At 31.2% G+C, this 72,089-nt stretch overlaps 4 protein-coding genes across 11 annotated transcripts in view; 2 read left to right on the top strand and 2 right to left on the bottom strand.

Moving 5' to 3' along the window:
- LOC130802854 (uncharacterized) overlaps positions 1 to 6,238 on the bottom strand; it is a 9,723-nt gene extending 3,485 nt beyond the window's left edge. Inside the window, exons 1-4 of the mRNA XM_057666954.1 lie at positions 5,972 to 6,238; positions 3,273 to 3,414; positions 1,002 to 1,297; positions 1 to 36 (exon numbers count right to left, since the gene is read on the bottom strand). The exon at positions 1 to 36 is cut by the window's left edge and continues 57 nt beyond it. Coding sequence (XP_057522937.1) covers positions 1 to 36; positions 1,002 to 1,297; positions 3,273 to 3,367 — 427 coding nt within the window. The 5' untranslated portion in view covers positions 3,368 to 3,414; positions 5,972 to 6,238. The remainder of the gene's footprint in view (positions 37 to 1,001; positions 1,298 to 3,272; positions 3,415 to 5,971) is intronic.
- Positions 6,239 to 23,414: 17,176 nt separating this feature from the next.
- Positions 23,415 to 35,749, top strand: LOC130802851 (protein tesmin/TSO1-like CXC 5). Of its 8 annotated transcripts, XR_009039811.1 has the most exons (11): positions 23,415 to 24,038; positions 25,101 to 25,211; positions 26,614 to 26,791; positions 27,958 to 28,002; positions 28,127 to 28,477; positions 28,667 to 28,758; positions 28,876 to 28,970; positions 30,286 to 30,696; positions 31,301 to 31,444; positions 32,993 to 33,874; positions 33,950 to 34,699. XR_009039811.1 is itself a non-coding variant. In XM_057666947.1 (10 exons), the coding sequence occupies exons 1-10, from the start codon at positions 23,839 to 23,841 to the stop codon at positions 34,906 to 34,908; spliced, it is 1,812 nt and encodes a 603-aa protein (XP_057522930.1). In that variant the 5' UTR covers positions 23,415 to 23,838; the 3' UTR covers positions 34,909 to 35,749. The 8 variants fall into 8 exon arrangements, 7 of the variants coding, with proteins under 7 accessions (XP_057522930.1, XP_057522929.1, XP_057522933.1 ...); XM_057666947.1 differs by lacking the exons at positions 32,993 to 33,874; positions 33,950 to 34,699 and adding an exon at positions 34,706 to 35,749 and having other exon boundaries at positions 30,304 to 30,696; XM_057666946.1 differs by lacking the exons at positions 32,993 to 33,874; positions 33,950 to 34,699 and adding an exon at positions 34,706 to 35,749.
- A 148-nt stretch (positions 35,750 to 35,897) lies between these two features.
- LOC130802850 (TOM1-like protein 9) lies at positions 35,898 to 56,031 on the bottom strand. Its single transcript, XM_057666945.1, has 10 exons — positions 55,445 to 56,031; positions 48,994 to 49,072; positions 41,617 to 41,715; positions 41,404 to 41,517; positions 41,135 to 41,295; positions 40,480 to 40,561; positions 39,576 to 39,661; positions 38,620 to 38,811; positions 37,173 to 37,633; positions 35,898 to 36,899 (listed from the first exon to the last, which is right to left on the bottom strand). The coding sequence occupies exons 1-10, from the start codon at positions 55,543 to 55,545 to the stop codon at positions 36,283 to 36,285; spliced, it is 1,992 nt and encodes a 663-aa protein (XP_057522928.1). The 5' UTR covers positions 55,546 to 56,031; the 3' UTR covers positions 35,898 to 36,282.
- A 7,518-nt stretch (positions 56,032 to 63,549) lies between these two features.
- LOC130802849 (uncharacterized) lies at positions 63,550 to 69,079 on the top strand. The gene is made up of 7 exons (XM_057666944.1): positions 63,550 to 64,237; positions 65,683 to 66,014; positions 66,091 to 66,430; positions 68,002 to 68,150; positions 68,224 to 68,317; positions 68,515 to 68,586; positions 68,663 to 69,079. The coding sequence occupies exons 1-7, from the start codon at positions 63,707 to 63,709 to the stop codon at positions 68,705 to 68,707; spliced, it is 1,563 nt and encodes a 520-aa protein (XP_057522927.1). The 5' UTR covers positions 63,550 to 63,706; the 3' UTR covers positions 68,708 to 69,079.
- Positions 69,080 to 72,089: the final 3,010 nt, after the last annotated feature.

Genomic DNA, 72,089 nt, shown 5'->3' with positions numbered 1-72,089 from the left:
CTTGCCTTGAATCTTTGTCAAAACCACTTCCCCAAGCTGAGGAAAAATGTACCATACAATTAATATTAAAATCTCAATTTTTTTAAAAAAAGCAAGGTGGGTTAATTATATATACTAATTAAGAATGTTTTTCTTTTGTTGTATGTCTTAGACAGTGGTGAGTTCAGAATGCTAGTATTGGATGAGCTAAATGCTTGCATCTTCATGTATGATAAATCGACCCGATTACTATTTTTCAGTGTTATATGTTACATTATTAAATAGTAATAGGGTTTATAATCAAATGAACTCGAGCCATGAATTAGGCAAACTCAGGCCTGATTCCCCGTCTAAAAGGCACAAGCAGTGGCAGACCTTCTGGCTCTCTAGAGTCAAACCTTCCTTAAGTTATCTTTTATTTGAAATTCTTATTCGATCCCCTAAACTTTTTAATCGATACTTTTGTATTAGTCTCATAAAAGTTGTTTATGATACACCACTAGGCAGATTGATTTTAAAATTAGCAAGGCACAATAAAATAGTAATAGGACTTATAATCAAATGAACTCAGGCCATGGCGGGCAGACTCAGGCCTGAATTCCCTGTCTGAAAGACACGCAGTGGCAAACCTTCTTTATGACCCTCTAAGCTCTGAGGCCAGACTTAAGTTATCTTTTATTTAAAATTCTTATTCGGTTCCTTAAACTTTTTAAATGATACTTTTGTATTAAGTTGGTGACGACACAAAAGTTGTTTAAGATCCGCCACTAACCACAATAGTAATAGGATTTATAATCAAATGAACCCAGAGCCATGGCCTAGGCAGATCGCATGCCTAAATTCTCCGTCTGAAAAGCACAAGCAGTGGCAAACCTTCTTTATGGCCCTGGTGCCAAACCTTCCTTAAGTTATCTTTTTAAATCATACTTTTATATAAAATTGGAGATCGCACAAAAGTTGTTAAAGATCCGCCACTAGGCAAATTATTTTTAAAATTAGCTAGGCACAACAAAATTAACAACCTGTGGGTCCGGAAGGCTCATATTGAACAAGAGCTTTGCCTTTTCCTTTTGGATCACCATTGGGCAATCTAGGATGTTCAACATTGACCTTTAAAGATTGCCCCAGTATAAGCAATGGAGCTTCTGCATGTTGATCAGAAACACTAGATTTCGGGACACGACTAACACATTGCCACCATTTGAACACGGGAACCTCCATAGGAGGCAGCTCATAACAAAATGCTTTAAGGGTGTTCTTCAACGGAAATGGGTTGTAAAGTGTTGGATCACTTTTGCGGACTTCTGATACATACCCCCTAAAGAAAGGGGAAAAATAACAGTTAGAAATGTCTTTACAATCCGTTTGGTTAGTGGTACTAAATGGTGGTAATGGGAATGATTTATAATGTAAAATTTCATAGAAGTTCCATGTCATTCCTATGGTGATGAAATTTTGATCACAAAAAAGTTTTTTTTGTTTACAAATTTCCATTACCACCTAATACCACGTCTCCCAATGGTAATGCATTGAAATGAAATTTATGAAAAAAAATGAGATGATTTACGATCAACAAGCATGGCCATCAAGGTAGTAAGAGATTTTTCAACAAAAATTACACTAGTTTTCATTCTCATTACCACTATTTAATACCGACTACCAAATGAATCGTTAAAGTAGTAGTAAGAACTACTCCCTCTATCCCCGTGATATTGCCACAAAATACACTTGTACGAATATTTAAAAAAAATAGTAGAGACATTAAATTTGTGTGAATAAGATTAAAATGAAGAGAAAATAATAGAAAATGTTTGGATATAAATTAAAAATGTTATCAAAATATTATCTAAAATTAAAATGTTGCAAAGTAAATGAAGCACATCAAAATAGAATTATTGATATACTCACGGGGTACATAGGGAATATAACGTAACACTAGCAATGACGAATATGAGCGTTAATAAGGTGATGGAAACAAAAAGAAAAATTAATCAATAGATAAACGCGACAAAATTGAAACTCGAGTGAAACAAAATAATAGCAGGTGATTCTAAAGTGATTAACTTTTAAAGCCAATTAATGTAATAAAATAAAAAATTTATAAGTATATTTAATTTAAATTTAAAATTATGAATGGTAACTTAAAATTATTTATTAATATGTATTTTTTTTTCTTTATAGTCATTTTAATATATCATTTTAATCATATCAATCATTTGTATATATAGTTGTGGTTATTAGTTTTAAAAGCTAAAATTTTCAAAAATAAAGTTTTAGTCCATAATGTTAGTATATGGTTAACTAAATATTCATTTTTATATATTTGCTGAACCGACTTTATTTTCATACTTCTATATTATATATTATATATTAAATAGGAGTATAATTTAATTAATATTAATACTCCGACTTGAATTTAGAATAGGCAAGCCTCGACCTAATGGCAAAGTACCCGTGGTTACATGCGAAAATGCACAAGGAAGTATGCTAAATTAAGCTACAACGCGACAAGAACCCCAAGAAAACCCTGATAAGTTACTCCCTCCGTTCCTTAAAATTTTTTGTATTTGTCATTTCAGATCGTGCTATACTGCTATTGTTATTTTTCTAAAAAATTTTTCTATTTATATCATAAATTTTAGATATAATTAACTTTTTTTATCCTCATTTTAATATTATATTAATAATTATGATCGCCATATATTTTTCATTAACTTCATTTTGATATTTTTATATTACTTAAAATCCCCACACGTTTCCACTAAACTTTATTTAACATTAATAATTGTGGCCCTCATATTTTTTTTAACTAAATTTATTTAATATTTTTTAATATTTATAGTTTTCACTTTTTCTCCACTAAATTTATTATTCAAAAAAATAATATGTGCACTATCAAAAATATTTTATTTTTCTTAATCATCGTCAATATTTTTTATGTGAATAAGGGATGGAGAGAGTAATACGTTGGACATAGCAAGAGATTTAAGGGGTGTTTGACATTTTAACTTATTAAGCAATTTTAGATTGTTTTAATATAAATAGAGGGTTGGGTGGTCACACCAGCTAATGCTAGTGTTTGGTGAATTAGCTGGTTGAAATAACTTATTGATACGAATAAGCTGTTTTTGAACAAGCTGCTTATAGCAACGGATTCAAAATTAGCTGGTCAAATCAGCCACTATAATCAACTATCAATTGTCAGCTGTCAGCCATTTACCAAACACCCTCTAAAATTTTAGCTAGTGATGGATAAGTAAAGGTACACAAGAGGCTTCATGAATGAATATTACCGTATAGAAAAATGGGTGCACTTTTGAGGCGCCTTATTATGAGTCTCGCCAGAAGGATCACTGAAAGGTTTTAATTCAACTGAAGTCGTTACCATCTTCAATGATCTTATCGTACACAACTTGCTAATCCTTCCCAACTTTCCTGATAACATAAACATTTCAAAAAATTATAACAAAAATCTAATACTTTTTTTTTTATACTTTTACTTGTAATACTTCTCAAAAATACACGCGTGTAAATGCATATATGTAACCATTAATATTTGTATACATCATACATTCTAATAAAAATGTTGAAAAATAATAAATGTCATCTTTAGGAATTTTGACAAATAAAATTATTTAGGTAAATAATAATTGATTACATAACAATATTTACTTATTTTAGATATTGATTTTTTTTTTAAATTAGAGCTAAATTATGTAAAGTATTTATATAAATTATTATAACAATTGTATATACCTAACCTAAAATTTGATATGTTTAATTGAATGAAAAAGTAAAATATTCGATAAATAATTTGTTTATAAAATCAATTTTTAATTTTTTTTTTAAAAGTCATGTATTCAAAAAATTTAATCATGATAATATATACTTACATTATTCTTTGAAGTTATTTTATATATTTCATACTAATAAATTCGTGCATTACACGAATTTCTATACTAATATTAATAATTACTATATATCTATAAAAAAATTTATTGAAAACTATGTCGTGAGACAAATCTAAAACATTTCATAAGACTGAATTTTTCTTTTAAACTAATTAATTAATATAATAAAGGTCAAAATAACAACAATTGTGAATAGTGTAAAACTTAGAGTGTTACAATGCAAGCATTAAAAAACGAGTAAAGTAATTATTTATAATTTATAATCAATATGGATGATTAAAGTTATTTAAATAATTCAATTATCATATGTTCACTAGTAAGCTTTATTACAATGTATTGCAAAACCCTCAAGTGATAAACTAAGACATGTTGTTTAATTCCAAAAAAAAAAAAAAAAAAAAATCTAAGACATGTAATGTAATGGATCTATCTTATTTGTGAAATGTTTCTGAAATGCATTTTAAAAGTATTTCTATAGGTTTTTTTTAAAGATCATTTATGTGACTCATAAAATAATAATTTTATATTTGATGCATATATAGGATTAATTTCTACAAGCATAGAATTAATCTAAAATCTAAAATATCTAAAATGGTGCTTCAAATCCTAATAAATTTGATAACACATTTATTAAAGAACTACATGAATATCTATTACTGCTTAGTTGTTGGTACTAAACTATGATGATGTGAATGATTTGTAATTTATATTTTTATGACGTAAAACATGTAATACCCATGATTTAAAATTGTGATCATAAAAAAATCACAATTTTTCATTACCTCCTAATATATACCACCTCTTTAAATAGTAGAATTAATTTGTGAAAAAAATAAGATGATTGCAGTAAAACTAGATGACCATCTAACTTGTAAAGAGATTTTCTTATCAAAATTACACTAATTATTCATTACTATTATTAGATTTTAATACCGATAACCAAATGGTATTTAGGTACAAATTTCTTAAATATTAAAAAAACCACATAAACTCTTAGAAATACTAATATTAGAAATCTAGTAAATTTAATGGAAGAAAAAAACTATAACCACGAGTTTGAAAATGATTAGTACTGTTGAAAAATAAGGATTAGTGTTTAACAACAATTTAATAAAAAGCTAATGACTTATTAATTAAGTTAATCAAATGAAGTCAACAAAGAATAAAGAAAAGCAAACTAACCCTAGATCCCAAATGTTGAGCAAGAATATAAGAACTAGAAGAATATATATTGATTAGAAGTAGCAAAATTTCGTGATTATTAATATATTAAATAAATTAATTAAGTGACTATAAACCTATAGAATTTAAAAATATTTCACAAATTATTTGAGAAAGTCATTAGGGTTTTCTTTAAATGGAAAAGAACCCATTTTACACATAAAATATAAAACCCATTTAATTTTCTAAAATTGAGAATACCCAAAAACAACCCAACACCACAAAGTTTAACCTTTAAGAAAAGAATTAATTATAATATTAGACAATTAGGATTTTAGGGTTAGCCAAATACACAAAAATTATAATAACAATCTAGGGTTTTCTTAAAAATGTTCTCTAAACCTAAAGAGCTAATCTTGTCAGACATTCATCTCACTGTGAGACGACCTCAAACAAACAAACTATATTTTCATAATATTTATGAGATAAGTGTGACTCGATAAAACCGTCTTATACAAGAATTTGTGAAACATAAAATAATAATCACCATGAGCTAAACTAAAATGACAAAAAATACTTAAAGCTACCAATATTAGCTAAAGGACATAGCAAAAGTTTGAAGAGGTAAGAAATAAAGTGCCATCTACCAAAACAAAATGAAGTAAAGTTATAAACTTCTTCAATCAATTTGTTTAATAAATATACAAACAAAAATAAAAAATTAGCTTAGCTAAAATAACAATTATATGAAAAACAAACAAAAACCCATTATGTCAAGATTTTTCCTTTCAAGTGTGATAGTAGTTCGATTTTCATCGTAATATTAGTTAATTCTAAGGGATTCTCTAATCTACCCTTAATATAAATAAATAAATAAACCCAACAAAATTCATAAAGAAGAGATAGAGAAAGGCGATCACCTGGATTATTATCTCAAAAATGAGGAAAAATCAAGTGGATGGGCTTGACTTGGATCTGAAACGACATCGTTTCAATCACCAACCATGAGAGAGAAAACTCCATCATCAACTCAAAGATGAGAACTTTAAGACTCCTAAATATTGAGATGCATTTGATGGAAGATTTACTAAAAACCCTAAATTTGATTTTTTTTTTTTTTTTTTTTTTTTTTTTCTAAAATGATGGAGTAGATGAGGTCTTTGATTCTTCAAAGAAGAGGAGAGAGAAAGTAGAGGTGGGAGAAAATGAAGACACTTCAAATTATAGAGAAAGAGCTTTTTATTTATTTTTTTAATCTAGTTAATGTTGTGGTACTAGGATTCTGTTTATTAATTTTCTCTATTACTTATGTTAGGATTTTAACATCTATTTCAGAATAAAAATTAAAATATCAAATTTTTACTATTAAAAATCTATCAAATAATTATAACCATTAGATTGAGTAATGGACCATCTATTATATTTTAAATAATGGAGAGGATCCTAACTTAATGTTGTGTGTTCTTGAAAGATGGTTTTGTTGCTACCTCTATGACTTTATGTTACTCACTTACTTTATAAAAATATTTTTTTATTAGTTGTAGTTTTTATATTTTTTTACTAACTTTTTAAATATTTTTTAATGTTTATAGTCCTCACTTTTAATCTATTAAATTTATTATTTAATAAAATAATAAAAATATATCCACTAATTAAATGATTATAATTTTCTGAATATTCTTTGTTGAAACTTCATTAATAAACAAAGGGAGTATAAATAATCCTCCCTTACTTAATTTTTGGATTTGATCTCCTTGATTTATTACCACAAACTGCTAAATCAAAATCATTTGGTAATAATAAATACGAAGCAGATCCATCTGTATTTGATTAACAATTAAAATAACTTTTATATTAAAAGGTAAGGATAATCAACTATTAATAAGAGCAAAAAAAAAATTAATTATTCATATAGACGATAAAAATCATATATATGTGTTTTTAAACACATATATATAATGATGGAAGATATTAAACTCCCACAATAATTACTTATATATATATATATATATATATATTTCTTGATAAGACATGTTATGTCTTATGTATAATATTGTACTCCTCTTTACTATTTATTTAGCTTTATTGACGTTTGACATATTAACTAAGAATTAGATATAATAAAGTATTTAAATATGTGAGAAAAAATATAAAAAGTAAAAATACTAAAAAAAAAAGAATTTAATAAAAAAAAAAACTAAAATAAAGAATAAGACAAATCGAGAATGAATGAGAGAAGAAAAAGAAAGGCATGTATATATCTGGCTACTAATGTAGTAGTGTGGTAGAGCCTACCTAGTGCGTTCTTATCACGATCCAATAGTAAGTGTTTTAAATGTAAAATAAATAAAATTTATAATTAAATAATTTTGAATAAGAATATATAGGAAAACCTAGAATTGATTCTCACGCGCCATCTTGTAGTATTGGCATTAATGCTACATATGATATGTGACACTTTTGGTGATGGGTTTAGGACTATCGGAAAACCCTAAATTTTTTGGCCAAGTTAAATTAACCCTAACAAATAGAGCCTAGTGGATAATTTTTTATTTGTTAATTTTTAGTTCAGCTCGTCTTATATGAGACTGTTTTATCATTAAACAAATTCATATGAATAGCCTATTTTAATTTAATTGATCACATTATAATTGTATATGATTGCTTTAAAGGTGTATAAGTACACTTTTTATGATTATAAAAAATAATCACTTTAAAACTTTGTGTGATCACTTTAAGGTTATAAGTGATTATTTTATGACAATAAATGTACATTGGACCAATCTGATAATAATGCTCTTACCATAAGACCGTCTCATTTAAAAATTTGTAATTTTTTTAGGAAAAATTAGCAAGAATAATCCAACATTTTCATGATTTTCCTACAATAATCCCACCTATTTATTAATCATGAATAATTTTAAGGGGTATTTGCCTAGAGTAAGCTTGGGTAACCCGATGACGTGCTATAGTAGGTAATTCATCAAAATAGTAAACTAAAAATTACTTTGAAATTAGAAATAAATTTTAAAAACTTACATAAAAAATTCCGAAAAAAAAGAATCATAAAAGTTTTTAAAAATTTTTTTAACATTTTTTCGACATTTTATTTTAATTTATCTTTTTTTAAAAAATAAAACTCGCGATAGCAAGTCATCCAATTATCGGGTTCACCTTAGGAAAATACCTTTTAAAATTGAGATTATTCATGGTTAATCAATAAGTAGAATTATTATAGAAAAATCATAAATAAGTTGGATTAGGTAATTTTTTTTTTATTTAATGAGTCCATCTAACTATTTTTTTTTCCAAGCCTACAATGTGGTCATAATTAAATTAAGTAGATGTTAAAAACATTTTGCATGTGCTTAGTGCATAGTAATTTTGGAACTCTTAATTGTAACTTGTTTGCCTTATTATTGTGTTTGTACTTCCTTTTCTGTTATAAGATGGAATGCAACAAGCATGTATTACTCATATATTGAGCACATTTTAATACGTTAAGTAGGTATAATTCGAGTTACAGAAAATAATATATATTGATGAATAATAAAATATTAAGCCAGGGACGGAGCAAAAGATTTTGGGCCCCGTTTAATTTTCATAAATTTTTAAAAAGGGGCCCTTCATATTTAAAAGAAAAAATTTCTTAAATTAAAATAAAAACTCAACCTAATTTTTATTTTTTATTAATATTAATTTTATAAAATAACTTAAATTAAGTTGTTAATATTGAATTTTCATCTCTAATTTTAAAAGGAAAAGAAAAATAGTAATAGATTGATGGCTTATAATAAAAAGATTAAAAGTTTAAAGGATTAAAAATTTAGAAATAAAATGTTGATTATTTTTATAAATTAAGTTGGTGATAATTGATGTTTAAAGAATGAATAAAAATTAAATAATGTAAGATATAATATTTGGAAGTTAAAGATTTTGTTTTAGAAAGCGTTAAAAAGGAGAGAAAAAGATATAATTAATAGGATTTGAACCAATGTCCCTTGAAATGTGAAGTAAAACTCCAACCACCTACTCTGCCTATACACTATATTATCATAGTATGATTTTTTTATATGACACGCTTGAGATTTGAAGGCCCTGTACGATTAGACACCTCGCACACCTCAGAATCGCCCATGTATTAAGCATTACACACTAAACTAAATTAACGCTTACAAATAAGCGCGTGAAGTATAATGCTTATAAAAATAATTAATTTTTTTTACGGATTCAGTGTATTCACATCTCAGCCAGTTATAAACTTACAGTCATCACAATATCATTTATGATATCATTTTAAGTAAAAAAAAAAAAAAATCATTTTGGCTATATCATTAATGCATATGAATCAAATTATTAAGTTTTTATTTTAATTTTTATAAGATCACCATATGCACTAAACTCGTGTATTTTAGGAAATCACACTAAGTCCCTATCTTATCTATGAGTAACTCCCTATCTTTTTATTGGTACACTTTAACATATAATTAATTAGGTCTCTATTTTATTAAATTCAAAATGGATACTTATATTGCTATCAAGAAATATTGTCTAAATCTATGATTGGTTTGATAAAAATTCATGAAAATATACAATAAATTTTAGTAAATTTTATCTTTGAGAAGTAAATTTACAATAACCTATTTCACTATGATGTGTTATATGTTTTCAATTAATAAACTATTACTTTTGACAATCAATCATACAATTTAATAAAATGACTTTAAAATTTTATGTCATTTTCATAGTGATTTACCATATGGAATAATTTTTATCAACTTAACATTAACTTATTCCTTTAATATATGAATAGTATATCACAATTACATATATTCTGTTAATTTTCTTGGAATACATAGGATTTCTATTTAAAATTTCTTAATTCTAAGAATACATATTTTCTTTTTTATATTACAAGTATGTGCTAATTCATTAAGCTTTTTCATTAAAATTTTAATTTTAAAAATATTTCATCAAGAAACAAAAGATACATGATAATAAATTTTTTTTTGACCATGACAAATAATTATTATGATACCGTTGTTGAAAGTTTATCTAGATTTTTGAAATATTATATTTTTATACAGATATATGTAATTGCATTTCTATTAAAAATTTCTATTTATAAATACGTTTATACTATCAACTTTGTGCATTGTACGAGTTTTTATACTAGTATTATAAATGCTTTATCGAATCTGTGTGCAGTCCACTCTTCTTTTATATATCCAGGTTTTATGTATGCCCAAATTCATCAATAAACAAGATTATCAAAAATTTTAAACAAAATTAATTTTATCAGAAATTGGGAATTCTACTATTTATATTAAGAGAAGTCAACTGTGAAGCTTCTCGAGACCACTTTTATAGTTGAGGAAAAATGATGGTAAGGTTGATAAAGTGGGCCTAATTTGAAGGCATCAAGTAAACTAAGAACCGTAAAATTTTGACGGTAAATCCGATCAAACCTGGATTAGACGTAAATTTTATATCAATTCGATCATTTTCCTAAAAATTTAAAAATTTTTAGTTTTATATAATTTAAGTCGATATTTAACGACAATTATGACTTTAAAATATTTTTTTCCTAATATGATGAAATCTCTAAATTTTAAATAAAAAATTTACGATTTAATGTACTTTTAGCTATTTTTAGTGAATAAAAATAAGTGAAATTGTCAATAATAAATCAATATTTGTTGAATATACGAAAAATAAATTCACCTTATGTTTATTTTTAAATAAACTAATCTCTTAAGTAAAATTGTTTGAAAATAAACTAACATATTATTTGTAACATTTTCAAACTTCCTTTATAACATTTTAAATGATAGGTTGATTTATTTTGAACAATACGGTTTTTAAATTTATTTTTAGCGGATCAAAAAATATTGAATTATTATTGACAATATAAATCAAACTCAACCTACCATTGATTTAAAAAAAGCTAAAGATATTTTTTATTTGCAATTAGTGAAGCGTTTTGAAATCATGGATATTACTCAAATTAGATACATATCTATTAACAGAAATTAAATCATAATTTGAAATTGTTGCTCAAACAAAAGTTATATATTTGATCCACTTGATCCACGACTAGAAGTGTTCATTTGGGTTATCGGGTCAATTTCGGGTCAGGTGATCCGAATCGTTTCAAAATTGGGTCATATGTCGACTTTAATTTTTACAGCATTATTTTAAATTTATTTTGAAGTCGGGTTCAATTCCAAGGTCGAGAAAATATCGGATCATCGAATCTATTTTCAACACCTCTATTCGGACACATTACCACTTATTAGGCTTTACATCTAGCTTATTGCTATTGTTGCCGACTCCAAGATTAAATAATAATGTAAAATCGGGTAATAGTGCTTTGTAACTTTAAAATGTGGTGTTTGGCAAATCGTTATTGCTTGTTGGTTGTTTTGTGGCTTGTTTAATCGTTAAAAATGTTGGTTGTTTTATGACTTTTAAGTTAACTGTATAAGTTGACTTTTTTTATTTTGGCTTAAAATCTAATTTTACAAATATATTTTTTGGCTTTTTAACCCATTAAAAAGATAAAAACTAAAAATCAACGGAAAAAAAAATCAACCCTAAACGTCAATTACTAAACAACCAAACAGTAATTAAAATAACAAAACTTCTACAATTTCGTTTTAATATAATTGGTGGAACTAAGATTAGATTTTAGATGGAGTATACTTCTATAATTTACGGATCCACATTACGAATAATTAGGTGAATTTTGTTCGTATTGTCAAGATCAGTTTAATAAGTTTGATTAGTAACCATTACTCCATTACGTATAACGTATTATCATGCACTTCTATTTATACATTATCAAATTGATTTTAATTTTTCTATATATTAAATATATAATGGAATTGGATATTCTTATGGGGTTGATATTGTTGAACTTTGGGCCCTTCCATCGTAATAAGGATCACCATGGGAAACATGTATATTCTTACTTTGACGATCCTGTTGAGTTGTCAGGCAACGTCTTGGTCAGGTTGTTGCCTCGACACTATATTTATACGCAATTTAGAGCCTTTGTATGCTAGAATGAACGCATTGCTTGCTTAACTATTTGTTGCTCATGTATTATATCTCTGATGAGTACTTTGTTCTTTTGAATCTCTGATAATGTTATCGTGATCACAACTAGCATATTGAACATTTTTGTCTAATTATGAACCTCGATATGTACCGTCCCTTTTGTCTAATTATGTATATTATCATTCAAGACCCTTTTTATTTACAATACACTCTGGTTTCCATTTGTCGGGCTCATATGGTTCTCAAGCTGTAAACCTTTTTTTTTTTTTTTACTGAAGTTTATTTTGCTTTGTTAAACATTTTTCCTCTGTCCTAAGAACGTAATCCATATGTTAACCGCTTTAATTCTTATGTTGTGCGATTTACTATTCGGAATTCATATTTACATGTCGTATATATTTGGACTATTATATAAGTATTAAAAGGAACAATGAGTCATAGATTATGTTAGAGTGGAGAACCTCAGGTACTCGAAGGGTACTCGAATGCAAGTTGGATCACTAACAAAGAAGATTTGTCTTCTACTGGTGGTTGGGTATTCATGTAAAGGGGATGTGTCAATTCATGGTCTTTCAAGAAATAGACATGTATATCAGACTCTACTATGACGTCATAATTTATTGCCTTAGCATCAACAAGTAAGGAAGAGGAAGGCTTCGGTATCTCTTGTTTGAAATACCATTTTTACCTAAGCCTATTTCACCGGTGGCTACACATTGTGATAGCGATTCAATTTTGATAAGGGCGTATAACAAAGTCTAAAATGGTAAGTCAAGACACATTTCACTAAGGCATGGTCTTGTGAAAAGACTTATCATGAAAGGGGTCATAACGTTTGACTATGCCAATACAAAGTTTAACTTGGCAGATAACTTTACAAATATTTTGCCTAGAAATCCCATTGATTACTCTTCAATCGGAATTGGGTTGTGTCCAGTTAATACTAATGAGGGAATCCAATCTAATGCTCGGTTAACACCGAGTATTACAAATCAATGAGGTTAAATCCCTTGTTTGGTGTTGGTAAGTAACTCAAGTATAAGACCCAAAGGAGTTACTTATGAACTTGTGATGTTAATAAGATAACCGCAATAAAAATTAAAGTTCTCCAGTTCTAGAGTTGAAAAGCTCTAGAAGGATGTGTCCGATGACATGGACACGAAAGTTACGTATGGAAGAACCTATCTATGTAAGTTCGAAGTTAGCCACTTCTAGAACTCAAGATGTACATATAGACTTCTATAAGTTTATGAAAAAAATACGGACACAAATTTTAAATTGTCAAGATGAAGTATAGGAGAAGTTGTCTTGTATGTAACTTTCTCTGGGTGGATAGATGTGTATCTTGATTCAATCCCTAAGGGACATCTTTGATTAATTTTCATTTGTGGTTGAGAATGTACTAGGTGCTAATTCAATCCTTAGAGAAGTTGAGCATTGATGTGCAACAATCAAAGACCGTGTAGAGAAATAAGTATATACGCTAAATAGAGGATAATTGTTGGATATTTACAGTATAAAGGTATAAAAGTTTTAAATGTAATTTATAAGTATACTAAGAATAATAAAGTGTAAAGCCTACAACAAGTACTATGAAAATAGTGGGCCAAAAGTACTTTTAATAAGTAAGGACAAAGGGATAATTTCCTAGGTCCAAAAGAAGGAATTATGAAACAAAGTTTTTATCACGACACAAAGGCTAGTGACGAGCCGCTGGTAATCGGCGACGAGTCGTCTCTAATTTTTGGAAAGTGAAGTTTGTTAGAGGAAAAAGCTGATTCGTCGCTTAAGGGAAAGCTGAGTTGGCGCTAAGGCAACAAGTCGTCGCTTCTGGACGATAAGTTATTGGTTTTCTTTGGATGCACGGTTTTGCAATTTTCCTTCATTTAATTGGCGGTTAGGGTTATTTTAACCCTAATTAACTTCCCTAATTAGTCACTAAATGACATGGAGGATGTGGATCATGGGTTTAGTGGAGTTGGCATTTCTACTCCTATATAATTAAGGAGATCAAATCAGAAATTATCAAATGCTGAATTATGTTGTCTTTTTCTCTTCTTGCTCCTCATTTTCATTCTCTACAAGTTCTTAAAAGTGAAAGAATCTTGCGAAATCTTATCTAATTCTTAAGTTGTTCTATATAATCTCTTATTTTTCACAGTGATCAATTATATAGTGCAATCGTTTTATCTCAAAAGTGTATTCTAAGTTCTTAAGCGTAAGCATCAAGTTTTTGTAGATATATTGCCTTAAAGCATCTTCGGTTTGATTTATTTTAAGTGTTTTATTTCAATTGTAATTTCAATTTCTAGATTATTGTAGTAGGAATTGTGATTTGTAATCTCGATTCAATGCTTGTAATTTTTTCAAGTTTTTCTATCTATAAAAGCATATAATATTTTTCGGGAGCAATTTTTACTTGTTACTAGTTCCTTCATTAACAAATTCATTTATTTATTTTTTTAAAAAAGAAATTGTTAGTTTTTTGACAAAACTAAAAGAAATTGGTAAATGTTAAAACTTAGAGAGATAAGGAGGAAGTAGAATGAGTAAAAGTTAGAAGATAGAGATGTTTTTACTCATTGGTGTAGTTTTTACAATGGTGAACTTTCATATTTATAGGCAAGTTCATCCACAATTATATTGAATGCATTCACATTAGGGTAAATTCATTAATTACCTTTCACACTATATTCATTAATTACCTTTCACACTATATTTCAACACTCCCCCTTGAATGCATTCTAATTATGTAAAAAATATATATTATTACAATATTTCTATTTAATACTGCCTCGTTAAAAACCTTGTTAGAAAAAAACCCAATGGGATAAAAACCTGAACGAAGGGAAAAAGAGTGCAGTAAATATGATTCTCCCCCTGAGTTCAACAGATATCTCGTAGATGACACATCCCAATTTTATATACAAGTTGCTCGAATCTCTTTGATGGAAGGGACCTTGTGAATAAATCTGCAAGATTTTCACTTGATTGAATTTGTTTGACTTTTACTATTTTTTACTTCTGGAGGTCATGTGCAAAGAAATGTTTTGGTGCTATGTGTTTGGTTCTATCCCCTTTTATGAAGCCTTTACTAACTTGTTCAATACAACCGGTATTATCTTTAAAAATTACAGTTGGAGAATTTATTATCGAGTTTATCCCACATTCTTCTTGAATGTGACCAATTATTGACCTTAACCAAACGCATTCTCTACTTGTTTCATAAAGGGCGATCAATTCTACATGGTTTGATGATGTAGCTGTCAGTGTCTGTTTCGTGGATCTCCAAGATATTGCGGTACCTCCATATGTGAATACATATCCATTTTGTGATTTAGCCTTATGGGGATCTGATAAGTATCCAGCATCTGCGTATCCAACAAGAGTAGCACCTTGCTTTGATCTATAAAATAGTCCAAGATCTTTAGTTCCTCGAAGGTAGCGCAACAAATGTTTTATTCCACTCCAATGTCTCTTTGTTGGTGAATTACTATATCTAGCTAATAAATTAACAGCGAAAGCAATATCATGTCTTGTATTATTAGCTAGATACATCAGAGCTCCAATTGCACTTAAATATGGCACTTCAGGGCCAAGAATCTTCTCGTCTTCTTCACAAGGTCGAAATGGATCATCTTTTGGTTCTAATGATCGTACTATCATTGGAGAGCTCAGCGGATGAGCTTTTTCCATATGAAATCTTTTTAGCACTTTTTCTGTATAGTTGGATTGGTGCACAAAGATTTCACCCCTTAAGTGCTCCATTTGTAATCCAAGGCAAAACTTTGTTTTCCCAAGATCTTTCATTTCAAATTCTTTCATCAAATATTTTGCAGTTTGTTCAAGCTCTTTGGGAGTTCCAATGATATTTAAATCATCAACATAAACTGCAATTATAGAAAAACCTGATTGAGTCCGTTTAATAAATACACAAGGACTGATTTGGTCATTTTTGAATCCTTCTTTCAAGAGATATTCATTAAGATTTAAGACGGTTATACCACATTCTTCCAGATTGTTTTAGTCCATAAAGTGACCTTTTCAGCTTTATGGAAAACATTTCTCGTGGTTGGTGGTTTTCTAGCAACTTAAGTCCTTCAGGGACTTTCATATAAATGTCTGTATCAAGTGAACCATATAAATACGCGGTCACAACATCCTTAAGTCGCATTTGCAAATTGTTTGAGACAGTTAGACTTATCAAGAATCTTAGTGTAGTCGCATCTACTACTGGAGAATACGTTTCTTCATAATCAATCCCTGGTCTTTGGGAAAAACCTTATGCTACAAGTCGTGCCTTATATCTGACCACTTCATCTTTTTTATTTCTTTTTCTTACAAACACCCATTTATAGCCGACCGGTTTTATACCATTTGGTGTTTGGGTAATTTGTCCAAAAACTTCTCGTTTTTCAAGTGACTTTAATTCCACTTGAATAGCATCTTTCCATTTTGACCAATCATTTCTACGCCGACATTCTTGTATCGTTCTTGGTTCTATATCATTTTCATCAAGTGTTATTTCGGTGGCGATTGAATGAGCAAGTGCATCATTAACAATAACATTCTTTCGATTTATTTGCCTTTTAGTTGAAATGTAATTAATCGAAATTTCATTGTTATCTTTGATATTATTATTTTCTTCTTCTCTGAGATTTTCATCCTCATCTTCAAAACTTGTTTCTTTACAATTCATTGAAGAAGTAATATTGATAACATTTGCAATTTCATTCAACCTTTTGGATTTTCTTTGTTTCAAATCCTTTGAACCAAGTGGTCTTCCACGCTTCCGGCGTGCAATAGATTCATTTTCAGTGGTTTTGTTATCAGTGCGAATTTCAATTTGTGCCGGAATATTTGCGGTAGGAATATATGATTTTGTCACTTGCTTTGTTTCTACAAATGCATCAGATAATCTGTTTGCAATATATTGATTATGGACAATTTTTCTAACTTCTTGTTCAGAATCATTCGTTTTTGGATCATATATTTTCAAATGCATTGCATTCCATGTGAGATTTATTTCCTTCTTACTTAGGTCCACTTTCTCTCCCCCTAAGGATGGGAATATTGTCTCATTAAATTACAATCTGCAAATCTAGCATTAAATAAATCACCAGTCATTGGTTCTAAATATTTGATAATTGATGGGCATTCAAATCCAACATAAATTCTCATCCTTCTTTGTGGACCCATTTTTGTACGTTGGGGTGGTGCAATAGGGACATGTACTGCACATCCAAATATTTTCAAGTGTGATATGTTTGGTTCTCGACCATGCACTAATTGTTGTGGTGAATATTTATGATAAGCACTAGGTTTCAATCTTATCAATGACGAAGCATGTTTTATTGCATGTCCCCACGCAGATGATGGCAATTTCGACCTCATTAATAATGGCCTTGCTATTAATTGGAGTCTTTTAATCAATGATTCAGCCAGACCATTTTGAGTATGAACATGAGCTACTGGATGTTCTACGTCAATTCCAGTTGACGTGCAATAATCATTAAAAGTTTGAGATGTAAATTCTCCGGCATTGTCAAGCCTTATTCGCTTAATTGTATAATCTGGAAATTGATTTCTCAAGCGAATGATTAGAGCAAGTAATTTCACAAATGCCACATTTCTAGTTTGTAGGAGACTTACATGTGACCATCGTGTTGAGGCATCAATCAATACCATAAAATATCTAAATGGCCCAGAAGCAGGATTAATTGGCCCACATATATCTCCATGAATTCTTTCTAGAAATTTAGGAGTTTCAGTAGCAATTTTATTTAAAGATGGTCTAATTATCAATTTGCCTTGTGAGCATGCAGAACATGATAATTCATTTGCTTGGGAAATTCTCATTTTCTTCATTGGATGCCCAATTGTATTTTCAATAATTTTTCGCATCATTCCCACACCAGGATGACCCAATCGATCATGCCATAAATTCATCATTTCTTTATTATCTAACTTCTGGTTAGACACCATGTTTATCTCAACCGGTTTTATATTAATGCGATATAATCCCGATGAGTATGCTGGTAATTTTTCATGAATGCTTTTCTTGCCGCATTTTTCAGATGTGATGCATAAATATTCAGTATGATTTGTGGTCATTGTTTCTAAATGATAACCATTTTGGCGTACATCTTTGAAACTTATGAGATTTCATCGAGATTTACTCGAATATAAAGCATCGTTAATTACTAGTTTTGTCCCATTAGGAAGTATTATTTGAGCTTTTCCATATCCTTCTATTAGTGTAGTAGTTCCAGAGATTATGGTGACATCTGCTTTCACCATCTTCAACTCAGAAAAGTATTCTTTGTGCTTTAGGATAGTGTGAGTTGTTCCACTATCAGGCATTGATATTTGAATCCATTTTCAAACTGATCCATATCTTCATATTAAATAAATAGATAGTTAAATAAAATTTCATTAACGTTAGATGATATCAATACATAAAAAGGAGATTGCATATAAAAAGGAAATACAACTAAATAAGCACCATAACATTGTTAAGAAAAATTCAAATATCTTTGTCATGTTCTTTATCATTTTCATCGCCATCTAAATAGAAGTCTGAAAGGTCAAGATTAGGCATTGACGTGCTTGCTTTATTATAAGGATCGACATTAGGCATTGAGGTGCTTGCTTCATTAAAGTTTGCTTCCACACCTTTTTCCTTTTTCTTTTGGGAAGCTAGATACAGCTCCACCAAATGTTTGGCAGTACGACATGTACGTGCCCAATGCCCTGTCATGCCACATTTGTAACAAATACTTTCTTTTCCTTCTTGATGGCAATTTTTATTGTGATATCCAACTTGTTTTCCCCTTCAAGAGTTATTATTGTAATGACCATTTTGATAATTTTGGGGAAAGTGGCCTCTACCGAATCCTTGAAACTTTCTACCATGTCCATTAAAATTTTCACGACCTTGTCCTCGTCCTCTTCCTCGGAAATTTCCACGTCCTCTACCACGGTTATTATAATTTCCACTGCCTTTATTTTCAATAGCATGTGCTTCAGGCACATGTGTTTTAGTAGAGTGTGTCTCACGGATAGCTTGAGATCCAATAGGTCTCATATTATGATTTTTCCAGACAAGATCATTATGTTGTTCAGCCTGTGAGAGTACTACACTCAGATCTGAATATCTTTCGAAATTTCTTTCTCTATATTGTTATTGCAGAATAATGTTTGATGGATGAAAAGTAAATAATGTGAGTTCAATCATTTCTGCATCAGTCACCGGGTGCTCACAATATTTCAACAATGATGCAATTCGGTATAATGTTGAATTGTACTCACTGAGAGTCTTAAGATCAGAAAATCTTAAATTTTTCCACTCATGGCTAGCTTGTGGAAGAAGCACCCTTTTGTGGTGATCGAATCTTTCAACAAGAGAGTCCCACAATGTTTTGGGATCTTTTATGAACAAATATTCAGATTTAAGGCTATCATAAATATGATTCCTCAAGAGGACTAAAGCTTTGGCCTTTTCTTGATTTGTAGCTACCTTTATTTTGGTAGTTTGAGTTCCATCTATTGGATCCTTTTCTTTTACCTCCAATACAGTATGTTTAAGTCCTTAAGCTTCTAAGTTCATGATCTTCTTTCCATTCTAAGAATTTTTGTCCAGTTAAGTCTAATATGTTGAATAGTCTTTTGGTAATTTCTGCCATACTTGCCACATAATATATAATTGTTTTGTAAGTATATATGACAATGCAATAATTCTTATAATTTCATAATAATAAACCATTAGAAAAATTATGATGCTTTAATTTCATTATCTTCGAAAAAAAATTAAAGACAATAAATGCTAAGGAGGGTAAGAAAATAGTATTTACATAATATATTAGTATAATTTATCATACAAAATGCACTAACAAACAAAAGAAAATATGACAAAGAAAATCATGTGCATTTTGTTTCTTCTTCTTCAAAATAAATTACTTCTTCATAATTATTATAATTCCTAATGCTACAAGAAGGACCACTAAACTCATAATTAAGGAGATATATAATTTGAGTTTGGCAAAATTTTCTTCAAATCTAAAAGTATGGGAAGAGAAAGAAGATGGATTGTTTTTGTAATGGTGATACATTGTTGGTGGAAGGAAGGAGGAGAAGGAGGGTTTTTGATATAAAGAGTAAAGTTGAAAGGATAAGAGGTATGTGGTAAAAAAATTGGGGTAATCCAATTTTATACAGGGTTATCCCAAATTGTACAATATACCGTATTATTTATGTATACTTAAAAGAAATACGTAAAGTAAAAGGTAAAAAAAATGCACATGGATTTAAATGCAAATACTGCAAATAAAAAAATGCACATATAAATATACGAGAATAAAAAATAATACTAACCGTCCTTTTAGGCGGTAAAAGAAAAACAATTAGCCAGCAATATAGGTGGTTTAAAGAATAACAAAAGAAATAAATAATACTAACCGTCCATTTAGGCGGTAAAAAAAAATTAACCTGCCATATAGGCGGTATAAAATTAAATAATAACAAAAGCAATAAAATGTCCTTGTCATCCGTAAAGGTGACGTATTGTCCAATAAATTATTTTATGGGTCATTTAAATTTATCTTGCAACGTATGGTACTTGTTTCCCCCTCATCATCTTTGGTTCTTTTATTACTTGGTGAGGGTTTATTTTCAGTTGTTGTTGTTGGGGCATTATTAGTTGGTTGTGTTGATGAATTATTTGTTGGTAGTACCGGTGGAATATTAGTCGGTGGAACTAGTTGATTATTAGTTGGTCTTACATGTGAATTACGAGTTGGTGGTACTGGTGGACCATTAGTATTATTGGGATTATTATGTCGGAGCTGATTTAAATCAGTCCTTACTGGGTTTGTAGTGAAGGGTATGGAATTATGCTCAATTATAAAATATAAAAATGTGTTAGAAACACCTTGGATGATGATGTTGACACCATTTGATTGTTGGTCCATTTGTGGGTACCGATGAAGAAAAAATGCTTAATTAGGTTTTTAAAAATATTACCTTCTTGATTATTAAGGGTAGAGCTGGTGCTGATAACGTGTTAAAACTTAGAGAGATAAGGAGGAAGTAGAATGAGTAAAAGTTAGAAGATAGAGATGTTTTTACTCATTGATGTAGTTTTTACAATGGTGAACTTCCATATTTATAGGCAAGTTCATCCACAATTACATTGAATGCATTCACATTAGGGTAAATTCATTAATTACCTTTCACATTATATTCATTAATCACCTTTCACACTATATTTCAACAGTTAAGCCTTTTTTTCTTTCCACCTAATTTACACTCACCCACCCACCAAAATTTGCTACTCCAGCAAAAAACACCAAAGTAATTGAAGTTCTAAGAACATACCAGGAATATCGAGGAAGGAAAAAATAGTTAAAGTTTGGGCCAATTTTTTCATTTTCGGGTATTATTTGGTTTGAGTTATGTCAGTTTAGTAAATCTAAAAAATAAATTATTTTCAGGTCTGACAACTTTCGATTTTGAATCGGATTTCGGTTTGTGTCACTTTTGTACAACTCGAACAGGAGTAATAAAAAAAATGCATAAATAAGGCAGATATATAAGTTAAATATGTAAATGAAAAATTAAAGAAAAGATGTAAGTGAATATAAAAGATAAAAAATAAGAAAAATTACCGTGAATAATATAATTTTTAATGATTTCCCTATAACAATACCAATTTTTACTTAATTATGAATAATAGGAGTACTAACTTATGGGTGTGTTGTCTTAAAATAATACCCACTTTTATTTATGGTAGATATTTGACAAAAAAACATAAATAAAATGAATAGTTAAAACAAAAAATTCTACTTCCTCCTATTTATAGAGAATGAGACATTTTCTTATCGGGTCAATTCACTCAAAATGTCCCATTTTTATTTTTGTCATTCTTTTTTACTCTTTTAACCTTACTAAAACAACACAATAACACATAAATAACAATGCCTTTATGGAAAAAGAGAGTTTTCTACTCACTTTTAAGTGGTCCTCCCATCTCTTCTTGGCTTTAGTGCAAAATCCAAATATCACATTCTCTATGAATAGGAGGGAGTGTTGTAAAAGTTACTTTATTTATTAAATAAACAATAAAATAAAGTTATAAGTTTGTAAAAAAAACAAATTACATATGACAATCAAGAACCATGCTTATGTACACCACTGAGAACTCCGAGAAACCGATCTTCAAACCCGAATAAAGTAACAAGAAGGTTTTGTTTGATCTTGATATTAATTCTAGGCGAGATGCTCTTTCCTAAAAAATCATTTCCTCCCTACTACAATGCTTGGAAATAAACCGAAAATATGTTCTGAGATACAAAGAATTACACTAAACTCCTAACACACGGAATCTAGAACGATGTAAGGAAAACTTAAATGGAAGAAGATACGAAAAATTACAATCGAGGATTGCAAGTTTTCTATGTAAAGTGCTCGAGAAGAAAAGAAATCAGAAATTGCATCTCATGTGTCAAATAACCACACATGCATTCTATATTTATAGAATAGCTTACACCTTTTCATGAAGAAATATGTTACTCCATGAAACACAAGATTGGTTCACGAACTAATGTCGGCTTTGAACCAAACCTTCCAATATATCTGGTTAATATAACCATAATTAACCGTTGGAAGTTACATTATAACTAACAAAACGGATAAAATAACTTTTTCCTTCCTTCCTCGCGAGCTGCGAGTTGTTTCACGATCCGTGAACACTCTTTTTGCTAAACACACAAACTTTGCAACCTTGGGATATTATTAAATAAATTTATTTAAATTAATTAATTTAATTGAATTTCGATGATTATTATACGCTCTAAATGACAACAAGAAGTATTATTAAGCTAACACCCTTCTGGGCAAATTTGATGAAATAAAAAAAAAAATGGAGCACATTTGGGGCCTCGGGGACAGAATGTAATTTGCACTAGTCACACATCACAACGGCGTCGTTTCCCTAGTTTAAATTCAAAATTATTAATTATTTATGCAACAAAACTTAAATTTTTATCTTTTCTAAAAGTTTTATTTAACATCAACAAATGAATACCCGCCACGTGCACTGAATTCCTATAAATTTAGCGCCAAATTCTGAGATTTTTTTTCTCTTTATCAAAAAACCCTTTTTTAAACTTTTAAAAATATTAAAAAATGTTAGTTAAATGACGTCACTTACCAAAAAAAAAAAAAAAAAATCAATTTTTGTGTTTTTATCTAATGGCTTTTAATTTTTATCTCATTCTTTCATTTTTTTCTCTAAATCTTGAATTCTTGATCTAACATTTAAACCTCTCAAAATCCACCGTTGGATTCTCAAATAATTGATCCAACCGTGTAAAATGCTTTGAATTGAATTTCAAAAGGTTAGGACAGTACAAAATTGGAGGAAATGCCTACACTCATGCTAATTCTCTCTCTTCTTCTAGAAATCTGAAAATTTTCGCCATTAAAGGGAAGCTTTTCAACAATTTCTTTACCTTCTCCGGCTCAGGAGGTTTTAAACGACACCGTTTATTCTGATGATTTTTGTAAATTATCATTTTTGGAGGTTTTGAGTTTTTCAATTATTGATTCATCAGATAGGGGAAATCAGGGATTTTGATCTTTTTTTTTTTTTTTTTTTCAATTATCGATTTAAAAAATTTTTAATATTTTTTTTGTTAGAAAATTGTGTATCTTGAGATTTCTTAAAATGGAAAGAGGAGAAATGAAGTCGGTAACGACGGCGGCGATGCCATCTTCGTCATCGGAATTTGGTCAAAAGAAATTAGCTCGACAATTGGATTTTACGCCGGTTCAGAATTTTCCGGTTCAACAATTAACTGAGGCGGTTCCAGCTCTACAACAAGTTGCGGATACTGTAGCTAGGTCGCCAATGGAGACTCCAGCAGTGTAAGTTTTAGTTCCCTAAATCTTGTGATTTTGTTATCAATGGTGATAATTTAGAATTGATTAAGTAATATAAAGTTTAAACTTTTGAATATTATTTGTGTCTTTGTTGAATTAGGTTTTTTAGATGATTATAAGATGATAAAATGTGGCCCTTTAGAGAATTAATTTGTTATTATTTTAGGAGATTTGGGTTATAATTTATGTTTTAGTAAATTTTAGGAGATTTAATTGTTTATAAGTTGACAGTTTGTTGGTGGTGATTGTTGGGATGTGTGGTTTTTGGGGAGTGGGAAAAGAGGGTGATTTCAGGGGAGAAGGAGGGGTGGTTTCCGGTGGGGCTTTATTGTAGGAGGTGGTGGTGGAAGGATTTATGGTAGAGGTGGCGGTGGGTTGGGGTGCTGAGAATGGGTTTGTGTTTTTATTAATTGCCTTTATTTTTAAATTAAAAAATAGAAAAAAAAAATCAATTCTAGTATGACAAGTGTTTAATTTTTACATGGCACATGCTAACCTTCTCTAATAGGTAATAGGTCATTTGGATATTTAAAAGAAATTCGATTTGATCTCAAAGGTTGAATTTTAAAATACAAACAAAAGGTGGGAATTTTAGAAGAAAATTGAGATTATAATACTCCATAATTAAAAGTATATCAGGTTGATAATTAAATTTTACTATGGTTATATGTTCTTCGACTCGCTTTTACTATGGTCAATAAAACTTTAAAATATTGTATAAGATAAAGAACATGAAAGTAATTGAGGTTCAAAATATGTTCTTGCAAAAATCCAATATTTAAACAATAATTAAGACTAAGGAATAGAAAAAAAGAAATTTATAAAAATATTTGTACTTTGATTATGTTGGAGAGTTCTAATGTTAAAAATGTTTAAAGTTAAATTGATATTGTAATAATTACCGTGCAATGTACAAGGAATATAATTTGTTATGTTTTTTCTTTAATATAAATATTTGAACATTTATACATATTTATGTGATACATGCACTTAGCTTAAATTAACTTGTTTATTAGTATAACAATTTTGTCATAACTCCTTTGTTAGCGTGCTAGAATCACAAAGAACTCAACTTCAAGCTAGTGTGATTGAAGTTAAAGATGGCACTCCCAAGAAGAAAAGACAATGTAATTGCAAAAACTCGCGATGTTTGAAATTGTAAGTAATGAACAACATTCATACTCTTAAGTTAGATTTTTTGAGTTTTAAACGTACTCTTGCATATACATTTCTAATCATAAGTTAAGTGTCTACTTACTTTATGATGATTTATCCACATTTTGTTTTTGCTTAATAGAACGTTCAACCTTTCCCATAGAAAGAATGAAATCTTAAAAATGTTAGTTGAGCAAATGCTCATATAATCAGGATTGTTCATAATCACGACCGTACGCTATACATTATTGTAGTTCTTGAATTGCAGTAATACAATCTACCTTTAACTAAAATGTTCTTTTTTTAAAAGTTTATGCCATTCAATTTTTGGCTACCAAATTCTGACATAACACGATTACATAACTTCAGGAAGCTACTGCAACACAAAGTTCCTAAAACACAAATCCGACTCAACATAAATTAGACACCTTCGTGATAAATGATGAAATTATCTTATGTTTATTATAGCTCCATGAATTATTATAAAACATCCAGAAATCTATGAGATCAAACATGAAACACACTATCTTAGCTTTAAGTGGTCAAGGCCTTTGTATTGATGCCCTAGATTTTTGGCCAATTCAAGAAAGACAAATGACATGATGAATGGTAGTTGTGATTTTGTGAAGTTGAGTACATGGTACAAAAAATACTTCCTCGATTCCCTTGAATTTGCTGCAATTTTATAGGTCTTCCCTTTTATTTTGGTACATATTTAAATTTGATAATAGGACTACTTTTACACAGTTTCACGTTTCTTCCTCCAAGTTTTATTTATTTATTTTTTCTCCCATTGCCTTTTACCAAAAACTAAAATAACAATTGAATATTTGTGTAGCTAAGTTAAGGGGACTAGGGAAGTATCTTATATGTGTTGAAGATCACATGTGAAACTTCTAAGATCAACTAGTTAGGGGACATAGGAAGTATCTAACATGTGTTGAAGATTACATGTGAAGCTTGTATGATCAATGAAAAAGGCCTTCACCAAGAGTTGCCTTTATAGAAAATTGGATATATGGAACACTTCTTTCTTGGATGATGTCAAGATTCTTTTAGTACGTTGGCTGAATCAGGACTGGATTATGCAAAGCTTTTGAACAGTGGTGTCTGAATACACCTTATGGGGCATAAAGAACTATGTAGGTAATATTTAAGAAACCTTGTAGTGTTAGGTTAGGCTCGTCGAGACTCTAGGAGTTGTTGTTGTACAAACTGTTTATTTCTGCATCTTTCGATCGTGGCTGTTAAATGAGGGTAGTCATAATGGAGATGTAATGCCCTTTATTTCATTGCTTGTTACAAATTTTGCGTATGTTTTGATATGACATCTGAATTGTATTCATAGAAGGTATGCTTTTTAAAACTCTGGAGGTCTTGTAAAATCTGACTTGTTACTGTTCAGGTATTGTGAGTGCTTTGCTTCTGCGACTTATTGTGATGGTTGCAATTGCACAAATTGTCACAATAAGGTGGAGCATGAGGCTGCCAGGCAAGAAGCTGTTGTAGCAACGCTGGAGCGAAATCCTAATGCGTTTAAACCTAAAATTGCTAGTAGTCCACATGGATCTAGGGTAGGTAAGGTATGCATTCTGAAGATACTTGTGGTTCACTTTCTTTTGGATATACAGTTTCCATTTTCTAGTGCCTAGGCATTAAATGTATGAACTTCTGAGGAATGTTTTTTCGCTGAAGATTCAGTATCTAAATTTGTTGCAGTTGAAGATAAATAATTGCAACTCTTCCCTTGAGTTGAATAGTCATTCTTCTTAATCATTACGTCAATTTCATTTTCACCATTCACTAGTTTTCTAGTTCTTTTGGGAGTGGGATATTCAGAATTCAGTTTAAAGATTATTTGGTGGAAAGATCTATGTTTTCTCCATTAGTTCATTAAGTTCTATGTTAGTATCATAGTTAAAAACAAGGTGTAATAAATCATGTTTTGGGCCATATCAAGTGATATCTTATGGTTTCAATCGATTTTTAAGCGTTACGATAACCGCATCACTCACGTTACCGCATCATTGTTTTGTTACCGCATAACTGTTTCGTTACCACGATCGTGACTGTTATTTACACTATGGTTAGTATGGCATCAAGAACAGCCATCTTCTCAAGAGATGTTCTCCGTTGTTAAATTGTTACCACATTTGGTATTATGATATGCATCACATTTATTCAACTGAAGAAGATGCAAATGTCCCTTCTTATTTCTTAACCTGTACTGTATGTTGTTGGGACTTGTTGTATGTAACATCTCGTAGCATCTGTTAGTAGATATGTTTGCTTTCTTTCTTGCTTTCAGAAAATGGCCTTCTGTGAGGTCTGTCAGCCAATTTAGGGTTATTTATGTATAAACTAGCTGCCTAGTCCTGCCTTCTCTTTTGAACTCTGTAGGTGGAACTGCGGAAGTATATTTTCTTCTAACTTAAGAGCAGTAACATCCCAATCTTTCAGAATCTGGACGATGTTGCTTTCCCAGAGTTAAAGAACTTTTGCAACGGTTTTTTTGTAGTTTGAGACACGTATCTACATTAGAACATTTACTACTTTGGCTGAAAATTTGATTAGAATAATCCCAAGTTCCTGAATTTTAAACTAATCCCAACTTTCTATTTTTTGTTTAACGTAATTCCAACTTCTGGGTGGACTTCATGACTAATCTAATGGACTTCATGACTAATCTAAAGTCTTACTTTCTATGTACCCTAAAGTAAGAAGGAATTATACTTTGGATGATTTTCAGGAGTATCCAAAGCATGGGTTTTTTTATTTCTTGAAAAATAAAAAGGTATGATTTTTAAATGGATAGGTGAAGTTTTGGATTATTATCTCTAATTATCTATTTACATATATTTGTAATTGAAAAATTTTAAAGAAAACTTTACTCACTCAAGTTGCTTAATGAAATACAGCAAGAAACTGGACCAGCACCACCACTGGGACAGCATAATAAGGGATGCAATTGTAAAAAATCAGGATGCCTAAAGAAGTATTGTGAGTGCTTCCAAGCAAATATTCTATGTTCGGGCAACTGTAAATGCATCGATTGCAAAAATTTTGAGAGTAGTAAAGAGAGAGAGGCTCTCTTCCCTGGTAACAACTATACTACCATGATACATCAAGCTGCAAATGCGGCAATTAATGGTGCAATTGGGTCCTCTGGCTATGGAGCATCTCCAGAGTCAAGAAAAAGAAGTCGACAAGAACTCTTCAATTGCATGTACAATAATCAGCCTATTTACCATAATCCACATTATATTCAGGTTACCTACTTTTTTGATTGATCATAATTTATAAAGCAGATCTGCTAGTATGGTTTACAAAAGTTAAAACAAATTTGGTATTTTTGCAACAATTGCTTTTGTTTTTAGTTCATCAGAGCTTACCAGCATTAGCAATCTGCTTCTATGAAAAATATATATATCGTTGAGGATCTCTCATACTTAATTCAGGGAAATTATGTGAAATCTACCACTTCATCTCATCCATCTAAGCCAGGCTCCAATTGTCCTAGTACCCAAGCTGTTTCCAAAGTCAAATATAGGTATTCTTCATCTTGTTATGTTGAAGTATTAGTATGTAGATTGTCATTATGCACCCTTTTCCAGCTATCATTTACGAATGTTAATATTCTAAACTTTCATTTGTGCTTTTAACAAAGGTCACCACTAGCCGGAGTCATTCAACCCCAGGATGTCAAAGAACTTTGCTCCCTTTTGGTGATAGCTTCAAAGGAGGCAGCAAAGAGTTTTGCTGGTTTGTTTTAGACATTATTACTATTTAATGTTCATTTAGACATTGTTTAAAATCTGATAATGTTCATTAGCTTCTCGGCAAAACAAATTGTCATCTTCTGTTTATAGATACATAATATTGATGTACCAATCTGTGATATGGCAAGTTCTTGAAAATTTTGAGATAGTTATTCACGATTTAAAATTTCAGTCTGATAGAAAGGCTGAAAATATCAATATGTGAAGCGTATGAAAGATATAGAGATTTTGGTCAGAATGGTGGTATTTGATGAGTGCACACCTTAAATGATTTCCTCACCTTGTGATGCATAGTTTATAAATGTCCAAATAAAAAATGTTGGGCTTGTTCTTTTCCCTATTGCTGCTTTTTGATGTGAAGGAATTTGCTAACAAACTGTAAAGTTGAGTTCCTTGACCCCCTTGCTTGTAATACTATTAAGATGTTTGGTGAGGATAAAGACAAATCGGATTCGGAAATCTTTGTTAAAACCTGGGTACCTTATTGTTTTTGGCTTCAGATTGAATTTTTTTACTATCACTATGTTAGCTGCATGTTTGGCGTTAGCATGAAAAATTAGATTAGTTGGGTAACATGATCGAACAATTTGGAAGTTAGTAGAAAGTAAGATATTGTTGGGGCAAACGTGAGGGGTAGGGAGAAGGAAGATAAGGAGGTAGAGAGAATTGTACTACTTTTGTCCCCAAGAGATTGCCTTAAATGTTTTAAAAGCTCACACAACCCACATTTTGGGGGGATCTCTAAGGGATAGAGGTGTGTATCAATGTCGAATTCTGGGACATTAGTTAGAATCTGTTTGCTGCTGCTAGTAACAAGCAAGTTTTTAGTTGCACCAGTCTCTTGGCATCTATGTAGTAGCTGTGATCAAATTTTTTTTGGAAATGCATTTTTGTACTGAAATTTTACACGAACATATTTTGGTGACATCAACGCCTGTTTAGTAGGTGGTAATAAACGGTGGTAATGAGAATGAAAGCTAGTGTAATTTTGGTTGAAAAATCTCTTGGGTACTTTGATGGCCATGCTTGTCCAACTTCAATTATCTCATTTTCTTCATAAAATTCATTTCAATGCATTACCATTGGGAGAACTGGTATTAGGAGGTAATGGAAATTTGTAAACAAAAAAACTTTTTTGTAATCAAAGTTTCATCGCCATGGGAATAACATGGAACTTTAGATGAAATTTACACTATAAATCATTTCCATTACCACCATTTAGTACCACTAACCAAATGGACCGCAAGTGTTTCTTGTGTTTTCTAGCTTATTCAATGTTGCATCCTGAACCTCTTCAGATCGAAACAACAATGTAGATTATCAACCGAAGGATGAAGCTAAACTTCCTATTCGTTTTGAATTGGAAGGGGAAGTGGGGGAACAAAAAGAATTAAGCACCAGAGATGTGCAAAATGAGTCAACTGATAAGCAAGGTGCTAAAATATGTACGGACAGTTCTGTGTTGGATGCAAGTGATGGATTAAATGGAAGGCCAGTATCTCCGGGAACTATGGCATTGTTGTGTTATGAACAGAAAACGATACTGATGGAGGAAGGTTCAAGAGGACTTACCGTCGATAAGAAAACTAAAACTTCTGACACATCGAATGAGCAGAAGTTAAGTGAAAGTTTCATGGAACAAGAAAGGATGGTGTTAACCAATTTTCGTGATTTTCTTAACCGACTTATTACTTGCGGTAGCATTAAAGGTAAAAACTTTCTTTCAACCACAAAATCAATGTCGAGCTGCTGCTTTTATAAATGATTTTTGTTTTTGAATATTTAGGGCACTATAATCTAAGATAGCAAACAACATTTTGTTTCTTTCACCTTAAAACAATTCAGGAAAACTTAGTTGAGATTCGGGTGGATGAATTCTGATAATAGAAAAACAAGTTAAGGGGTTTCTCAAGCTGAAAGCACCATATAGTCTATAATCAAGGTTTTGCTCTTCAAAGCCATATTTAAACTATGTATGGTTCATATTAGGGCGGATGAGATTTAATGAGATATGTGGGGACCATTTTCAAATAAAAAAGTTTCCAAAATAAATGGAACAAACTTCAGGAGGTGCAAAATCATAGCGACGAAGAGAGTATTATATACAAACTCTAGCATTTAGTGCCTTTTTAAGGTTTTTCTCTTCAGAGCCTAATTTAATCTATCTAAGAGCATGAATTAATTGAATCATATTCATCCCTCATGAACCCATGGTTAACATTTCAATTTTAGAAACTATTGTAAAATAGCTTGTTGTCTATATATGGTACCAAACATAAAGCTTATTTTTCCCAAACTTTCAATTATTTGCAGAAACAATGTGTTCTTCCCTACTGAAAGATGCAAGAATTCAAGGAAATTCCTTAAACCTTAATGGTTTCAAGGATGTGCATCCCACCAATGGCGTCACGAAGCAACATATTCCCATTCCTAATCAAGCAACGGCAGAAAAATCAGGTGGAGTTCCTTTCAGTTCCACTAATACTTTTTCCCAGCACATTGGTCTTTCTATAGAAAATGGCATGCTAAAACCCAAGAGTTAGATTGTTGTTTAGGCATTTACTATTAGGTACATACTATAAATATGTCAAACCTGTAGTCTATATATATATATTCCACGATAATCCCCAACTCAATTGTCGAGCATGGAGCCAACGATGGTTAAATAGTGTTTTTATGTTAATAAATAAATTTTGATTTATGGTAATAAAAATTAGTTTCTTATCTACAATTTTCTATATCATTGATCATATTATAATGCTTTGCTATGAGATTGGTTGTTGGGGAGATTTATAAAATACTCTTTGTGCCTCTCATTTTGCACAAGTTGTAAAATTGGTGAAATTGAATGGAAAAAGAAATTGAGTTAAAGAATGAGACAAAAAATAAGTGTATGGTAGAAAAAAGCACTTAAGATGGAGAGAGTGTAAGTTTTTAGATAAGATTAAAAAAAGAGTGAAATTATTGCAAAAAAAGAACATAAATACGAAAAAAGAACATAAATACATAATTACTTATCGTCTTCTCTCCTATGGATGGGAATCGAGTGTGATTAATCAATTTGAATATTTTGGTTTGTAATATATATATATATATATATATATATATATATATATATATATATATATATATATATATATATATATATATATATGTATAGTATTTGGACATGTGAAAATCAATTAAAATGGTGAAATATGAAAACAGGTCTACATAAAAGCTTAAATGGTGTATATATTTTAGTGGCAGTTTTGTAAATAATTGGACATTCGCTAAAAGGTGTACATATATGATTAAAAGGTGTACATATTTGGAGGTTAGTTTTATAAATGATATGAACTTTTTCCTTTACAAAAATATGTACACTAGATAGTATGTACACCTTTTGCCACAATATGTATATCTCAAGTCTGGTTTGTAGTTTTCACCTGATCTTGTTTCTATCTCTGTCTCTCTCTCTTTCTCTCTCTCTATATATATAGGAAGAAGTTCAAGTGAGACCATCTTTATATGAGAACCGTGAGAACCAATCTGCCTGACAAAAAAGTGTTACTTTTTTTTGAAAGTAATGCTTTTATAAAACAGACGTATTTATGTTTTTTTTTTCTAAAAGTATTTATATTTTTTTCTGAAAGTAACACTTTTTTACTAAAAATTACCAGATTTTTTTTAAAACAAAAGTAACATTTTTTAATCCAAGAGTAACACCTTTTCTTTGAAAAAGTAACACATTTTTATCTAGAAATTGGTTCTCACGGTTCTCATATAAGCTTGGTTCTCACTGGAACTTGACCCTGTATATATATATATATATATATATATATATATATATATATATATATATATATATATTCCTATGTTATAATACTCTATCTTATTATAGTCTTTTGTGTATTAAATCAAAGTATATATGTTGTCTATATAATTCTAAATCATTGCCATGATATACATGTTCTCTTCAAGGACTAAATAAAATGAATTAACACCAAACTTGGTTAATACTAGGGTTGTTTAAGAGAGGTATTGCTGGTTGAGAGGCTTGTCTTTGCTATCTAGCCCTTCTTGCTATAAGCCTACTTCAATGATATAATCTATACAAGTAAGAAACGTTAGAGGGGCTTATACGGATCCTCTGAGGACATGTTTCAACGCTCAAGTCAATAAGAGAGTATCTAAGAAACACAATATCAAGTGCACTGTGGCCTCAACTAGAAGGAACTTTACTAGGGCATGTTTATGGTGCAAGACCTAAATAAATGTTTTTTCTTGCAAGTAAATGCAAGAGAATTAATGCACAAATTGACTAAGAGCAATAAGTTCATGAAGTTTGCAATAGGATAGAATTAATTAGTCACCTTGGAGGTGAGGAATGTTCATGTAATTATATTTCATGATCGACTTGGAGCAATGCTATCCTAATTATGCTAGGGAATGTCCCTTTTGACCCTCATATGCTATCGTTAACATTCTTTTTGTGTAGAATTAGCTACACCCATATATGTGGCAGCCTTGAAGCATTAAATACAAGGTTTATATTGTGGAAACTTTCATACTTTGTCAACCAAATCAAGTCTTTGACGTATCATACAAAGATATTAGGCAAAGTAGCTCCACAATTTCTTTCTTAGGTTTACATTTATCGCCACGTCTTTTGTTGGTGCTAGCTTGTGTAGGGTTAGGTCTTTAAGGGCCAACATTGAAGACAAAGTAGTTGGATCTTTCAACTTTTCAGGTTTAGGAAGGTGATAGTCTCCTCTTTTAGTTCTTTTTGCCTACTGCACCCTGGAAATACCCAGGTTCATCTCATCCATCCAAGAGGTCAGTTGGACATTGGACCTTCCTCTAGAGGGATGAGTTACTCTGTTGGAGGTGACTCGTAGCCTTGAGGTGATTACACCTTTCAATTATGCATGCCTACAATTTATTTCCTTTATCACATGATAAAATTTCTTTATTCTTTAGGTCCTACAGCTGATAAAAAGGTCCTTCATGTGGTGGAGGACATTGTTGTCCTTGACGCAGTCTCCGAATAGGAGGAGGAGGAGGGGTATAGCATTCAACCTTTAAAGAAGGAAGCAAGCCCCAATGTCTCCTTATCCTGCTGGGTAGGTGGTTGTGACTGCTGGGACCAATGGAGGCGCCTGAGATTAAGGCGATTGATGTTGAGTCGGTCGTCCTTGTGCCGACCTTTACCAGACAAATTTCTCCAGAGTACTCTTCCATAGGTCTGGATTTACTAGACTTAAACAAACCTATTTGCCTTCGATGTTTCTCAAGGGGAGGAAACATCTGGTATGGATGCTCTTTCAGGATAGATTAGTTCACTGAATCACCTTGCTTGTCTCTTATCTCTTTTCATGGTATTGCAACCTTCACTCCTGGTCCCCAGTCACTCTTTTTTACGCTTCTAGGGTGGTTGCAGTGGACGAGTTGCCTCTGGTCCAGGGAGGCAATTCTCGAAGCTGGGGACGGTTACCCTCTAGTTGTAAAAATGGAGGTGTGATTCCTGACAATCCTCCAGAGCAACCCTTCCAGGTTGAGATGGAGGAGATTGATGAGGTTGGGGAGACCCGTTAAGAGGGGCCAGTTGTGGTCCTACCTCTTCAGGATTCTCCTCCAGGTACTCAGGTTGAAGGTGCTGGTAAGGCTGGGTTTTCTGTAGTTGATGTTTTTCTTCAGTTACACCTATTCTGAATTTTATGTTTTCATCTCATGCAGTGCGTCCAGACAAAAGGAAACATGTTGCTAAGTGTCCTCTTATTGAGAAACTATCTCATGTTTGTTTGAGGGGCATAGAAATGAGACTTAAAATTTTTGGGAGAAAGTCTCACAAAAATATATTATTTAAGGGCGGAACATTTATGGTAAGATTTGAGAAGCAAAATCTCATTCTCAAGTCTTATTGCCAAATGAACCCTTAAGATAAGGACTATGTATAACACAAGTTGACAATTCAATTAAAAAAGTATTCTATTTGTTGTTTGTCCTATAAATTGTAAATAAATGATAATCAAATATTTACAATTATAAAGGTGGACAAGACAACTCCAGTCCTTGAGTAAAGTTAGGTGCTTAAGGTAGGGTCATTTTTGCATTTTGTGTTACATTGGTCAAAATGTCAAGATCATAATCAAAGTTGATCTTTTTTACTTAATACCTTTAGAATGAAAGATGTGTGGTTTTGAAAACAAGATTTGTGCACACCTTTATAATCTTGAGAGTTTGAGAGTATTTAAGAATGTTTCGTGTGTAACTCGTTTCTTTTGTTTGATTCAAAACCATCCATTTAGACCATGCTATGTATAACTTCCAATTAGTTTTATTTGACACAAATTTTCAAATGAGATGGTTTCATGGTGAGAGCATTTCTATTAGGCTGACTCATTGTATATATATTGTCTTAAACTGATCATTTATAATTTTAAAGTAGCCGTCAACCAAAATAGGCATGTTTAGTCTAGTCTGTGTATACACGTCCAATACACTGGCACATCGCATGTCCCTTGGTAGTGCTATCGCTAACTCTTTCCATCTGTTGTCAATCACAAATTTTCTCAAAATTTTTTCTGCAATATTGACAAATCGTCCAGGCTAATGGCTCATCAAAGCTTTGATGAACCATTTTATACGTATCAAAACTATATGAATTTGGATCATTTTGTCTCATTGGTCTAACTTGACCATTTATCATGAAAATGTAGAGTTCTAAAAAATACATAATTTCATCACTCTTTGCTTTCTTTTTGGTGGAAAATCTAGAACCTATGTGAACAGGTTCAAGGAAAAAGTTTAAGACAGTAGATTGAAAATTTGGTGTTATGGGAGGCATTAATTTGAGGAAAAAAAAATTCATGGCTAACAATAACTAAATCAACAGAAAAGGAGACGCAATTTAAGGCAACACAACTTGGAACGAAAAAACAAATGGGGAAAAAGGAGATATTGCAACAAACAATCCCCTAAATAATTTAATTACAAGCAAAAATGTGATACAAGAATTTTTTATTCAAAGAGAAACAGGTGAATAGATCTTCCATCAATTCAACCACACTCAAGTTCCTTCACTATCATTGTTATTGTCTACAAGGGGATGTACATCAAATCATATGGCCACATATATTTTATATGCCGAAACCTGGATTGAACAGCAAAACCGCGTATATACTTAAGGACTGGAAACTTTTCCGAGTCAGTTGAGAAACCCCAGGAAAAAGAACCGAAAAACAAATGAAGCAAAGTGAACTATCAAATAAAAATCCGAAAACATCTAGATAAAATTGCAATAAACCCCAACATCACACACTCCCAGTCCTACTAGGGGTGGGTTTTCCTGGCTTCAATTTTGCCATATCAACAAGATCTCCAAACAATTTATCGTCTCCCTTAGATTGCGATTTCATTGGAGGTAAGTATGAAGCCATTGAAGTCTGGCTCGAAGTGTTCTTCAGAGAACTGTCATCCCTCAAAGATAAGCCATACATTCTCTGGTCGATATATTGAGCATCGGTTTGCTGTGCATAACCATAGCTGTAGGCTGCCATTTGATTTCCGTACATCTGAGGGGGATACATAGAGTTCATCTGGGTACCTGGAAGTGCTTGGGAAATACCCATCATCTGTGCTCCCGGATAAGCTTGAGGGTACATGCCCGGCATATGGTTCATCATGGGATGCATGTTCATTCCAGGCATATGACCACCTGCCATGTGTTGCGCATACATTCCTGAAACTTGATCATTTCCTATTTGTTGAGAGTGAAAGGGATGCATGCCGCCCTGAAATGTTGGTGATTGCAGGCCAGCCATCGGTGAGGTCTGCACTGCCGGAGGATATTGAGGACTCGATGACGGGTTTATATCAGTTGGCTGAGACTCCCATGGTGGGGGTGGCAACGACCCTCCATTTTGAGAGCCTGAAAAGGTCACAACTCAGTATCTCAGTGAAAAGAAATGATAATGTTCTACCACAAACCACCTAAATAATAACTCAGCATTCAAAATATGCAAGAAATTTAGGCAATAGATGTAGGTTGTATTTCTAGCTTAAAAAGTGTCAGATGCTTGTACCCATCCTAGAGGATTGATTTTGAAATAACCAAAACAAAGTTTTGAAAATACATAAATCTACGACATGTTTGCCTTCTTTTTTAGGGCTAACAAAAGAGTATCAGAGAAGAGAAAATCACCATAGACAGGTGAAGGTGGCTGCTGCTGAGAAACCTGCGAGTTCCAGGAAGTACCAGCAGGTTGTGAATATCCCGCCTGCTCATATTGAGGCAACGCCATGCTTGTAGAAATTCCATTTGCAAACGGTATTTGTTGACCTGGTTGTAAGTTATGCTGCTGTTGAAGTTCTGGTGGTAAAGGATGTCCAGAAGAAAAAGCAGCCTGAGAATTTGAGGAATCTGGAGTATTATTCATCGAAAACATGTCTACAAGAGCCAAAGCATTATTCTCTGGAACAATAGGACTAGATGGTGGAGGTGCAGAAATCGGGACCAGTGCCAATGAGTCCTGTGCAGTCTGCGTACCAAAATCATCACCCAACAGGTCACCGCTCAGTAGGTCAATTTTTACAAGTTCTTTAGTTGGCGTGGCTGTAGAGCCATTTGCATGGGGGGCTGAAAGAGTTGATCCAGAGGCAGAGCTGCAACAAAAAAACAAACAAAAACATTGATAATTCTGTTATTTAAGAAGAAAATTTATTACAAGGTATGACAATTGGGTTGCTCAATGCTCAATTGGAATGCCTCCTAATACAAAATGCTTTCTTGAAAATCAATCATAGAAGTGTAGTTAAACTCACATGTCAAAAACACCACGTCACTTTTACAGTATCCTGCCATACTTATATCCAAAAGCAGACACGCAATACCAGGAAGCTCTGTCTAAACTATGTTTTTACCCATGTTTGGCAGCTTTGCCAAAAACAATTCTTGGTCCCATTAGCCAGTAAGTTCAAAATGACAGCAGTCAGCATAGCTAAACCACTATGAAAAGTGAGTTAACAATCTAACATTGTCCCAGCCCTAGCCCCAACCCCAACCCCAACCCCAACCCCAGCCCCATCAGCCACAAACTTCCATCTTTTATATCACCTAATTAACTGAGTGTATAAAATATACATCTTCTGTAATACTTCCATCTTTTATATCACCTGATTAACTGAGTGAGTCTATACATCTTCTGTAAAAAAATTTACATTATTATCATCTCTCTTTGTATATTATAGCTCTACAGATCATACACTATACACTTCTTTATGTAGTTTGGCCCAATACCCATGTGCTCAAAAATCTTCAATTCTTCACCATCATTCTACATTTCTTTGTATGGGTAACTAATTTCAAGAGTGTAAAATTGACTAATATAGAGGGAGCAATCATAAATCACAAAATTTAATGCACGCATGTAGGTGATAACTATGAAGTATAAAGACCAAGTCCAAGATTATCAATATTCCTCTCTATGTTTAGGCGACGATATCCAAATCCAGTATAAAACTCCAATAAATGTAAACAGTAGCGTTATACACATGTTCAATTTTCAGGATATCTGGAGACAAACACTACAAGTATCCAGTTTTAGCAAAACAGATCACAAAATTATACTCCATATTGAAGCAGGGAGTACCTTCCAACAGTTTGTTTGCTGCTTTCTCCTGTATTAACCAGAGGAGCATCAACATCAACGAGAGCCTTACTAGATTCAGGTTTAGGGTTCTCCTGCAGCACAACATTTCCTGAAGCGATAGCTTCATGCTTTGCAAGCACTTTCTGCAAGTCATCATTTAAAGCCAGACCTTGGCCAAGCAATGACTCATCCCTGAAACCATAATGCCTCAACTCAATTTTGGAGAGAAAAATCTAATAATCTCACTTTAATGGCACATACATTAACCAGATTATAAAAAGTTGCAACCCCTTCCATCAAATAGAAATATATCAACTACAGGGATGCCAGCACACATTTCTTCGTGTAAGTATTCAGTACTCAAGCCAAAATATCGCTCACAAAACCTTACCATCACATAAGCCAACTCTTTTATCAATAAAAACACTATGACTGATCACAGAAAATGGAGATAAAAAAAATCCATATATTACTCTGATCATTCTCGCAGTTAAGCTTGATGAACAATGAAAAAGCTGAACTAAGCAATTCAAGACAATACCTACTGCAATTTCATTGGGGTTACAGAAGGAACGTATATAAACTGCAAAATTATTTAACAAACTCTAAGCAGAGATGACAAAATATTTAAATTAACATTATTTTAAACAATCAACGTCATCATGAGCTCATTCCATTTTGCATTTCACAAAACTAATACATGAAGCAGTGTCCCCAGCTGATGCAATAAGATTTGTAAGAAACAAAAATTCAAGGGATAAAAAATAAGATTCGAGAAGGGAAAAACAGAGAAAACTTATGGGCTCACATGGAAATCAAAGTTTACAGAATTAATGATTATTCAGCTTTGTATTTTACAAGTAGATATAAGTTGCTTTGACTCATAACATGTAAAAGGAAAACTAGGTCAACCACCCCCCAAAAAGAACATATTATCCAACAGCAGAAGGCCTTACGATGTGGAATTAACTAAGTGGACAACTCTCTGTTTGTAGGTCCGGCATTGTTCGACCAAATCCACAATTACCTCCTGTTTAAGTCCCTGCAAAGATTACCACGAGAAAAAGCAGCACAAATGAGCCAGAAAGCTATACAAAGGTAGACTCTAAAAATGCCATAAGGTTTCCAACGCTACCCATTTCCTCTTCTTTCACTTTGAAGTATACTAAGTTACTAGCCCCAATAAAAATTGGAATATGCAATTGCTTATACTTGTCAAACATTGTGAAGTGGCTCAGCAAGTGATTTCAGTTAATGCTAGTTGATGCAGTAGCAATCAGTGGTTCAAATTGATCAAACCGTAAGCCTCCCGGAATTATGACGTTCACAGAAGTATTTGAATAAAGCTTAATGTTTAATCGAGTATTTACAAAAATCTAATGAAACTAGCTAAAGGTAGTGTTTGAGTGTTATTTCTTTTTAGATATTTTTATCCCAAATATAGCATTACAGTAATGCTATCCCAAATGTTATTTCCAAATAATCAACTGAGTACCCTTTACCTTCAGTAAATTATTTATTTCAGTATATAGCATAATTCGTCAAATTTAACTCAACAACTCAATCTCCCTAATCAATTACCAACACCAACCCAATACGTACCAAGTAGTAATTGTCTGTAGTGAGAACAAAGACAAACATTTATGAGATCAGATATGTTCACAACTGCAAACCATCTCTTATCACTCTATGCTACAAATACCATGACGTTTTAACATATTTTTATAGACGATTTCCAATAGTGAAAGCGTTTGATAATGTCATTCACCCTTTTTCTTATATTTTTCATGTACTATTAAAGGATACTTTCCTAAATTAAATAATGGCAACTGAGAATTATTTAAAATAATTAACATTTACCTCTTTCTTTGATGGATCAATTGCACTTAGCATTTCGGACAGAACATCCATAATCCCCCGTGCATTCTGAATTTCTGACATGCTATCCGAGAGGACAAAAAAAGAGACAAAGATTAATATGATTAATTGCTAAAAATAGTCCTATGACACACATTACTCATATGCCTGTAATACCCATTGCTATTTGCTACAGTATCAACATAATTTTCTTTTGCAAACCATTTCTGATGATGATACATAAATCACGCAAGCAGCAGTGAAACGAAATACAGATGAATGGAAACCTTATTTGATAACAGATGTCAAGAATTTAATAACCAAATTTTGATTTCGAATTTCCAAGAGGAATCTATTATATGAGTTAATATCTAAATGAAACACACAGTCAAAACCATATAATGACATCAACATAACAGAAAAATTTATTTTCACTCCACCCCCACCACGGACACCACCCAATATTTTACCCATTTAGTCATTTCCATATAATATGGACCAAAAGGACCATTCTTTAACAAGCATCACTCGGTAATTTCAGTCACACCTTTTACCAAAAAAAACAATTAGTTAAATCTTGTAAAGACAAAAACTAGAATCCCATGCTTCAAACAGAGGTAATTATCATCCAAAATTATCACAAGGGGAAGAGAAAAACCTCAATGATGGATAGTCAGCCTCGGCAGCAGCATCCGCTGATTCTTGCAGTTGCTCTGAATTGCGCACATTTGGAGGATAGTTTGACAGAGGTTGTGTTTGTGGAGGAGTAAATACAGGAGCAGATCTTTCTGTTCTTTGTGGGAAAACTGCACCTGCACGCTGAGGCAAAGAAATACCATCAACATGAAGAAAGTCCAACAAAATCACTCCTGATAAGCATTTTTACCCCCAAGAGTCTAGAAAGGGAGGTCCATGGAAAAGGCATACCAATAACTCCTGATAAGCGGCATAATATTGTGGGTATCGTGCTCTGGGTCCTCCAAAAGCTTCTTGCCAAGTGTCTATAAGAATTAATATCTTCTCCTTGACTTGAAAATCCGGCTTTACATAAATACATAATAACATGAATCAGAACCATAAAAGCTGCCCAATTAATATAGCAATAGTCAATAGTAAAGGGGAAAAAAAATTATCCCTGACCTTCTTTTTGGCAATTTTTACCATCTCATGAGGTAGATCTTTCTCTGCTACATGCATATGTACGATGTCCCCACAATTCTTTACTATTGTCTCCAGTAGCTATATTTCCATCAGGCAGATAGAAGAAAACAAAAGCAGAAAAAATTAAGTTAGTTAACACTTAACAGTAAGATTACCGAGAAACCAAGCCTCTTTAACAGCTCAACTTTTAGGAAACACAAGAATACAAGACAATCGATTTTTTAATACGGATCCCCAGAAACAATCAAACAAAACACAGCTTATGCTTTCCAGTTTTCATGTATACAGGGGCTCTTCCAAACCAAAGGTTATACAAAAAGAAAGAACAATTTTGATCACGGAAAAGATAGCAGCCCCCCAAAAGAATTGTTCATTGTCAACAGAAAACCCTTTGTCACACTTGAAATAACTTCTACTCACATATACCATCACATTTGCTCTTTATGTGACAAATGTTTCACTTTATAGGTTGACATAGATTTGCTTCCTCACTGCACAAAGGACGCTCCTATCCCAAGATTTTGCTTACATGTCAAACCCTCAGATTTCCCTCCCTAAGTGTATAAAAAAAGATGGTGCATGGGTGGTTGACAGCAGGCTTTAATTGTTTGTAAAGTCATTGGGGGTGGTAACTATGCATAGAGACCAAAACAAGTCGAACTTGGATCGAATTTTGCACTTATACCTAGTACAAAAACAAGACCGTATCGACCACACTTTAAAGGTTTTCAAAAAAAAACAACCAATAATTTCCGCATTATAAAGGTGTAAAAAATCGCGTTTTCGGCTGTCTCAAGGGATATCTCATGCTTTCGACCAAAATTTAGCCACTATGATAATCGCGTCACTCTTGTTACCGTATCAACATTTCGTTACCGCATTTTTGCACTAAGACTCAAACTTAATTCGAATATAAGTCAAAACTTTTTTTGATTATGACTCCGACTCCTACTCAAATTATATGTACTTTGACTTTGCTCCTACTCATCAGGAATCTAGAGCCTCCGAATAAGGTCCGATTATGATATCTTCTTGTTGAGAATCACGTTTGTTTAACAGTACACAAACTGATAACAATGTGTTTCTAATAGGCTACGGTTTGCCCCAATTTTGTCCAGAAGATCCAACTTAATAAAGAGAGATAGTTGTTATATAATAAAGTGAGATAGTCCATCAAATACAACTTAACAAAGTAATCTCAAGTACAATTGGAAATTTAACATAATATTATGTATAAACATTTATAATCATCAATAAAAAGTTCAATTGTGCTAAATAGCTTTAATCCGCAGTGTAATAAACGAGGTTTTAATTGTCTTTTCAATATTAAATAAGTTATAGGTGTAATTAGTTCTTATAAGGCTTAGCTTATTGGAACTTATTAATACTTTCCAGTACCAATTAACAAATACCGTTTAACATCATTTATCTAACACATATTACTAAAAGGGCATTACATATTTACATTAATGTTAACATTCCCCTCATTATAACTCTTACCTCTTTTTACTAAACCCCTTTAATCTTTTTTGAGATTTCAAGTAAGAAAAATAATTGCTCATGGAGGAAACAAAAGTCAACTAAGAAAACAAGGTTGTTGAAGTAGAAAATTAAGAGAATATTGTTGTTTCCAGAGGTAAAATATTTATAAAGTGACGGAGAAGAAGAAATAGAAGAATTAGTTCCCTTATTTGGGGTAAATATTTACCGTAGTAGGACGGAGGAGACATATTTCCCTCATTCTCCCCCAAAATAAGTTACTTGGAGTGGAAAATGATTGTTCAACCATAACTTTATTCAGTTTCATTTGATCACACTTGTTATACCCTATATTGTGAACATTCAAATTCAGTCTACCATGTTTAGGTTTGGTTTTAATTGATCAAACTTGGTACATCCTAATCCAATTAGATTTCATTCCATTTAATAAAAAGTTTTATAATACGTTAAATTTAATGCAACAATAACCAAATCTGTTGAGCTTAGATGATTCCAATTTAAGTTTCATATTATATTAATTTTCAATGCTACATATATATTAACTTTCGACATAAATAATAAAAGAAATGGATATAACATAGAGACGGTCTTAATCGAGACTCCAACAGTGTTAAGATTTGGATGAATCTTAAAATCTACGCCCCAATTCAAGCTTTAGAAACCCTTTCCACCATAAGGTGCCTCACACATTATATAACTAAGCTTAACCCTCGTCAACACCTACAAAACAATAATATACTAATACACGACATCAAAAACACAAACATTTGAAGGAACCTGAATCCTGATGCAACATATAAAACAAATAGAAGAGCTTGATAATTGCACAGAAATGAAGATAGGAAAAAATCCATCTTTGAAATTCTATAAATATTTGATTATCTGATCCCAACACTTGACGTCCTTGAAATAAACTATGATGTAGATGATAACACATGTATGCACCAGAAGTGCAATTTTATGTTACTAGGACGAGGAACATAATTTGACGTGGAAGTAAGTCCTAAAACTTACTCTTCATACAAGAATTTAAGACATGGGGGCAGATTTACAAAAAGGAAAAAATGATAATTAATAATCTAATGTTTTACCCATCTGTAGTGAATAATCCCACCTTTGAATTATTTTTTAATAATCCAACATTTACCCTTTGTTTGCTATTCAGCATAACCTTTTATTTTATAATAATTCAACTTTGTCCTCAATTTGCTATCAGCATACCCTATTAGTACCCTAACAACAAACTAAGGGCAAAAGTTGATTTATTAAAATAAAATCCAAAGTTGAGATTATTCACAGCGCATTGGTAAAAGGTTAAAAAGAACAATTTGTAATTGAAGTTGATCCAAAAAACTTGCAGTTTTACATAGCTTAACAGCATTATCAAAATTTAAAGGGATATCTATTCCAAAATCCAAATTATAGCCAATGAGCATTACTTGAAAAAAATATCATTTTTCAAAATATGGAAAGCAACGTTTTATCATTTTACAATAAGGGCTATAGAAGCACCAATATTGATAAAGAAACTCCTCCCCTCAACAGCCTCTACTTTTTCATCTCAAAAATAAGAAGCCACTAGCAACGACAACACAATTTCGATTGGTCGTCAATGAAATTACCCTATCATCAAAACCAAAGCCTCACAACTATTGTTTAAATGTCATCAATTATCTTTTCAATCAGTAGTTCTTTGTGAATAATACATCTAAACCTTTAAATCTAACGCTATTGACCCTTGTTTATGGAAGTGATTCTCAAAGGAGCCTAGTCATATCCCCATGTCAAGCATGAAATCATGCAATATGGCCCTTGTCAACCAAGTCTGACTATCACTATGTCACTTGTGCAATATTTAAAATACAATCGCTCAAATAGAAGAATTGTAACAGACTCAAAATTCTTAATTTTAATCTTCCGATTAATTATTCTGAATTTTCAATTCAAATCTCTAATCCTTTGATTATCCATTTCAAACCATCTTTAATTCCTAAACATTTTCCGATTTTGTAATTTCTTTCAAATATTAAACATTAAAATAGTATTTTGTTTAAAATCTTTTTATAAGCTCTCAAATATTATTTTATTATTTTATAGTATGAAAAGTAAAATTTGTTTATTATATTCACAGTTTTTTAAAACGTTACATTTTAACTTTCTTCCTTAAACTAATATTACTACTTATTATTTTAACCTTATATTTTGATTTAATTATTTTATACATAAAAATAAGTCGTATTTTTATTATTAACATTAAGTATAGTTTAAGCAAAATTTTCTAAGTAAACTACAAATTTACTCATTATTTTAAAGTATATTCACTTGTACATACTAGAACAAAAATTTGATGAACCAAAATCCTTTCTATAGTAACCCATGATGTTCATCACTTACACAAGCTATCATTATTTCCTTACACAAGCTAACTTTCTTCTACACTCCAAACTCTTACACATTCACTTACACACTCTAAATCACTTACACAAGTTAACCTTCTTCTATACTCCTAACACTCTTTTTCATACAATCTAATGAACTACAAAGTTGCCCAAAACCCATTATAAATACCCCGTAGCCATGAGATCACTTGTACCCCCATCATCAAATCTTTCTACCATTCTTTCTTATATCTTCACTTCATTAACATCTTACTAACTTTATACCCTTTTATTAGTTAAAGAATCAAATGAAGATGGAGCTTGATCTTATCACTTCTTAAGCCAATAATCATCAACTTTTGAAAAGTCAAGTATTATCTTTTGGAGCTTGGATATCTTTTTTTTGGGGTAATTGAAGATATACTTCTTTGAAGCTTGGAGCCTTGAAGACTTTCTCTTTTGGAGCTTATTTCTTTGAGTTCTTATTTTCCTATTATTATTCTCTTACTTGGTTTAGCACCACCTTTGGAGGAAAATGGTACACATTTTCTTAACTCTCTCGTTATGTAATATTTATTTATGGTTACTTGATAATATAAAAAGCATGATCAACATTATTTTATTTTAATCATTTAAACTTTACATGGTTATATTAAAGTCATATACAGTTTAGAGATATTTTCGTCAAAACAATAATATTTTTGGGACACTCTAAAAAAGCTATAAATACGAAAAAATTTTATTACTATGATAATGTAGATATATATGAATTTTTTTTATGTGAAATATTATTTTAAGCTTCATGTATGTTAGCTTTATGAACTTTTGCATTGAGAAAATACTTAAAAATAATATCTACTGGTGTTTTTGTGATGAAATTTCGGTAGATAAAATTAATGTGAACTAGGAATTTTAAAGAGTATTTTATAAGTACTTTATAAAAGCTAAAAGTTAGGATATTATTTTAGATATGTTCCTTGAGTTTTACTTTATTAAAATAATGTTTAATTGAATTTTCGTTTAAAAATATTATTCTAATAGGAAGAGGTGTTGAATACTTTCTTAATTATTAAAAATAGCTAAGAAAATATATTACTTAAGTTTAAAATAAGTTAAAAGTTTATTAATAAATTTGAAAAAAAAAAAGTTAAATAAGAAATAAATATTAAATGGGCTCTTCTTAACTTGTAACTTGTTGGCATACTCCTATAACATGTTGAATCTCATGATTACCCCTGGGGCAAATTGTCGTGGACCTTATGGACTTTAATTATTTTTTTATATATATCGATTTATGGCTAAAATGATTGTATTAATTATTTAAAATAATAATCATGAATTTTATTAGTTAAATAAACTTATCTCTTTAAAATGATTCCATATCATCTTGGTGTTTTGATAAAATTTTATTTTAGACTCAAGTAATTATAAAGAATTATTAATCGGTTTATCGGTAAAATAGTCAAACTAATTTTTTGAAATGCTTAGCGTTGTTTTTCTCGAAAACTCATTTCATTTAGATTTTGGACCTAACTTGTCGGATTATTTTTCATAGTTATGATAGATCTGTTTTATTTTTGTAAGTGGTTATATTAAATATTCAAATCTAGGATTTAGAATGATAAATTAAATTAAGTCATTCTTTTTATGTGAAAAGGGCCCAAAACACTCATAGGTCATTCGACCACTATCATATATAAAAAAAAAAGAGTTTGATTTACTATTTTAAATTATTACAACTATTTTTGTGATAATAATAAAATAACAATTTAAAAAGATATTTTTGAGAAATTTTTATAAGTTATTAAATGTTGAAGTGTTTTTCTTAAATATATGAGATTTCATAATAAAAGTAACTTTTAATAACTATTTTGTACAAAATATTTTATTTGCTAACTATTTGACCAAAATTTTTGTAAAATAATATAAAAGTATTTTTAGTATACTTGTCGCTTAAACTATGTGTGAAATATTGATTTTGTGAGATTACAAGTTTTACTTGTTTTATAATTTGAAATATTGACTTTTGTGAAAATTATAAGTTTGACTTGTTTTAAAACTAGAAATATTGATTTTTGTGAAATTATAAGTTTTATTTGTTTTATAAATGTTGATTTTTGCAAACCTAATAAGTTTACTTATTTTTCTAAACTTGAAATATTGATTTTTGGTGAACTTGTAGAATTTGGAAACTTATCCAAATGATGCAATTTTAACTTGAATTTTAATTAGAATATTTGATTTTTTTTTAAGAGAATAAAGTTTTATTTATTGTAAAGTTGAAAATGTTGATTTATGGAACTTATTTAAAGAGAAATAGATTTTAGTAGCTACTTGTAGAAAATATTAATTTAGAGACTATTGATAAATTATTAAGTTATTAGTGTGAATTTAGCAAACTATTAAAAATAAAGTTATAAATAAAATATAACGTGTGAAAATTTAATAATAAATGTATAAAGACATAAAGGTTAATTTTACGTTATGATTAAGAATTTTATTAAATTTCACCTAAGTTGATCAAAGTCAAAGTTAAAGTCAAAGCCAAGTTGTAGTAATAAAAATGTGATGTACTTGTGTGAATCAATATTGATTGAATGACCCTGATAGTAAGGTAATGTCGAACCATAGACCGCCATGTAAAATCCCGGCGCCCGTGTTGGCCGGCACATAAAATGTGGTGTAAGACAGGGGGTTAGCTACCTATCCTGTAGAGCTCGAGCATAAATTGTATTGGAGGGGTGACGACTCCCACTACAATTAGGCTTTCCAGATCTTTACATATATCAGGTGTCATATTATGTGCTTGTTGATCAGTGATAAACTTGATTAGTGTTAGATGCTATGATGCACGGTATGGTTATAAGTATTAACCAAATGAACTTACTAAAGTGTTAAGATTACCGAATTGTATAAATGGCAGTAACGTACTTATGTCAGGATCGAGAATAGTATCTTAATGACTTAAAAGTATGTAACAGAAAAAGAATATGGTAAAAGTATACGGTGGTGTCAATTAACTATAAGTTCGTACTTAAATTATTATTTTGTAAATGTAGTGTATAATTTCCGTATTTTAAGCTGGATAGGAAGTTATGCTTGGCGTAAAGCGTTAACCGATTCAATCGGCTACCATCCGTATCATGGATGGTAGCATTTTGCAGGATTTAGTTCAGGTTCCGATCCAGGCCGCAACAATTACTATTTATCGAGAACTTAGCTGCTTTTTGTATCTTTTGATGACTTGATGATGATGTATTTTTTTTCATTTTGAGCAAATAATATTTCTTATCAGATGTAATATTTTACTTTTGTTTTAAACAGTTTCAGTTTTTATGATTTAAAGTTTTTAAAAGTTCGGCATTTTGAGACTTCTGCAATATTTTTGTATTAAACATTATTATTATATGTTAATTATATATCGAGATTGCCGCTCCTATTACAAGAATGATAACCAAGAATTTTGTGAGAAACTCACCGTTAGTGCTAGAAGCTGAATCTTTGAGTTCCTGCTCCCAATGCGTTTTTTTATCCCCTTCACAACATCCTTAGCTTGCCTATACAACCAAAATAAGAAACTATTAACGCTACAAAAGTTCATTTCAACCACTTGAAAAGATTGACACAGATAAAATGTGTTGATAGCATAGTAGACTATTGGACAAGGTTCTTATAGGACTTTGACCTTGTGGCGAAAAACATATGTGAAGTGCCAACTGAATAGGGCTATTCCCAAAGGAGCACCTGACATAATGACGTATGTTGTATTATATTCATTTATCTATATGGACCATATCCTACTTCCTAGCGTTCTTCTAGTTCATCCAATGTGTGGCGCGAAGTGTTACTCTAAAATCTTACAAAAATTTACAGTTAAATTATAATCTGCAATAAGCTCAAACAAAAAGAATACTATGTTTTAACTACGCAAAAGTGCACCCTAATCCTTCAACCTTCATCCACCCGTCCTTTACTCTCAAAACTGAATGAGAGGCATATCATCCATACAATTTTCAATAATAATTGCAGCTTAAAAAAACACCCTATTTGTTAAACATCCACCTTTTTTGCTTCTTATTTACAGACCCTTGATATAAACCTTTCCAAAAGCTAAGTAGTGCATCCAAATACCTCATCTCTATAAAAGGTAATGTGGGGTAAGGAAATGTAATATTAGGGGGTCATCCCAAGTAAAGATTTGAGGTATAAATAATTTAGAGAAAATAATACAACTATACAAAGAGAAATTTTGAGGGAGAAATAAGTTAGAGTGGAACTAAATAAGAGGTTTGGTATTTAAAATGGCACAATATTTCTGAGTGGTAAAATTATTGATCCATGGAGAATGAACTGAAGAGGATGATGATGATTATGGTGGTTTTGTCAGTAATGGTCAATAGTGGGACAAAGAGCCAAAACTTTTAGGAGGAAATTTTACCTAGGGTATATATTTACTCTGATTTGGGGGTAAAAGATTACTCTATTTTTTTCCTCTCAAATTTATAAGCAATCCAAACCTATAAAACGTCAAAAAAATTTGTGATTGACTTTTGTCTCTTTTTACACTCAATCGAGCCAGGACCTAAGTGAAAACAATTTAAAAGCAGTACCACAAGGCAAGATGTGAAAAGGTTCAAATCACAACAAAGGCCACAAGGCCCAAGACTTAATTCATACAATCATATTAAATGAATCTAACAGGAGCAAAGTGCCCTATCAAAGGTCCTTCTTCCTTCAGCCTCTATTTTTACTTCTAATCGAGCAACCACTTGAATCCTCTAACAGCTCATTTAAGCACACAATTGCCTCCTCTATACCTATAAATCCAAAGAGAAACATCAAACTCTGCATCTTTTGATCAATAACAACCTTAAAATCTATTAAAACCATCTCATTCTTGCACTCTCGCTTTTGTCTATCCTAGATGTTTGATATGCAACAATAACTCTACAAATCTGCCAACAGGAACACAAACTTGAGATTTCTGAATCCCCTTTACTAGACCATCAGTTATTATTGAACGTCTCCCAAGAAAACGTGTTAAAAGAACATGTCAATTTACTATCCACATTAGCTTTTACGAATAATAATGGTTACTTTAGTTTAGCAAAAAATTGCTACATATTAGATCAAAGTCCATACCACCACTTATCCAATGGGTAAATAACTAGAATGGTACAAATGCACTAAGTTAAGTTGTATTTCAATTTTCAACTAGCCAAAAAAACTTAGCTCTCAACTTTGCTAGTGGATTAGCAATAGAAAAGTGACATATCCTAAAAGTATTGAGAAACAACACACATAACAGCATATTACAATTTACAAGCTTGAAAGAAATAATTGCAGCCATTATCACGCAAAGACTCTATTCTACTCATCTAAAATTTTCTAAAGTGTAAATGTTTGTCAACCTATCTCTACTTTCCAAACTATGAACAGAACCAAATACAGGAATGTTTCAACAATAGGGGTAAAGGACCTCATTTAGATGGACTCTTGGAGAGCACCGCTTTTCTAAGAAAGCACCTGGGTTCAATTCTCATCTAGCCCTCTCCTTCCTTCGGTCTACTCTGTGATAAAAAAAAGTTAACCCTAACAAATGGAGTGGCATCACCTCTTGCAACGTCCACAATGATCTTCTCTCCCTTTATTTCTATAGTGCTATGTCATAGTGCAAAAATCAAGGTCGCAACACTGTATCGCGACCGTATTGTAAAGCTTTTTGAGTTAACAGTGACCAAAATATAGGCTGCATTGATAGCAAAATCATCATCTGTATTGGCCATCCGTGTCACGACCGTTACCGGACCGTGACCGAAACCGTATTTTTGCACTATGTGTTACATACCGACAAATCCATTTTTCTAAATCAACTTTAACTGTCTCCAACAAAGTCGTCTTTCGGCGCACTTTAAAGGTGATTAAGATAGTCTTGGATTGCCTTGGATGACCCTAAACCATCCAAAAGCATAAATTACATGGGTTGTTTGTCTCCGCCCAACTCCTATAATTTACTCTTTTTTCTTCCTTACAAAAATAGCTTCCACCGTTGCATGGTTGCATGGTTGGACCGTTGGAGTAACGATCACAAAATGGCTTCCATCGTCGATGATGGTTTTGCAGTTGTCTCGACCAATCTATCGTGGTAAGCTTAAAAAACTTTACAATATGCAATACGATGATATTGGTCATATTTTGCACTATTGTTAGGAGTATCAAATTAGAGTTATATTTTTGTGTCATAACTTTCCTTCATTCCTAATGGGAAACGGTGTTTCAGATAAGCATAATATTGTTCCATTTATTATCTTCTATGTCACATAGGAAAATACTGAAAACTTATGAGTTCTCAGTATCCAAACGTCAACCACATAGATAACTCCATTTAAAACTTACAAACACATCTTCAAAACTTTTGTAACATATTCTTCCACTATCAATCTCATCCTTTGGAGAACCACCTTGATAAGAAAGGAGAAAATCTACATTGAGCTCCAGACTTTCACTACATAGTACCCAAACCTTTTCTCAATTACTATTCTAATCTGCAAACTAAAAAGCAAAACTAACACAACGTTCCTTGTGCAATACTTTCACGTTTAGAGAAACCAAATCAACTCAAAAAACCAAACAATGAATTTTTCAATACTGGTATAGTGTATTACTCTATTGCCACTATAATTCACCTAAGCTACAACATTTACCGTGTGAAACGCATATTTGCATCACTCGCACAAGTCTCAAAAGCATATGAAGGGCAAGACTCTCTTCATCAGACACATATAATACCTATTTCACTAGTACATTTACAAGCCCCTTCATCAAATTGAGCCACATCACGCTTTGCTCGCTGCTCTCTACTACATACTCAAAATGGAATCACTCTCCAGTCTCCAACGCTATCACATAATCAAATTTACTACACTAAAAAAAACTCTTAACCACTCTATTAACCATCATTCCATCACAAAATTACAACCAACCAAATCAACAAGCATTATTGATCCACACACATCAAAACCAACCAAAAATTATTTTTTTCCCAATAACAGAATATCAATTCTCATAATATTAAGAATAATAACAAACTATCAATTCCCATAATTTTATGAGTAAATATCTTGGTAATCTTTTGTTAATATCTCATGCATATTTTTAGGCATTAATTCAGGAGGTTTAATTTATATGCTAATCTTTTGTATCCTCTTTTAACTCTAGATTTGTTAGTATTTAAAGAGGTCTTCCTTGCTTATGCTTTCATCAAACTCGTAGTCTTCACTAGGGTGATTACACTACTTAATCCAGTTGTGGTGCTTACTTTCTTATCATTGTTGATGATTTTTCTGTCTGCTAAAGATGAGGTAAAACAGTTGATTCAAGATTTTTTTTCTATGGTCAATACTCAATTCAATAAACGTATAAACATTTTGAGAAGTGACAATGGCTTACAATCTAGCTTTTTGCGATCTTATTATGCCACTAATGGGATTCTACATCAAACTTCTTGCATTGACACCCCTCAACAGAACAGTCGTGTCGAGCGTAAGCATCAACACATTCTTAATGTGGCCAAGGCTTTACGATTTCAAGTTAATCTCCCTATCGAGTTTTTGGGGGTGAATGTGTCACCAATGCAACATATTTAATAAATCGTACCCCTACACCCATTCTTCAAAATAAATCATCATATGAGATTTTGTTTTGCAAACCTCCCACATTTTATATTTTTCGCACCTCTGGGTGTCTATGCTATACCAATAATAGACCGCAAATCAAAGATAAATTTGGTCCTCAATCACGTAAATGTTTATTTGTGGGTTATCCTTTTGGTAAAAGGGGTTGGTGTTTGTATGAATTAGAAACAAAGACATTTTCCGTCTAAAGATAAATATTATTAGCAGAATTTTCCTTTTGCTCAATCTTCCTCTAAGCCCGTTCATGATACTCCACCAAAATGTGCCCTATCCTATGTTTTTTGATGATCCCCTAAGTTTACCATCTGTTTAAACGACTAAACCTACCTTTCCATCAATCTTACAATCTTCCTCAGCAACCGACACCACAAATACATGATAAATTTGTAAAGTGAGAATTGGCTACACATAAACCCGTTGAGGTTTCATCCTAAAACCAATTGGTGATAGGAGGAGTAGTCCATCAAGCTCATATGTTAGTCAACCTCCCTTTAATTGTTCAAAGTGAGATCACATGTGGGTTATTTTTCCAACACTCCTTCTCACATGTGAGCCCATTTTTGCTTGGGCAAGAACATCATTTTTTTTAAGTCGCACATTGGTTTTTTATGGAAGACCAATATTTTTTGTTTCCCGTTGATCGAAAGCTGTTGGTTGATACCATGATAAATTTTTAAACGAGCTTGTACTCAACAAAACCTAGAGAAGAGTTGGCTACACATAATCCCGATAAGGTTCCATCCTGAAACTAATTGGTAATAGGAGGAGAAGTCAATCAAGTTTACATGTTAGTCAATCTCCCTTTAATTATTCGATGTGGGATTACATGTGGGTTATTTTTCCAACAATGCACACTCAGCCCACCAACTCCCTATCTCACAACATCAACTTTCCAATTGTTCCTTTGACCACTAATATTCACTTTGATAATGCTACTTCAATCCATAAGTAAAAGACAAAGAATTCGAGAGCTATCTACTCGTCTGAAAGGGTATATCACAAATACATAACCACGTTATCTTCTAGTTCACCCTCTCCCATAATGTGGTCCTCAGACACGCCTTATTCCATACCTTGTTAGGTGAATTGTAATAAATTTCCAAAGCGTCATAAACAATTCTTGACTGCTATTATATTGGGTCATGAGCCATCCTCTTTCTCTAAAGCAAATCAACATCCTCAACGGCATGCCGCCACAAAAGTGGAACTTGATGCACTTGAACATAATAGTACTTAAACTCTTACAATGCTTCCGCCAAGTAAGAAAGCTCTGGGATACCAATGGGTCTACAAGATTAAATACAAGGACGATGGCTCTATTGAACGACATAAAGCTCGTCTAGTGGTGTTTGGAAATTGGCAAGTTGTTGGAGTAGATTATAACGAAGCTTTTTCACTTGTTGCAAAAATGGTCACTATTCGATTATTATTTAGACAACAGCCCAGAATTTGGAACTTCCTCGAATAGATGTCCACAATGCGTTTGACGACCTTGAAGAAGAAGTTTATATGAAACCACCCCGGGATTACTTTCTACTACTACTCATCAAGTATGTCGTCTTCGAAAATCTCTTTATGGTCTCCGTCAAGCTCCTCGGCAATGGTTCTCTAAACTTTCAATAGCTCTAAAATGCTTTGGATTTCGGCAATCCAATGATTATTCCTTGTTTTGCTATATCAAAGGTAACATTTCTATTCATGTACTTTTTTACATCGATGATCTTATTATCACAGACCTGATGCAATTACTAATTTCAAGAAATATCTTAGTGAGTGTTTTCACATGAAGTATCTTAGTTCTCTAAAGTATTTCCTTGGTCTCGAAATCACAAATAGTGAGAACGGTTTATTTGTTACCCACCGCAAGTATAATCTTGACATTATAAGTGAAATTGGTCTCTTAGGTGCCAAATCTGCTAGTACTCCAATGGAACAAAACCATAATCTAGCTCAAAGTCGAGGGAGTTGTTTTCTAAACCAGAAAAATACAGACGCCTTCATAAAAACGCATTCTCTTTATTCTGTCACCCTCACCCAATAATAAAAAACTATATTCATGTATCAAAACTGCTCTACAAATTGACCAAGGTTTACGAGTATCAAGCTCTAAACACTGGGTATTCCGAACAATAAAAAAAAAAAAAAAAAAAAAAAAAAAAAAAAAAAAAAAAAAAATCCTAAAATAACCAAACAATAATTACAAGAAAAGATAAGGAAAAAAAAAAGATTGATTACCCAGGATCGTTATTAAGCATGTCACAGATCTCGATATTCATAGCCCAATCAGGCCCGATCAACATATTGCTAGTAGCTCTTTCCACCATTGAATTCACCATTTTTTCCTCTTCAAATTTTCCTCTTCACTTTCAATAATCAATTTAAAAAAACTTCAACAAATTAATCAATCAAATCACAGCGAAATAGCTGTCGCCGGGTAATCAAGAATTTTCCGGCGAAATCGGAAAAATTTCACTAAGTGGATCCGAAAATCAGCACCAACAATCAAAATCAAAAGTAAATTATGTAATTAAAATCAAGAATTTCTACACTATATTTCTCTCTTCTAACCCTATTTCTTTATCAGAAGCATGAATTGGAAACAATTCTTTATGCCGTCTGGAAAATTAAATTCATACTTAAATTCCATATAACACGTAAAAAAAGGTGACAACAGAAATGAGATTGTGACACGTGGAAGTTCATTGCATCATTTGTGCCGGTAATTTTATTTGTACCGTTGGATTCGAATTTAATTTATTTTTTGTCAGGGTAATATTAAATTTTTTTGGAAGGCATGTTTGTTGTGGTTATGGAGGATAGAAAGTAGGAAATTAGGGAAAAAGATTTTAATAGGTTGGGAAGTAGTTATCAGTTTTATATTGAAACGAGAAAGATTTTCATGTCAAGCACGATTAATGAATTTTTTAAATATAAAATTAGTAATTTTATATGTGTAATAAGTTATTATATAATTTTTAATTTCTTAAGTATATTGAAATTACAAATTGATTTGTTTTAAAAACTGTAAAAGTATTACTATTAAATTGAGATTCATATTATTAATATATTATTATATAAAACATAACCATAAAATTATGCACTAATAATAATATAGTTTATAAATAATTACATAAAATAATAGAAATTTTCTACACATAAAAAATAATATAAAAATAATTTAAATCTTTAATATCTTTGTAAAACCTTAAAATTTATTTTAAGCCTTAAGAACATAATTTTTACTATAAAAATTAACATATAACTTAATTTAAGTATTTACGTATTATAAACTTGTCAAACATAGGTGATAAAATTCTCATTTGAAATTTATTTCAGCGATATCTTATCCTAATTATTAATTATTATTTACTTAAATAATTATTGTGCAGTTTTTTAATATAGTCATGTAAGTAATATATAAGATTATTTATGAAAAACATTAAAAGTTATTTTCTTTTCTTAATTTATTACAAATTAATTTTAATGAAAATTATTAATTTACATAAATAATTAATATGTTATTCGATAATTATCCATTGTAATTAAAAGATATTACATATTTTAGATGATTATATATGCCAAAAACTTAGTAGTAAATAAGGTAAAATTTTAAAATCTATTGTAATTAATCAATTAAATAAACTAATCAGAAAGATATTACATGATATGCTAAAATATATTTTCCTAATAAGAAAATGAAAAGAGCGAGAAAATTTTTATTATAAAGTCGACATGTGTCCTAATTGTATCTTTATTATTATATTGTATCATTTTTAACATACTTACCAAATTAATGATATTGATTAACATTTTAGTCACATTATTCTACAGATTTCACAATATTGTTTAAAAATTTACACTGGTCTATAAATTTAGGAACAATAATATTCTACAGCTATTAAACAAATTTGGAAAATAATTTTGTTATATTAAAATATTATTTTCTTTTATTTTAGAAATAATAATGGAAATCATATTGAAAAATGATACTGATTAACATTTTAGTCACATTTCAGTTTGGAAATAATATATAAATTATATTGGAAAATAATAAAGTTGTCTAAATCTTATTCTGCACCTTAAATAAAATCTAATATTTTAGGAAATGATTTTCAATAAATAATAAGCTATCACGTCAACATAATTGAGTGGGAAAATATTGAATAGAGTCTGACATGTGTCAGACTCGTTTCTTCATTAGTAGTTTTTATAGATTATAGATATAGATACTTACCAAATTAATGATATTGATTAACATTTTAGTGACATTATTCTACAGATTTCACAATATTATTAAAAAATTTACACTGGTCTATAAATTTAGGAACAATATTATATAGTAGCTATTAAACAAATTTGGAAAATAATTTTGCTATATTAAAAAATTATTTTCTTTTATTTTGGAAATAATATTGGAATTCATATTGAAAAATGATATTGATTAACATTTTAGGCACATTTCAGTTTGGAAATAATATAGGAATCATATTGAAAAATAATAAAGCTGTCTAAATCTTATTCTGCACCTTAAGTAAATTCTAGTATTTTAGGAAATAATTTTTAATAATAATCAACTGTCATGCCAGCATAATTGAGCGAAAAAATATTAAATGAGAGTCTGACATGTGTCAGTCTTGTTTCTTCATTAGTAGTCTTTATAGATAGATAATCAACTACCACGTCAGCATAATTGAGCGGAAAAATATTAAATGAGAGTCTGACATGTGTCAGTCTTTTTTCTTCATTAGTAGTCTTTATAGATAGATAGATTCAGTTTGGAAATAATATAGGAATCATATTGAAAAATAATAAAGCTATCTAAATCTTATTCTGCACCTTAAATAAATTCTAGTATTTTAGGAAATAATTTTCAACAAATAATCAACTGCCACGTCAGCATAATTGAGTGGGAAAATATTGAATAGAGTCTGACATGTGTCAGACTCGTTTCTTCATTAGTAGTTTTTATAGATTATAGATATAGATACTTACCAAATTAATGATATTGATTAACATTTTAGTGACATTATTCTACAGATTTCACAATATTATTAAAAAATTTACACTGGTCTATAAATTTAGGAACAATATTATTCTATAGCTATTAAACAAATTTGGAAAATAATTTTGCTATATTAAAAAATTATTTTCTTTTATTTTGGAAATAATATTGGAATTCGTATTGAAAAATGATATTGATTAACATTTTAGTCACATTTCAGTTTGGAAATAATATAGAAATCATATTGAAAAATAATAAAGCTGTCTAAATCTTATTCTGCACCTTAAGTAAATTCTAGTATTTTAGGAAATAATTTTCAATAAATAATCAACTGCCATGCCAGCATAATTGAGCGGAAAAATATTAAATGAGAGTCTGACATGTGTCAGTCTTGTTTCTTCATTAGTAGTCTTTATAGATAGATAATCAACTGCCACGTCAACATAATTGAGCGGAAAAATATTAAATGAGAGTCTGACATGTGTCAGTCTTTTTTCTTCATTAGTAGTCTTTATAGATAGATAGATTCAGTTTGGAAATAATATAGGAATCATATTGAAAAATAATAAAGCTATCTAAATCTTATTCTGCACTTTAAATAAATTCTAGTATTTTAGGAAATAATTTTCAACAAATAATCAACTGCCACGTCAGCATAATTGAGCGGAAAAATATTAAATGAGAGTCTGACATGTGTCAGTCTTGTTTCTTCATTAGTAGTCTTTATAGATAGATAATCAACTGCCACGTCAGCATAATTGAGCAGAAAAATATTAAATGAGAGTCTGACATGTGTCAGTCTTGTTTTTTCATTAGTAGTCTTTATAGATTATAGATATGTCAACAGGTACTCTTGTGAAGACCGTCTTTCAAAGAGACAACCTCAAAATAAAAAATATATGTTCCTATTTTTTCCTTAATTTTTATTATAATTAGGCTATTTAGCCATATATCTAACGCGTCTGTCAGAAAATAGTCTCTCTCAACAATTTGTGATATGTCAATTGATATGCTTCTATGTGGTTGATTTAAGACCAAAATGATGGGTTGGACGCGAATAAGGTCACTTTCTATTAGTTATTTTTGAGTTTGGTCGTTTTTGGATCGGTTGGTTTCGGGAGGAGTCTTATCGTGTTTGGATCAGACTTGGATCGACCCAACGAGTTAAAGAATTTTCAAAAATATATAGATTTTAATATAAGTTTTTTTCTAAAATATAGGAGTGTATAATTATTTTTTATTTTAAGAATAATTTTTTATAAAAAAGATCAATACACCTATTTTAAGGCTACAAAAAAGAATTGTTGATTTAAAATATTAAAATGACTACGAATATAGTTGGTGTTGACTAAAAATGATGATGTAAAACTAAAAATAATGACGTGTGAATGAAAACATGTCAAAATAATCAAATTTGTGTTTGGATCAGATTTGACTCATGTTTTTTAAAAAAAATTTGTTGTCATTTTTTTTTCATTATGACTCAAAATTTATGGGTTGTGACCCACTAATTTTTGTATGAAATTAAAAAAGACAATGTAGAATAATATAACTATTGTCAAGATTAAAAGGATGATCGTTTCAAAAAAAAAAAAAGAAAATCAGTGGAATGATAATGATGTAGCAAAATCAAGGGATTGACAATTATCATAAATCACACAATGTCCAGTAATGACATGATTTTTTAGAGAATTTAAAATATCCATCCACTGCTATAAATTGTGTTTATTGTTTTAAAGTGTAAGAAGTAAATTGGAAAAATAAATAATAAATTAGTGAAAAAATATATGAAAAATGGATACATAAAGTGCTTTACGACAAATGAAATGTGAAAGAATGTGATCTTATTGTAAGGGATACAAGTCAATTGAAAATAAATATATTAAAGATGAAAAATGAAGTGCAAAGTAAAGGATACATTTCAATTCAAAATATCTTATAGTAAAATAAAATCAACAATGAGAATAGGCAATTTAAAGAAAAAATTATTTATTATGATTTCGCAAATTATTATTTTTATTATGTATACTATGAGCTTTTACATACAATAACAAAAATACTTATAGAGAAGATGTAACGATTTTAGTTACTAAGAAGAGGGTCTTCGACATGAAAAGATATAAAGTAAAGATGCAAGGATTTCATATATAGTTATGCATAATGCAATTATGAATTAATATCAAAATTTCTAAATTCATTTAAGTAGCTAAAATATCATCATTGCTTTAGATTAATTATAAATTTGTATTCAAAAAATTGATCATAATTGACGAATTAATTGAAGTAATATTGTGAATTCCTATTATTTAATAATAAAAGTCATTTCTAAGCTGATGATTGACATTACAACTTGATTTTTAACCCCACTTATTCTTCTTGTTGATACTTAGTAAAAAATGGTAACAAAAAATATTTTAACTTTTAAACATATTTTGTCAAATAGGTTGAAATATTGTGAGAATAAGGTATATGAAGACCTTGTAAGAAAATAGTGCATTTATAGCTTACACCTTTGCCTTTCACAACACCTTACCCTATATTAAAGGGATTCTTTCATATACACAACCCCTTCAAATAATATCAAAATGAGATGATACTCAAACTTGAATTGAAATTGATTATCAACTTATGTTTTTCTGAGACTGTGAGAAAAAATATTATTATCGATAATAAATTTATTAAGATGAGGATGAAGAGAGTATATTTTGGGTTAGTGTATCTATATTATCATGTACAATTATGAAGTTTTTGGCTCAATGATTGTTTATATGAAGATTTCTAACCTCAATTATCATATGTTGAAAGCAAGATCAAAATGTGCCAAGGATCAATGATTAGAGTGCTTAATTGAAATGGGGAAAAATGATGAACATTATTAACCCTAATTCTTAAATCAAGCAATAAATGCACAATTAAGAATCACAATCACAACAGTGTAACATCCGTCTTTTTTTTTAAAATAATAATAATAATAATAATAATAATAAATAAATAAATAAATAAATTTTTTTTATAAAAAAAAAAAAAAAACTCCCCATTAACAAATAACTTCCCACTCCCCCCTCTAAATCTTATAACCAACCTCACTTACCTATTATAAATTAAACCAATTACCCTTAATTTCATTCACATTATTACTCACACTTCATTTTTCTCCTACAAACTCTTCCTCCATTTCCCATTTGCTTAAAAATTCAAGTCGAGAAAACGCAAGATCTCGATATTAAAGACAACGAATTCGTAGGCAGAGATTATTAGGAGCGTAAGTTGTCTAGGATCGCGTGACAAGGTAATTCTCAATGTCCATCTAATTAGGACTATCCCGTTAGTATTATGTGCTAAGTAATAATTAATGTGTTTAATAGGATGCATGATTTTATATGACATTATTTTATATGATGTTACGTTTTATATATTCTCAAATTATATTTACTATTATTTTTGTCAAAGTTGAATTTGTAATTATTATTTTGATAGAATTTATATCATTATTTTAATCTCGAAATTTGATACGATTTATTTGAAAGAGAAATATTTATGATATTAATTCCTATTGCCACCAATTGATGTTAGAATGGTGATTTGGAAAATGAGATTTCAGTTGGATATTCCTGAGATATATATTTATTGAGTAAAATTTATGATCATAAAATATAAAATGTATAATGTATGCTTGATTATATGTTTGTGTGCACGCGACTAATTATTAAAATATATTAAATCACGTAAAGTGTAACACGAGGGAAATGAAGCTCTTATATTTGTTGTGATCCAAGTATAAGGGTGATAAACAGGTTGCCTTGTTTGGTTAGTATAGCTGCCGACAGGTATTATTATTTCTGATACTTGATACGATGTTTGGTCTTCCTTCTATTTGTTGTGATCCAAGTAGAAGGGGTGTGCACACTAGGGTTCCCTGAGACTACTCTGCTGGCCTTGAATTATTTGGGGTGACGACCTCTTGATGAAGTAGGTATAGGGGTAAAGCCTCGGCCTACTGGCGTTTTCGTTCCCTCAAATTAAAAATTGATTATGTGTTTGTCATTATTAAATATCAAATTAATAAATTGGTTTATGTGATATTATATATATTGTTTTCTCAAATTGTTTTTCTTTTAAACTAGCTATATATTATTTTCTAAAATTATTTTCAATTTAATTATATTTTATTTTCTTAAAACTATTTTTCAAACTTAATCGTTTTACGGGATGAAGTTGGAATTACTTAATTTTCTGATTTTGGGAGTTTTTCCCTTGTTTTTTTTGCATTCGTATGTTGCAGGTTATTGATTGCGTGGGAGTCGTGGAGTGAGGATCACCTAGAAACATAGCTTTTGTTAGAGTCGTATTTCAGTTTAAACTTTACCTTAAGTTGTTTAAATTTTATATGGACATAGATTGCGTTTCAGTCTTCTCTTATGTTGTAAGACCCTTTGTTGGATTAAAGTTATTGAGTTATTTCTTAGTCGTTAAGCCTTACATTTATTTTATAAGAAATAGATGTGGCGGTAACACTCCCATGAGTAGGTTTTGGCTCATGTTTTTCATTAAGAGTGTTTTCAAAAGTCTGACCTATTCTGAGGGTGTTACAAAGACAAGGTCTCATACAAGATTTGCTGTAATTTTATAGTTTATTAAAGCTTATAATGTTCAACACAAATTCTCAAATAAGACGGTTTTCACGGTGAGTCTATATTTATTGGGTTGGTCCAATGTTAACTTTGTGTCTTAAAGTGATTACTTCCAAACTCAAAGTGGTTACTTACGGTTTTAAAGTAATCACTATAGTCTTAGAGTGCTTACTTATAATCATAAAGTGATTAATTACAATCTCAAAATTATCAATTACAGAAATACATTAATTATACGGGAAATTGTAAAAACATAAACCAATCTTTGCTCAATTCGTTGAAAATAAACCTAACTATTATTTTTTTTAAATAAATCCAACTATTTACTATAATTGTTGAAAATAAACTCAACTATAGTATATTGTGATACCTCAGATTTAGCTTTAAAAAATGATTGATAGACTACTCATATCAAGGTGCATCTTCTTTTCATGGGCGCTCATTTGCTAAGAACTATACAGTTAAGTGTGCTTGGTAGAAAGCAATCTTAGGATGGGTGATACATATATTCATAATTTTTGTCTTAAAGTAGGTGAGTTTTTTAAAAATAAATAATAGTTGGATTTATTTTCAGGGGATTAAGTAAAAGCTGATTTATATTAAACAATTTACCCTATATTATATAGACTCGTATTATACATTTTATGATAAAACGGTCTGCATATTGATTGGATCTTCAAAAGTTCCAACGCCAAACAAATTGGACTCTTCAAATCCATATCAAACCCATTTACACCATCCAGAACCGTATCCAGCCTGAAACCCTAAATCTATATTCTCTTTTCACTTTTCTACAATTTTAAGGGTGAAAACCACACAAACCCTCACCTCTTCTCTCCACCATTTCCTTAATTTCCTACAACAATGGCGGCCAGTTACGACTACGATGACCACCATGGAAACGCACCACCATCTTCCGCCGAATCCAACACTTACGATCCAAATTTCGTTCCAGATTCCGTCAAATCCTTTGTTGTCCATCTCTACCGCCATATCCGCGAAAAAAATGTCTACGAAATCCACCAAATGTATGAAACTTCCTTCCATACCCTCAGTGATCGCATGTTTAAGGATACTCCATGGCCCTCTAGGGACGCTATTGCAAGTTACGTCGATAACGATCATGTTTTTGGTTTGCTTTATCTCGAGATGTGGTATCGACATTTGTATGCTCGTCTTCAACCTACTCTTAAACAGAGGATTGATAGTTGGGATAATTATTGTAGTCTTTTTCAAGTTTTGCTTCACGGTGTTGTTACTATGCAATTGCCTAACCAGTGGTTGTGGGATATGGTTGATGAATTTGTTTATCAATTTCAGAGTTTTTGTCAGTTTAGGGCTAAGATGAAGTCTAAATCTGAACAGGAAATTGCGTTGCTTCGACAACACGATCAGGTTTGTTTTCTGTTTTGTCATTATTATTATTATTATTATTATTATTATTATTATTATTATTATTATTATTATTATTATTATTATAGTTTGTGTCATTTTAGCCGTAAGATGAAGTCTGAATATGTATGAATTCTTATAATTGTAATTAGATTTCCATGATTGAGGAGGAAGATTAGTATAGACATTGTGTGTGATTTTCACGCCATCTTCTTTTTAAGTGTTTGTGTAGAATGACTTTGGATAAGGTACTGATCTAGGATGAATAGAGGTACCGAGTTTAATGTTAATTTGATATGAGATGCTGTTTTATCATTGCATTCAGGAACTTTTGGAATTATATTGAAGTTTAACTGAGATGTCAGTATGTTGTCAAAAACTAATACTTTTATATGGTATTGATTTTCTTTATAATCCTTATTGTAAAGAATGAACTGGGATTAGTTAAAATTTTTTTTTTCTACAAAAAAGGATCATTTCTATTCAAGATGTAGTTCTGCTATATGATCGAAAGACTATTGGAAATATTATGCAAGGATCTGACTTATAATATTTAAATAAATTGATTGTGAGTCTGAGACCTTTCTCCTATGTGTTTACTATGGGTGTTGCTTGGTGTAGTTTTCTAGGTTGCTTTCAATTCATTGTTTGACTCGAGGCAAAACACTAATAATCATTAATTAGCTTTTGAGGTATATTTTTTGGGAAAACTACCATGAGTGTCTTTCAAAATTCAAACATATTATATTGACAGTTAACCATGAAAAACTTCTAATTTATTCTAACAACTACAACTAATAACTACTTATAGAGACTACTCTTGCATCTAATTTGACACTCACCTTTAAGTTTTTTGTTAGTTTTGATAGGATCCAGAGTTTGAGATTTTGGAGTCATTGTTTGATGAATTAATGTTGCTTGTTAGGTAATCAAATTGTATTGAGACTTGGGATGTATGAACATTGTTGTTAAAATTAATCCAATTTATTAGACCGTAGGATCCTACAATCAAATTTTGACCAAACAATCCTATCAAACATAGAATTTTAATCTTGTTTGGTCATTTTAGGATCGGATTGAGTCATACAGGCTCACAAGATGGGTAGGATCATAATGCAAAAATTCAATTTCGACGATTATGGGTAATTCTTTAATGGGGCGGTACGCTATTGACAGTGATGCATTTTTCGTACCTCAAATATTGTATAATATCAAGAGATATTCTTTCGCCAACCTAAAACACAATCTTACACCTTAACACCAAAGATTATGAGATATAGAAAGCCTTGTGATCTTCTCACCACCTTATTATTTTCTCTTCCTTTAGTGATGGTGGTTGTATTGATTGATACAAAAGTAGCTGTTAGCTTTATTGATATTCATTAGTGACTATAAATTATAAACCTGTTGACGTGAAAAATTTTCTTGTTTAAATTGATCTCCTTCAGGCATGGAGTGTATGTGGTGTTCTCAATTACCTGCAAGCACTTGTTGATAAGTCAATGATTATTGAAATTTTGAAGCGGGAGAAAGAGGGACTTGAACGATTTACTGCAGATGATGGGTATGATTATAATGGTGGAAGTAATGTTTTGCGAGTATTGGGGTACTTCAGCATGGTGGGCTTGCTTCGAGTTCACTGTCTCTTGGGGGATTACAACACTGGGTTGAAGTGCTTACTTCCAATTGACATTAGTCAGCATGGTGTTTATACTACTGTAATTGGAAGCCACATCGCTACTATTTATCACTATGGTTTCGCAAATCTTATGCTACGAAGGTATGTTTTTTTTAGATTGTATGGTTGTTGAGGCTTATGAATGTTTCACTAATCTGCTAAAGCATGTTCTTTGCAGATACGTTGTGGCGGTTCGCGAATTTAATAAAATTCTTTTGTATATCTACAAGACAAAACAGTATCATCAGAAATCTCCGCAGTATGAGCAAATTCTGAAGAAAAATGAGCAGATGTATGCTTTGCTGGCAATTTGTCTTTCTCTCTGTCCCCAGACAAAGCTTGTTGAAGAAACTGTGAACTCGCAGCTTAGGGAGAAATATGGTGAGAAGCTGAGTAGGATGCAAAGATATGATGATGAGGCTTTTGTGCTGTATGACGAGCTGTTCTCTTATGCATGTCCCAAATTCATTACTCCATCAGCTCCAAACTATGATGAACCACTTGTTAATTACAATCAGGTGAATTATTGTTTGACATATGAGTGTTGTATATTTTTTTTATTTACTTTTTATGGTTAATATATATTGGTTGTTAATTTGGTATGATCTTCGAGTTGTAGAGTATTCTATATTCCTATCACTGGATGCGGGTGACACTCACCTCAACAAGTTTCTACAGATCAAATAGATTTCTGGTTGTATGTTTGAATATATAAATCTTATGATCGATTGTCTTCTAGCTAAGCCATTTGGAATCCATATAGATTCTGTTTAAATTGGTTGTGTATTGCAGAGTTAGAGATGCAAGGTTTATTGAAATTGGTTTTTTGAAAGGTTTATTTGAATATTTGCATAGCTTTGATGTGGACTTTTGTTCAAATTTATCACATTTGAGTCTCTATTTGAAGTTGTTTCTTGCTCTAATAAAAGAACAATCTGTTCTAAGGACTGTTTCTGGTATCTCGTCTGAGAAACTCCTAGATTTTCAGTTTAGTGATAGTTCCCTGCTTGTCCTGGAATTTTGGCGGATCATGACCCCTTCCCCACTGTTCTCTGTTAATTGAAGCTTGTCAGTCCTCTTGCCTCTATTCTGTCTTTATTTCTTCTCTATTGCTATTTGATTTGCTTTATTCCTCTCCGTACAATTAGCCATTGGGGTACTTTTTGAATAGATAGATCAAGTTACCAGGAATAGATCTGCTTGAACATAGAGAATAATATGATTAGGTGCACATGCTTTATATGTTAACTCAAGTGGGTTGAACCTAGGGAAAACATCATCCATTGAGTTTGGGTACTTTGTCTAGTTTTTAACTTTTCGAATCACTGACTGTAATGTGTTACTTGTTACTGATCTGATTTAGTATGTTTACATCTTCTATGCATCCTAGAGGACTGCTCTTCTTCAAACTATTAATTGTGTCGATTATTTTTATTCTTTTGTGTGTTCATGATGTAAATAACAAATATTGATGACTGTTAAGATACATTTGTTTCTAAATTGATTCGGTTACTAAATCTTATACTCCCTCCAATTCACATTATCCAATGTGCTAATTCCAATCCTAAACATATATAATTGTGCATAATTAAAAATTGTAAAAAATTAATATTAAAATTTACTTTGAAACAAATTAAATAGAATCCCACTTGACTAGATTTTGACATCTAGATAAAGAATAAAATACAAATTAAGAGTGATCAATGAATAGTATAATGAAATTAAATGGGACAATGTTCTGAATTTGAGGGAGTATGATGCTTTTTAGTAGGCTCTTACTTAGTACGGGTTTGCCTTTTGGGTTGTGGCTGTCTTGGACGTCTGACACATGCATGTGGATGTGGATTTGCAAATAGGTTGAGTCATGCCCCTTACAACTCTTAAAGTTGTTTCCCTTGTGACCCTTGATAATTATGGATTATGGAACCTATTGATGCATCTACTGATCTACATGATTTATTTTCCAATTAGTGGCATATATGCTGTTTGGTATTTTGAGTATTCGATCGCTGTCTCCATCTCATGTTCATTTTGTGCCATGATAAAACTGCATTCGTGTAACTCGTCTATTTGAAATTGCACTATGCAGGATGCTTACAGACTTCAATTGAAGCTTTTCCTTTATGAAGTTAAGCAACAACAACTACTGGCCAGTGTGCGCACCTTTTTGAAGGTGTACTCTACCATATCGCTTGGCAAACTTGCTACTTACATGGAAGTGGATGAAGCTACATTAAGGTGAGAATTTGTAAATGTCTAATCATTGTTGTTGCTAGGTTTTGGGAGGTCCTTAACCTTTATTCATTGTCAGGACAATCTTGATGTCCTATAAGCACAAGACGCATGCTGTTGATGCTGAGGGCAGGATTATCTCCAACGCTGATATTGATTTCTATATTGATGACGTAAGTCCATTTAAGCATCTTTCTCAGATATATTTATATGCTTCTATTCTTGCACACATTATCTATTGCATTAAGCTTGTAGTTGAAAGCCGATGGCACTTGTGTAATCACGCCTTTGTGTATTACACATCAGCTATATTTAAAAACGTTAGATGTGAGGTATTGGGACATGCTTTTGACTTTTGATGCTATTCCAGGATATGGTACACATCATCGAACCTAAGCCAATCAAACGATATGGTGATTATTTCATGCGTCAAATTGCCAAGGTAAAATCATGTTCACTTTAACGCCTTCTGTACTAAATGAATGTTTTTAAACTGAACTTGTTGGCAATTTCTGCAGCTTGAAGGCGTGATGAATGATATGGACAGGATAAAGTTGGAGTAGATTACAATCTTTTTGTAGAAACTATTTGCTTTTCATTCTACCCATTTACTTCTATGATGTTGCTCGGATGCCAAAATGTACGCTTCTTTTAATGTATTCTCGTTTTATTTTTCGTTTACCCAGTTTTGAAATCTAGTTAGATGAAGATCTATCCGCGGGAAATAGTCATAATATTTCAAAGTGATTCTGGCCTTTCTGGGTATATTGATTTTGATTTTAGTGAAAGTGTATTGCCTTTACCTTCATACTTTATATTTGCTACAATAAATTAGTTTCATCTTCTCCATGACATGTTAAAAAGAAATATTATTATCAGTAGCAATACACACAAGTGCAGACTGCAGAGTGAGCATATGTAAATGTTTAGTTCAACTGTGATTCTCTATTTAATACTTCTGGTGCAGGTGCTGTTTTTAAATATCACACAGGGTTGAATGAGAATTGCTATTCTTAGGGCTATTCACGCTCCATTAATATTCCTATAGAGCTAGTTTATGGGGCGGATTGGCTCGTTAGGTTGATGTTTTGATATATTTAACGGGGAGAGAAAATTTGAACAAAATTTTTTTAAAAAAATTCTTAAAATAAGCTTTGATAAATTTTAATTTTCAAAATTAGCATCAGTCAGTTGGAATCTATGGTTTTTTTTGTTTGCTGTTATTGTTACTATAGCGAACAAACAATTTGGCAAAGAAAAAGTTAAAAAGTCTGCTTCTTTGTTCGCTGTTAGTAATAGCTACTAATAGATTACTAACAACGAACTTAAAAGCTGATTTTTTTAACTTCTTTTGTTGTATAAACTAGTCGATTTTTGTATGCTGTTATTAATAACGAACTAATGTTTTATAAAGGTTCGAACTTTTTATTTTTATTTGTTTTGGAAAAATTACCCTAAATAATTCCTTTTTTTCGCGATTTTTTTACAATAATTCAACCTATCGATTAACAATAAATAATTCGAAATTAGGAGGGTCTTTGTCTTGGGTACACTCGGGTGACCTGCTATCTATTGTAGCAAGTCATTTTGAATAAAAAAAAAGATAAATTACGAACACATTACAAAAAAATTAAACCCTCCTAACAACCTAGCCCCATTGCCACCATCTCCCGCTCACCGGAGACACCACCACACAGCCGCCAACACCATCACCACAACTTTTATTTTAGTGGCACAAAACCCCACAATTTTATCCACCCACAAAATCGTAGAACTCTATCTACATTCGCACCCAATTTTCATATATTGATCAAAAAAATTTGACTTAGCTAGGTGGTGGTTCGAGAGGTGTTGGGTTAGTGACGGCTAGGTGAAGGTGATGGCCGGTTGTTTGCGGTTTAGGAGAAGGAGAAGTGAGAAGATTTTCAGAAATCGGGCAACGGTGAAGAGGGAAATTAGTGACTGTGGTGAGAGGGAGTGGAGAAGGGGAGGAGGGGGAGGGCTGGGGACTCGCTAGAAATGAGAGAGGGGAAGAATTGGTAGCAATTGAGGAGTGAAGAAGGAAAAATGGCTGAAGTGGAGGAGGTAATGAAAGCTCGTGCACATATGCACAACATGAAGCATCAAGGGTAAGGGGGAGGGAGGGGTGGATGGCAGGGAGGGTGGAGAGGGAAAGTGGTGGCCGGCCGGAATATGGGATCGGCTGAGGTTGGGTGGTCGGGGTGGGGTGGATGGGTGGTTATTATTTGATTTTTTTTGTTAATATTTTTGTATTTTATTTTATTTTATCTTTATTTTTTATAAGTTTACCTCTAAAAACAGGTAAAATTTTTATGAACAATATTTTTGGATAACTACGTCAATAATTGGAATTATTTATGATTAATCAATAGGTAACATTATTATAGGAAAATCGTGAAAAGATTAGATTATTCAGTGTAATTTTTTCTATTTTTTAAAGGTTCAAATTTTATACCCATCTGCTTTTAAAGATTTATACGTTTAACCGGCTAAACTAGCTTCCTTCTTCAACCGAACATTACTACTTATCTGTAAAAAAGAGTTTTCCTTCATCAATAAGATTTAACATCCATCTTCAACCCATCATCCACATATTTAACATAAAAACTAGATTTTAATTGCCTCACCAAAAGGATGAAAAGGGGTGGTAACTGAATATACACCTTAGGTTATCAGATATCTAACTTTTCCCACCACATCATGATTTCAATTATCAACTATCCCCAAATATAATAAAAAAATTCAATGTATAAAAATCGTAGATCCTAATTATAAAAAAATAGTTCAATCCTATTGAACTTATCAAGAAACCAAATTCTTGAAAATCTTTTTAAGTGGCAAAAGAATCAAAAATCCAGTCCCTGCAATGTCAAATGAAACTGAATATAAACAATAAAAGAACAATCAATACCACAAACATTAACAGTACAGAACAATAAAGAAATAAACAAAGAAAGTGAAAATAGTAAAATCCCATATTTTTAAATAAATCAAAAGCCATTAAAATGGAAGGAAAATCAGAGATTAAATACAAAATGATGAACATAAATGAAAAAGTAATCGAAATTAAAATTTAAAATTAAAGAAAATCCTAACTTTCGAGAGTCTATTCCCATTATATTGCTCAAAAAAAAAATAATTCCCACTTTGCATTATGTGAGAAACTATTTCCCACATTACCGTCCACGTCAGAATTTTTTTTTTTTTTTTTTTTCAGACAAAACCGCCACTTGAGATGGCGGTTTGCCTTAAGCACTAAACCGCCACATGAAGTAGCGGTTTGCTTATTAATTTTTTTTTTTAAAAAAAATAAAATGACATGCTGTTTTGTACTGCTATAAAACCGCCACTTGAAGTGGTAGTTTGCTTACTTTTTTTTTTTTTAAGAAAAAAAATTTAATGATGTTTTGTACTACTACAAAACCGCCACTTGAAGTGGCGGTTATCTTACTTTTTATTTAAAAAAAAAAAATATTGTTTTGTACTACTACAAAACCGCCACTTCAAGTGGCGGTTTACTATTTTTTTTTTTTAAAAAAAAAAAATTAAAATCCACAAAACGCCATTTCAAGTAGCGGTTTAGTTCAGATCTCTTAACAAAACCGCCATTTCAGGTAGCGGTTTTATTAAAAAAAAAAAAAAAAAAATCTGACGTGGACGGTAATGTGGGAAATAGTTTCCCACATAATGCAAAGTGGAAATTATTATTTTTTTTGAGCAATATAATGGGAATAGACTCAACTTTCGAACATTGGGGATTTCAATAATACATGAAATTTAATTAAAGGTGGGTTAGTCACAGTGGCCGTCGGTGGTCTTCACGGTAGCAGCCTTGCAGGTGAAAGCTAGTGAAGAAGAAGAGACCATGAAGGTTTAAGGAAGAAATCAGATGAAGAGACTATGGTGAAGGTTTAAGGAAGAAAT

Source organism: Amaranthus tricolor, chromosome 16, assembly GCF_026212465.1.
Source record: "Amaranthus tricolor cultivar Red isolate AtriRed21 chromosome 16, ASM2621246v1, whole genome shotgun sequence".
Lineage (NCBI taxonomy): Eukaryota > Viridiplantae > Streptophyta > Magnoliopsida > Caryophyllales > Amaranthaceae > Amaranthus > Amaranthus tricolor.
Note: the sequence above shows the minus strand (reverse complement) of the source record. Positions and strands in the feature narration are given on the sequence as shown.

Coding starts and splice junctions, on each gene's coding strand:
- LOC130802851 (XM_057666946.1), top strand. CDS start 23,839: ATGGAAAGAGGAGAAATGAAGTCGGTAACGACGGCGGCGATGCCATCT. Junction 28,003..28,126: donor ATTTCTTGAAAAATAAAAAG/GTATGATTTTTA, acceptor AATGAAATACAG/CAAGAAACTGGACCAGCACC. Junction 28,971..30,285: donor GGCAGCAAAGAGTTTTGCTG/GTTTGTTTTAGA, acceptor GAACCTCTTCAG/ATCGAAACAACAATGTAGAT.
- LOC130802850 (XM_057666945.1), bottom strand. CDS start 55,545: ATGGTGAATTCAATGGTGGAAAGAGCTACTAGCAATATGTTGATCGGG. Junction 49,073..55,444: donor ATGCTTAATAACGATCCTGG/GTAATCAATCTT, acceptor TTGGTTGTATAG/GCAAGCTAAGGATGTTGTGA. Junction 41,716..48,993: donor TTCAGCTTCTAGCACTAACG/GTGAGTTTCTCA, acceptor ATGGAAATATAG/CTACTGGAGACAATAGTAAA.
- LOC130802849 (XM_057666944.1), top strand. CDS start 63,707: ATGGCGGCCAGTTACGACTACGATGACCACCATGGAAACGCACCACCA. Junction 66,431..68,001: donor CACTTGTTAATTACAATCAG/GTGAATTATTGT, acceptor TGCACTATGCAG/GATGCTTACAGACTTCAATT. Junction 68,587..68,662: donor TCATGCGTCAAATTGCCAAG/GTAAAATCATGT, acceptor CAATTTCTGCAG/CTTGAAGGCGTGATGAATGA.